We start from the raw sequence: 69982 nt of genomic DNA, 5'->3' as shown, positions 1-69982 counted from the left end.
CTCCACTCCTCCCTCCTCTTGTCTGCTCCTCTCTCCTCCATGCTCCTTGCCCTGGCGAGGCAATTAGGGACGGTTTGCAGCCACTGTCGGCCTTGTCCAAAATACCGCAGCGCAGACGTAGTCCCTTGACATGCGTGCTCGTCGTTTACGGCCCTCCATTACTCCGTGGCGCACGCATGCAGCAGGCTTCCCGGTGGCACGGCGCGCTGAAGTTTCCATGATTTGCTGGGGAGAGACACTCCACCCTCCGGGCAGATTTGCTGGGGAGAGACACTCCACCCTACGGGCAGATTTATTTTCACACATGCTGGACGGGGTGTCTGTTAGGCCTCCCCGCCCTGTCATGGTTTATTCTGCTGTTAAGTGTGAATATGAACAGAGCCCATTGCCTCCCTTACTCCGTCTCTTTCTCTCTCTCTCTCCTGTTCTCTACCCCTGTTCATTTTCTTTACATCCAGCCTCTCTTGCTTTCTCTTTCTCTCTCTCTCTCTCTCTCTGTCTCTCTGTCTCTCTGTCTCATTCTCTCTACCCCCTGTCTTTCTCTCTCTAACACACACACACACACAAGTATAAACTTACACCAGTTGAATGAGTTTACTGGTGTTTCAGAGCTCCAAAATTCCTTCTAATGCAAAGTTTGGCATCAAAGCTTGGTTATGCCTTAGCAAAGAAACATAGACTTTCTGCGAAAAAGCTGCACCAACAGTCAGTGAACAGTAACACAACAGAATATGCACATGCGGAGTAAGAGTGGTGTGTAGAAGTGTTTTCAAAGATCAAATGTGAAAGAGCATTTATCATAAAGTCTGTCTGTTAATACTCTCAGGCCATGGGGAGGCTGAGTGTATGTTATGCGTCTCTCAGCCCCTGGAGGTTGAGCGTGTTGAAAACACACGCAGTTACATATCGCAGAAAAATGTTCCACAGAAACAGAATGTGCTGCTCATACAAAGCGCTCTTCTCTGGGTAATACAGTACGACTTCACATTAATGACATAAGCTCACATGCTGTCCCAGGATACCTATCCAAATCTTTTTTTTTTTTTTCTTTTGTTGTTGCTTGTTTGACACAAACAAATGTGGAGTGCAGATTGGATGTGGCATGTTGCAATGCAACGTGAGACCATCATTATTAAAATCATGAGGTCTAGAAGTATCAACCATTCAAAAACATGAGCAGTTTAATGATTTTTGGGTGACCTCGCTGTAACTAAAGACTAGTTGAGGGCATTGCGAGAGCTCTTGGACTGGTGTACATGCACATGGTGTGTGTGTGTGTGTGTGTGTGTGTGTGTGTGTGTGTGTGTGTGTGTGCAGGCAAGGCATTTTTTCCAGCCTACACGTTTGCCCATGTTCAGCTCGGTTCCCTTTCATCTGTGTGAAGTCATACTCCTGTGTTGTTTGCGCGCCAGGCCATTCTGCAAATGAATGTGTGACTTCGGTCTTTCTCAGGCTAAGTAGCGTCAGGGGCCAAAAAAACAACACCAGGCTCAGCTCGGCCCAACCTGACCCATTCTTTGATCACCTGCGTGGTGAGGACATGGTTGACCCACGTTTGGGGGGGTCAGACACGTGCTGAGTTTCCAAAATGTATTCCATCTTGGACTTCAAACAGGGGGGTGGGTGGGTGATGGGGGATCTGTGCTGCGCATATGATGAATGCACTGTCCAGACACTGTCCAAGCATTCTGGGAATGAAATGGGAATGCTATCAAACTCTGTCCTTCGCCTTAGGGTGATTTAAAAACCACGAGTCAGTGCCCTGAAACAGTGCCAGGGGCCAGAGGGGAGGGGGGGGGGGGGGGGGGGGTTGGAGAGGGGTAGAGAGTTAGAGAGTGAGAGAGAGAGAGAGAAAGAGAGAGAGAAAGGGGGGGGCAAATGGAGAGGGGTAGAGAGTGAGAGAGAGAGTGTGTGAGAGAGAGAGAGGGCAAATGGAGAGGGGGGAGAGGGAGACAGAGAGGGGGGGGGAAGGGAGAAAGGGGAAGCAATAGAGAGGGAGGGAGAGAAAGAAAGAGAGAGGGAGAGAGAGAGAGAGAAAGAGAGAGCTGCTGTGCGCAGACAGAGAGGAGAAGTCTGGGAATGCAATTAAAACACACACACACACACACACACACACACACACACACACACACACACACACACACACACATATGCACACTCATTCAGAGTTCATAGTTTGAAGCTTCCATCAGCAGGCTGTCTGTGGTATAAAGCGGTCATCTGCAGAGACAGCTCCAGTTGTTTGACTGAGGCACACACTGGTGAGTGCTCCTGCATCTTGATCCCGTCAGCGCGGAGGGGCCAGGGAGCTGACAGCGGCCCGCGTGAGCGTGCATGACGGAGCTAAGCGCTGCGTGTCTGACAGCGGCCCGCGTGAGCGTGAGCGTGCAGGACGGCACTGAGCGCTGCGCGTCTGTCAGCGGCCTGCAGACAGCTGTGAATGCTGCTGCCCCTGAGACCGGCACAGGTCTTCCTTAAGTATCACACCTTACTTCCCTCTCTTTCTTCCTCTCTCTCTCTCTCTGTCCTTCTCTCTTTCTCTCTCTCTCTCTGTCCTTCTCTCTCGCTCCTTGTTCCTCTGTCAGTGTCTGTGTCATGCTCCCCTTTTCCTTATTTCTCCCTCTAACAATTTCTCTGTCCGTCTGTAATAGTCTGCCTGTCCTTCTGTTAAATAAAGGTGTGTTAAACCTCTCTCTCTCTCTCTCTCTCTCTCTCTCTCAGTTCTTTTCATTTCTTGTTCTCTCCCTTGTTGCTCTTCCTTCTTTCCTTCCTTTCCTTCTCTCTGTCGCTTGCTCCCTCTGTGTCTCTCTCATCTTGCTGTGAATCCTCCACCAGGGTGGCGAGGAATGTACTCAATGCCTGCTGTACTCGGGGGTCTGTCCAAACCTGTTGATATGAGATGTTTGTGTTCCTTCACTCTCTCTCCCTCTCTCTCTCACTCACTCCCTTTCTCTCTCTCTCTCACTCCCTCTCTCTGTTTCTTCTGTCTTTACCAAGAGTAAATGTTTTGATTAAAAGCTGGTTTCTATGTTCCCCATCACAATCGCTTTTGTAGTGGTGAGGTTTGTTCTTGTGCTGATTGACAGGCTCCTCCCTGCACTGAGAGAATGTTCATGCAAGTGTGTGTGTGTGTGTGTGCTTGTGTGTGCGAGAGCGTGTGAGTGTGCACGTTTGCACATGGGTGTGTATGCACAATAATCTACATATGTATGTGTATTTTGAGGTGCTTTTTAGATAGATAGATAGATAGATAGATAGATAGATAGATAGATAGATAGATACTTTATTGATCCCCAAGGGGAAATTCAAGGTCTCAGTAGCATACAGACATCACACACAATATGCACTTACAGCAGAAATATATATACAGTACATATAAACATATAAAAAACTAAAAAAACATATATAAAAAAACTCCACTGTACAATAGAGACAGTAGAAGATAAACATGATACTAAAATACTAAATATACTATATAAATTAAAGCTAATGTCCACATAGTGTGCTTAAGGATGATCAAGCATGACAGGGCAGGGACTGAGCCTGTAATTCAGTGTGCAGCTGAGGATGATCGCTTCCTGGTTGACCCTGTCAAGGGTGCCATGGTCGTGGACCCCTCAACAGACACAAGCAAGATGCAATATACAGTTAAAAGGGTGGGGATAGTAATATGGACATATAAGAGAATAATGTATAATGTAGACAAGATAATATAACAAAACTATGTCAGTGCAAGAATAGGTTGAGGTAAAAGAGTTACAGCCATTGGTCAAGTATTGAGTAAAATGAATGTACTGTATGTTCACATAAGTGATCATATAAGTGTGTATCTTTAATGTGTATTTTATCTACATGCTGTATCTTATGTCTTTGTATACAAATACTCTAGACCGGTCCATATTTGTGTGTAGTTATGCACATGTGTGTGCACATATATGTACAGTGAAAGGTTTTCATATTTGTGCATCTGTTTGAACACATGAAACGCAGTGTGAGTTTTTGTGCATATCACAAGGCCATTTCAGCTCTTACATTAGTATATGTGCACATGTGAGCCTACACCTGAGGACATGCACACACACACAGATCCATGTGTGCGTGTGCTCTGGGCTGCATGGGTGTGGTGTGGTGTGTGTGCGTGTGTGTGTGTGTGTGTGTGTGTGTGTGTGTGTGTGTGTGTGTGTGTGTGTGTGTGTGTGTGCGTGTGTGCTCTGGGCTGCATGGGTGCGGTGTGTGAGAAAGTGGACTTGGCCTGTCAGCATCTCGCCTCTGTCACCCACCCGCACCACAGGGGACCGGCCGAGCACAGGTGTCTGGGAGAGTGTGTGCGGTTCTGCCCACCTGGAGGCCCAGTCACTACAGGTCTTACATAAGACGTACGTATACCTTCGTAAGGCCTCTATAAGCAATGCTCAAGTACATCACCAACTTCTCAATTGGTATATACTCCTATGAGTAGCATATGCATTAGTGACTGAGTAGCACTCACATTGCAGTTACAATAGGAATCTAATAAACCTACACATGCAGTGCTGCTCATAGTAGTATTCAATATGTTTATAACATATACAGTATATAAAAAGGGTGTCACTTGCACTCAAGCCTTTTCGGTGCTCACAGTCCAGGACTAAAGGGTCAGAGAAACTGACTGGGCCACTTCAAAGAGACTAAACCCAGGGATCACCACAGCACTCAGATAACTTTTTAACTTGTTTATTGTGGTGCACAATCGAATGACGATTCGACGCACTGCGTCTTCCTCAGAGTCATAATATGTCTTAATATCATATCATATCATAATATCATAATATGCACTTTTCCACTGACATGTATATATATTATATATACATGTCAGTGAAAAAATGCATCTAAAAAGTGATTGTGGTGCTGCTCACAGTGATTGCGTAACTGCGTGGAGCAGGTGAGGCAGCACAAAGCCCCTGGCTGGCCCTGGACTGAGGTTCTGGTTTAGGGGGGGGGGGGGGGGGAGCGTACATTTACACCCCATTCCGTTAACAACTGGCAGGCTCACACATATGGATGAGACACAGTGTCCATGACGTCAGGGAACAAGGGGCACATGTGATGCTCTGGGAAGGGTTGTGTGGCAGGAGACCTCCGAGTCAGCCAGGAACTTCACCTTTTCACCTTTTAGTGTGCAAACACACACACACACACACACACACACACACACACACACACACACACACTGAGTACAGACAGACAGACAGACAGACAGACAGACACACACACACACACACACACACACACACACACACACACACACACACACACACACACACACACACACACACACAGGTGTTGGTGACATACAATTCAATGCTTTTTGGAAACTGTTGCGGAATGTAACAGAGTAGGAACAAGTTTGTGAGGATGCACATTTTAACATTTGCCATATTAACAGTACCAGAAAATACAATCACCTTGATGTTTGACAACAGATCCAATCTAGCAGTGACATCTAGTGGTGAGTGAAAACACAGACTGATTTGTTTTTTTTTTTCATTTGCTGCAATTGTGCACTAGTTATATAGATTCAGCTATATGAATCTACATATATTCACTATAGTATAGCTATTCAGATATACTATAGTGTCTGCAGCATTCAGGAAAATGGGGGGAAAAGAGATTGTATCCTGAGATGTGCTGAAAAGCTTTTCACCATACATTCTCTGAATGATGCAATCAGAGTTAAATATTTTTTAAGAGACATTTTAGCCTACCTATCTTTGTAGAAGGCCTATATGATTATGTCTGCTCTTAGTCAGAGGTTCAGCTGAAACATATAGGACATTTGACCATTTTAATCATGTTTACTGAGAGTTCATTTTAATTATTTTGTAATCTTTTGAGCTCTTTTATTATTCATGTATTGTGCAGAGTTAGCACTGCATGGTTTTTATGAACTAACAGAATAAAGCATGTTAATCCTTTAAACAGTTAGGCACATGGTGTTACGTGTGTCTACTCTAAATCACAGTTGAAGAGGATTTCAAGCAATTTGCCACATGTCTGTAAAAAGTATCTTTCACTTGATGGGAAAAGCATGGATAAATAATTTTATCCAACTTTCACCTTATCTGCCTGTGGGTCTGAGAAATCAGCAGGGTTCTCAGGACAAACTTCTCGGGAGGAGGCCTATAAATCAGGTTTAGTATGATCAGATTTACGGCTAAATTCTGTATTAGATTTACACACTCTGGAAAGATGTATATTTAGTCGCATAAATACCTTGTTATACTTGCTGGATTAGAAATGTGGAAGACAACCTGTGTTGAGTTATGGGCCTGTAACCAAACAGGTCTTCAGGTGCCAGGGAGGTGCAAAGACTCCAAGGTGAACCCGGAGAAAAGACATGTTCACCAAAACGTGATCTTGATCATCTTGAATTTCAAACTATTTTTGCTTATCAGGTACTGAGGGGTACATGTATAGGTATTGCTGATTGTTAATGGATAGTTAACAAACAAACTAACCAACAACACTCATTCACTAATTCAATCTGGAAATGACAAGTACTGTAAATAAAGTTTATTCAAATGTAGAGTAAAAGCATAAAAAATAAATAAATAAAATGCCATTCATAATTATTGGTACCCCTGGTAAAATTGAGTAAAGAAGGTTATTATAAAATCTATAATTAACTAAACTATAATTCTCATGCCATGCCATAATTATTGGCGCTGTTACATTACATTTGGGCTCCTCTTTAGCTCAGCCCAAAGATTGTCGTTGGATTTAGATCAGGGGACTGAGAACGATGGCTTTTGGATCACCTGCTGGATGATCCAATCATGACCCACTTTTAGTTTCTTGACGGAGACAGACAGATTTTGATTTAAAATGTCCAGGTATTTCATGGAATTCATGATAACATGCACCGTAACAATGTTACCAGGGCCACTGGAGGAAACACAACCCCACATCACAGACCCTCCACCATATTTAATAATATGAGATTATTTTCAGTAGCTATACAGTAGTCATCCTTCTCAAACCCACCTTGACTGTTACAAAAAATCTTTCATCTTTTTTTTTATCCAATTTTCATCTACCATAACATGGTTTTCCTCTAATCATAGCCTATAATATGGTGCCAAGGTGGTTTACATGTAATTAAAATACAGAAAATCTAAAGATAGATAGATATAGATAGATAGATACTTTATTGATCCCCAGGGGAAATTCAAGGTCTCAGCAGCATACATACAACACAAACACATTCTTTAACAGCAGAAAGAGTAATTAAAGTATATAATATAAAAACACAACTAAGCGGTAAGGACAGTAGAAGATAAAGAATATGCTAAATATACTAAAATACAAATTATACTAACACTTAATACAATATATAAAAATATACTAAAATACAAATTACAAAAATACAAATTATACTAACACTTAATCTAAATCAATTCTAAAAACAGTATCCACATAGTGGTGATCAGTGGAAATCAGAGGCGCTTGCAATGACTGAGGCAGGGACTGAGCCTGTGATTCTCTGTGCATAGTAAGGTATGGTAAGGTGCTCTAAGGTGCTCTGTGTGAATGAGTGTCATGGTGGTAGTGCAATGATGATAGTGGCCATGGTGATAGTGCAAATGAGTAAGTCAACAGTGCAACAATGCAGAAATAAAGTAAAGTCTATATATCTATATGTTTAACTATTTAAGAAAATGTATAAGTGTGGCCACAGTTCGGCTGTGGCATGGAGGGGGGGGGGGGGGGTTATGCATATGTGCTAATGTGCTAATATAGCACACAAACAGTGAGGCATAAAGACAGTGGTACAAGTGGCTAGTGGACAGACAGTACCAAACATGGAGGGGGTGAAGAGGCAGACAGACTATGCAGAGAAGTCTATCTCTCCTCTTCCCTGTGAGGCATTGAACAGTTCAATGGCCCTGGGGACAAATTACTTTCTCAGTCTGTCAGTTGTGCAAGGCAGTGAGCGAAGTCTCCAGCTGATCAGGCTCTTCTGCTTAACAATAGTGCCGTGGAGTGGGTGACACTCATTGTCCAAGATGTTGATCAGTTTGTTCAGGGTCCTTTTGTCAGATAGTGAAGTGATGCACTCCAGGGTCTAGTGCATGGCGTACCTGTGGTCTGAGCATGCCTAAGACCAATCGCTCCATTGTCTTCATCACATGTGATGTAAGAGCGACAGGTCTGTAGTCATTAAGCTCACTAGGGTGTGGCTTCTTAGGGACAGGGGTGAGACATGTCTTCCACAGTGTTGGAACTTGTCCAAGTCGTAGGCTCAAATTGAAGATGTGCTTCAGTGGCTCCCCCAGTTCAGCAGCACAGGCCTTGAGTAGCCTTGGGCACAGTCTGTCAGGCCCAGCTGCTTTATTGCTGCGCAATTTCTGAAGTTGGACTGTCACTTGATCTTTTGTAATGGTGAGGGGTGTAAGGGGAGGGGAGCGGGAGGGGTGCATCTGGGATCTGTGTGTCTGATGGCTGTTGACTGAGGTCGTTGTCACCTCATTGTTCGTGATCGCCATGTGGGGGAGGGGTGCAAAATCCAGTGATGGTGGGGGTACGATAGCCTGTGATGATGGAGGTGAGTGTTGCGCTGGTATTGAGGGGGTGTGAGGGTGGGGTTGCTGGGGGATGGTGGACAGACCACCACCATTGGAGCTGGAGCAGGTCAGTCAAACCTGTTGTAGAAGTGGTTCAACTGGTTCGCCCTGTCCAGGTCCCCCTCCACAGAGCTGCTGTTCTTCTTCAGGCCAGTGATAACCTTCATGCAGTCCCATGTCTCCTTCAAGTTGTTTTCCTGCAGCTTCTGTTCCACCTTCTTTCTGTAGTCCTCCTTAGCTTCCTTCAGCTTGAATTTGAGTTCCCCTTGCACGCGCCTCAGCTCTGCCATGTCCCCCTCTCTGACAATAGGATTAAGCAGTACAAGCAGAAAAACTATAAGCCTAAATCTGAAAAATGCAATTGATCTATTTTAACTTGTTTAACATTTATTTTAATGTAAGGCCTAGCCTACAGTATATGTATGGGAGGTAAAAGCTGACCTCCCATATCCTCATCAAAATGTAGGCTAGAGTCATATTGTTCAGATCTTATTAGGCTTAGGTCATTTTTATTTTATAGGCTATTTTACTGCCATTACTTCTACTGTGTCAAACGTCCAACAACTCTCTCTTATCCACCTTGACAGCACAGACTGGACCTCGCTCTGCTCAACCCATTAGTGACGCAGTGACCAATGCGTCGAGTATAATGAACACATTAGTCCTGTAGGCTCCTTTAACAGTCTCAAGTAATCAAATACCGATCTGGTTCAGTTTTTTCTTTTTTCAGTCAGGCGGGTTAGTATGCGTCAGAGAAAATGATTGAGGAGCTAGGCTGACTATGGCTCTATCAAGGGGGCTAAGATGCTGTCAGAGGATATTCTCCTGGATACCTGTCGTAATCATATCGTCTGTGGTGCTATGGTCTTATTACGCATATGTTTTTGAGCTATGTTTTTGTAAGTATTAGAAATACCCGACTTATTTGTGTGCGTGTTGTTTGAATCGGTCTACTTAGTGCTAGCTGATAGAGAGAGGTGTTGCAGACGGGCAATAAGGAAGTGATTTTTACAGCCCGTTTATTAACAAATAATAGTTGTTTAAAAGACAGTTTTCTTTTACACTCTGGGTTTAAGTAAACATTTTCAAAATGAGCTTCGATTTCGATCGGATAACCAGTCCGAAAGACTACGCTGCCTAGTGGATTCATCCAATTAACCTAGGGATAGGATAGGGATAGCTTTCATCAACCTCAGTATCCTCAATCAATCTGCAACATTATCAGCCACCCTGGCTTGATCGTATTTTGATTCCTCGTTGAATATTTTATTCAGGCACTCATGTTAATGACATGACCCACTAATGCAAGCCTATAACTCTGTTTGTCATCCACAGTTACTCTTAGCAATACGCTGGAAAAGGGTGAGTAGACTTTATTATTCAGCTTGTTACAATGCAATTTGTTAAATTGTAGTTTGTTACACGGGAGCTTGCAACAGTTTTTAATAATTATATAATTAATATCTTCTATTTGAATGATCTGTCTTGTTTCTGTAACATGCCAACCCCATTATTCGGCTAGACATGTTTGTTCAGCTGATATGCTATTAAAGGACTGACCGCCTTTGAAAGTGACACTGTGAGAATGTTGATCTTTTGTTTTTTAACTACCGGTAATTGTTTTCTATTTGCATGCAGCGGCATATATTTTAGTATTCCATTTGTGCTTTGTGATGTTCTGTTGGACGTACTGGAAAGCCATCTTCACCCCACCAGCCACTCCCTCCAAGAAGGTAAGAATCAGTAATCATCAGCTAATATTACTTTTACCTCAAGATCAGAAACCTAAGTACATGCAGACGTTTCTTAGTAAACATAATATTCTAGACTCTCTCTGTTCAGGCATATATTTCAGCCTACTTTCATAAGCATTCAGACAGAGGAAAGGCAACCTGTTTGATTATTTGTAAGGATTACGTATTGCTGCTCTATGTAATGGTGGTGTATTACAAGTCTATGACCATTATATTCATACATTTTTCATATATTTTTTTTTTTAGTTTCATATGTCCTACACAGACAAAGAGCGATATGAGATGGAGGAAAGACCAGATGCTCAAAAGCAGATCCTTGCAGACATTGCAAAGAGACTCCCCATATTTACTCGAGCACAATCAGGAGGTAAGCTGTGGTCACCTTACGTCCCAAAATGTTGTGATAATCTATTACACTTCATGGGTCCCACCCATTTGATTAGGCTACTGTTAGTTATTGGTTGTGGTTGTGGATTCTGTTGTTGTTGTTGGTGAAGTTGTTTTGCTAGACACTCTTGTGTCTCCGCTAAGGTGGTGGTGGTTGTGGTGGTATCAAGTTATCTTAAGTGATACTTGCGGTTGTCATGACAACGCAACATCTTTGCGCCTCTCTCACACTCTTTTCAACGTCACTCTGGATTGTGGTTCAAAGTTTGGGCTCCAGTGTTCTACACCACTAAGAGACTAAACATTGTGACCAGCAGAACCAGGGGTATTATTATTATTATTATTCAGTATTTCTGTTCAGGTCGATACCTGGTAACTATTTATCATCGCCAAACTCATCTGAGCTCAGCTCTGAGTGACTTGTGACTGCAGTTTTTGGAGCCAATTAGCAAAATGGAGTGACCATGAGATGACAGAGGGAAATGGAGAGGGGAAATCTAGCAGAGGAGTTGGGTGACTGTGTGTACAGTATGCAACCCTAACTCAGACATGTAGATGTTTTGGTTGTACTGTCCAATGGTGACTGGCAGTGTTTTTGTCTAAGTGTCTGACAATGTTGGTGGTCTCAACAGTCCGACAGTTCATGTGATACTAAGCAGGGGAGTAGCAGGTGGAGGTGGATTGTGTGATTGAGTAGGTTTGGTGGACACAGAACAGTCTACAGGCCTTCCTTGATTGACTGTTGGGGGGGTTTCATATGTGTATGTGTATGTGTATGTGTGTGTGTGTGTGTGTGTGTGTGTGTGTGTGTGTGTTTGTCTAATGTGGTTAATGTGTGTGATCCCAGCTATCAGGTTCTGTGATAGGTGCCAGGTGCTTAAGCCCGACCGCTGTCATCACTGCTCTGTTTGCGAAACGTAAGTAATCCCCCCCACTCCACCACACACACACACTCAAACACACACCAACTACCCATTCTGCCATTATGACCCCCACACTTCTTCACTCTCCACTCCATTGCCTTGTGAAGGACCGCTGAAAGAGGATAGTAGCATGCTAATTAAGGAGGTGTTGTGCAGAAGGAAGTGGATCTGGCTGAAAGGGTATCCCAGATGGGTTCAGGTTTAACTACCAGTGTGACTGATGTATGGCTCCTTCTTTTTCCAGGTGTGTCCTGAAAATGGATCATCATTGCCCGTGGTACGTGTATAAACGCCTGCATGCGTTGCAGTCAATTTTCAGCTTTTGTGGTTCAGAAAAATTGCCACAGCTTGACTGACACTTGTCCTATTTTTTCTGCTTTTGAATTAGGGTAAACAACTGTGTTGGCTTCTCCAACTACAAGTACTTCCTGTTGTTCCTGTCCTACTCCATGTTCTATTGTGTATTCATCGCGTCAACCGTGTTCCAGTATTTCCTGAAATTTTGGATGGTAAGAGGCAATGTCATCATATGCCTTCCATGTTCCATCCCACCTCAAAATAATCTCTTTGTTGGGATAAATCTGTCTTATAAAGATTTATTTTATTGACTGACCATATTTGAGAATGAAAAATAAATCATACCATTTTTTTTTTTTTTTTTTAGGTATATTTTTTGGCCTTTTTATGCCTTTAATTAGATAGGATAGTGGAGATTGACAGGAAGTGAGTGGGAGAGAGAGTTGGGGTGGGATGCGGAAAGGACCACGGGGCGGGAATTGAACCCGGGTCGCCGGTGTACGGTGCAGGTGCCCCAGCCAGTTGCGCCACTGCTGGGGCCAGGCATAAAGCATAACATTTTAACAATATGAATAGAGGTTATTATGCATCAGATCTGGTTCAGTTCTAGATAGACTCTGTATTCACTGTTTGAAAACTAGCCATCATGGGTTGTAATTTTATGACATTTAGTGAGTTAGAACTGAAAATCAAAAATGTTAATTGTCTTTCTATGTGTATTTTTATGCATAGGGTGAGCTTCCAAACGGACCTGCGAAGTTCCACGTATTGTTCCTTTTATTTGTGTCTGTCATGTTCTTCGTCAGCCTCTTGTTCCTCTTTGGCTACCACTGCTGGCTCGTGGCTAAGAACCGGTCCACTTTAGGTGAGCTGAAACACAACCAGCTCCTACAGTCTGTATTACTTACAGTGCTACCTGGGCTTCCTTAACAGATTTGATAAATGCATTGTATACTCTCTCTCTCTCTCTCTCTCTCTCTCTCTCTCTCTCTCTCTCTCTCTCTCTCTCTCTCTCTCTCGGGGTGAATTGCCCTAATGTGGGATATTTTTTGCTTTTCGGACTTCTGTAGTAGTCAACACATTAAATCAACATCCAATTTTAATCACAGGACCTACAGCTTTGGCTTTCCCATAGCCTCACTGACATTCATTAGTTTGGGGAAGAGCCATACCCACTGGGGCTTAGGTGTCCCACACTAGGCAGTGTCCCACATTAGGACAATTTAGCATATGTGTGTTTGGTGAGGAACATGGAGTATTTTTTTGCTATTACACCATGATCTTGATGTTACGTAAGGGATAATGTATAGAACGCCGGTCATTATTGGGAAAATAAGTCCCGACAGGGCGAACCGGGACGCGCCAGCGGAGGGGTCTTGTTCCGCCCTGAAGGGACTTATTTCCCCAATAATGACCGGCGTTCTATACATTATCCTGCTTATTATACGGCTACTTGCCAAAACGATAAAATAAACTCCACGATATGTAAACTTCAGTTATCCTCCTTCGAGAACATATTCACCATGTCTGCTCATATGAAGCCCTCACAGATCTATCCAACACGAGTTCAAATATGTCCCCTTTTCTTGTTTTTGGTCCGTTTCTTTCTCCAGAGGCTTTCTCTGCGCCCGTGTTTCAGGGAGGCCCAGACAAACATGGCTTCAACGTGGGCACGCGTCGCAATCTCCAGCAGGTCTTTGGCGAAGACAAACGGCTCTGGTTCATTCCGGTGTTCACAAGGTCAGTGCAGGTTTCCACATCTTGCTGGGCTGCCTTTTTAGTTCAGTTTTGAAATCTGTCGGATTCGTTGCCAAATTCTGCTGATGGATGGCTTCTAATGGGGAGTTGGCTTGATGTATTGTGTGGTTTGGACTCAGGCTCTTGGCCTAGCATCTTGCGTACCATGCACCTCCTCGGGGAGGTGTGTCTGTGTCTGCATGTCTGTGTGTGTGTGTGTGTGTGTGTGTGTGTGTGTGTGTGTGTGTGTGTGTGTGTGTTCAGAGGAACATTATTGTTGGCCGCTAACAAAGACCCTCGGACACAAGACAAATTATTCTGGTGCCGATCGGTTTCCTCAGCCTGTCAGTGCTGGGGACTGAAGTGCTCAGATAACCTGCGGAAACATAAGCCTTTCAGGAGGGGGATGTCCTGCAGCTCCCACGCAGTCCGTCTCCTTTGGGTCTCCCAGCCAAAGGGTTAACAAGAGACCAGGCTTCAGTGTCACTTTTGAGGGAAGCTTCTTACCTCAGAAGTGTTAGCCTTAATTCATGACAGATTTAAGCAGATGTTCCAGGCTTTTCAATTGATTTTGCCATAGCATGTATAGTTCATAGTGCATAATACAATATGCTAGATTAGATCCCTCCCATATTTCATGAAGTAAGCACAGATTCATATACATAGCCATAGTCAAAGTGCCATAGTTGTAGGTATATGCAGTATCCATGTATCCAGTGTACTGCAGTGTAGTGACTGATGTCCTAAAAGAACTGCAACTGTAGTTTAACAGTAGGACAAAGTTTAGATTGTGTATCTCTTTATGACAGTCCTAAATGCTGTTAAGGTTATGTAAACGTATGTTTTCTTCTGTGTTTGTCTTTCAGTCAGGGCGACGGTCACTATTTCCCTATGCGGAGCCTGAGCTACTCCGAATCCCACAATCCTTTGCTAGCCAATGAGGAGAAGTGGGACGATGAGGAGGACGACGAGGAGGACGATGAGGAGCAGCTGGAGCGACGGGGTAGAGGAGGAGGAGGAGGAGGATCGGATGAAGAGGGCACAGGTGAGTTGAACACGATAGGCGTCCTGGACAGGAACCAGCTCCAAGCCTCCCCAACCTTCTCCCCCCTCCGTCCCTCTGTCCCCAATCCCTCCCCCTCCGCCCCTTCGTTAGCGGAATGAAAGGGCAGTTCGGTTACATGCGGCGCGATCTGAGAGCAATCAGCAGAGATGGCGGAATTGGCGCGGGGCCGGCGGGAGGTGCGCAGCCGCGGCACCAGACAGATAGGGATCATGTGACGACCGGGCGCTCACTGCCCCGTATTATTCTGCCGCACAATGACCTATCTGTTCGACTGGTCCACGGGGCAGGATTCCCCTGCCACGTTTTAATCACATCTAGGAATAATATGCCTACTTGGTCTGAATGGACTGAATACTCTCCTCCCAGTGGAATTAAAAGGGCCCATTTTGAGGTTGACACCAACGCTATTAATGAAAGTCATTCTCCTTGAGATGTTTTTACAGACACACTGAAGGCATTCAAATTAATTTCAGATGGAGTATCTGTCTGACTAAATCCTATAAATGGCCTTTGCTCTGTATACCAATGGGCAGTTTGTAGCAGAGCACTTAAAAAAGTTTCAATTTATATAAACGTTGTACTCTAATTGTCTACATTAACATAAAAACAATGCTGTTTAAAACTGGACAAATTTCTCCACTTTGAAAAAAAAAAATCACAGCAAACTGAGGTGTTGTATCGATGCTGGAGCATTTCAGTCAAGCTTCATTTCATTCCAACAGTCACCTCAGGGGGCAGATAAATTAGATGGAACGACTGTGGCCCAGATTTGGGGCTGCTGCTTGCCATATCCCGCCACCATTTTCTCATCCTTTCCACAGTGCGCTGCTGTGTACAATCCCCAGGGAGCCTTGCTCCATTCACTCGACAGCTCTGTCTCTTAACACTCTCACAAGTCAATAACATTTTCTAGCAAAATTGGCTGATTGAATCTCTCTCCTCCAAGTCTGCTGGATGATCTAATTTTAACACGTGCACTTATTTATTTATATATTGAGTTGTTTGTTATATTCCAGATGGTCCAGATGACCCTTCGGTTACCATAGAGATTGATTCATAGCTGCCTCTGCAATCCTACCTACCGTATTTTGTGAGTATGAAGGGAAAGGCTGCTTGTTCCTGCTAACTCTTCTTACCACTTACTATTTATTCTCTTTATTTCTGCATATGGGCTACAAATATAGAAACAGTACTGTCTACACAAATATACAAATAACATACTGACAGTGACATTAAATGTGAATCAGTGTGCTACATTGAGTTATGTTCTGTTTTGTCTAATGAGTCAATGTAAGGGAATTTTGATAGCACTGTTAATTGTTTCAGCAAACATCATGTTTAATTGAATGTTTCTTATTTTTCTTGACCACCTCAAACACAGCTGGACTCTTCGGGTTGGCCTCCTTCACCTGTGAAGAGTCGTAGGAGGTGGGGGACACAGATGGAAGCCCAAGCAATTTACGCGTGGCTCCCGGTCAAACCGCTGCACCCACCGTGGAGCCAAACAAGCAAAAGGACTGTTCCAGTTGTGTTCTGTTTTCCTGACATTGTGGCACTCATTTTAATGTAACTCAAGACTCTCTTATCACCCCGATTTAACATGTTCAACATTACACTTATTTTCTGTTAAGTTGGAGGATGTACAGGCATCGTGGTGGACAATCGGATAATCATTGGTCATCTGTGAGGGGCTTATCTGTGCTTGCCTCACTCCCTTGTACCATTTCCCTCTGTCTGTGGGGTGTGTGTGTCTTTATCCTAACTAGACTTGTTTGAAGGGGAATGCCAATATTGCATAACTGTGTGTCATCTCTGATCAAAAATCCCGAGTCAGTTGAGGTCAGTTGCCTTTGTACACAGGCCTGAAGCACATATCAGCCTGCCAGCCTGCTCTGGTGGGGAGAACCTCTCTCTTTCTTTCTTTCTTTCTTTCTTTCTTTCTTTCTTTCTTTCTCTCTCTCTGGTTGTGTCATGTTCAGATTGTTTAACAGAGGTTGCCTAAGCATGGTACTGACTGCACAGTGGAAAAGACAAACAAATGTGTTTATATGGTGTGTGTAAGCCTAAGTCTTTCAGGGGGATAAAAAGGAATGCACAAATCAGACATCAGCATCCTGCATCACAATTGGATAAGTGCCGCTTGGTGTGGTAATTGCATTGCTTATTTGATTGGTAAATCATTGCTCTGTATTGCGATACCTTAATGGTCAGATTTTTGGAGTAGCCTCTATAATTTCAGCCACGCACATGCAAACTGGAGAGACTGAAAGTGGTCCCTGTATAACGCGACAGTGTGAATGACGCTTGTCCAGCCTTGGCTCTAACTCTTAAAGGTGCAGTCCGTAATTCAGTTTTGCAAAATCTTCCCTTCCGTGCTCCAGATGCATCACTGGCTGAGGCAGTCTATGGCTTGATCAGAGCCATTGTGTGTGTGTTTTCCATTTTCACAGCCAGGACTGTGCGTCTTAACACAAACACTAAGCAGACAATGGATCATGAGGAGCAATTCACTGAATTTGACCTGAATAGTTGAGACTGCAGACTGCACTTTTGACAGACTTACGGCCTCTACACACAGTTGCGTGCGTTGCAGTGCTGGAGACGCATCCCATTCACTTTACATGGGCTCATGTCATCCGTTGCCGAACTGAATTGTGGGTCCGTTGCATCGCGTTTCTCCCGTCGCTCGCGTTGAGAAGTTCAGCTGTAGCTGCACCGACAGACGGCACTGGCCAATCAAGCCAATCGACGGACGGCACCAACCAATAAAATTACGGTTATACTTCAAGTCATTTGCATAGCTACCGTCGGGAACACCCACTGGCATGCGTTGACAGAACGCAACTGTGTGTAGAAGCCGTTAAAGCCACTATACCTGTCTTTAACTTATGGCACCACCATTACATTTTTCATATGTATATTTTGCTTTTTTTTATTCAAACAACAAACTGTATTTGAATATTTTATTACTGTATCATTACTTATGTGTTTCTTTTTCCCCAGGTTGGGAAAAAACTTAATTTAATTATAATATTCTGTTTTTGACTTGTATTAAGTTAGCAAAGTGAGTGTCTTAATATTATTAATCATGTGAAGTCAGTGCATAACATGCCAAGCTCCAAGCTCCAGCTCCCCCAAACCCTGGGAATGTGTCAGCGTTGTTTTTCTTTGTAACTGAAACTGTAAACAAGTGATGTCGTTTCTCACGGACTAACACAGGTCCCAACTGTGGTTTCTGGTTTCTTACCAAATATGTCCTCTGTGCACTGTGTCCATCTCTAAAGAACCATTCCTCTTCTGTTGTACAGCCACTGCATCGTGAGGTCTACATGCACTTTTTTTTAGGGGGGTGATCGTCAGATAATGATCTGTGATTCAGAGTTTCTGTATTGATTAAGTGCCCTGGAGCGGGATCAGTGGGTAGAGCCTGGATGTTCTAATGGCCCTATCCTAGATGCCCTGAGGGAGCTCAGACCAGAAGCTCCTCCATTCTGCTGCATTTTTTTGGTGGTACCAGAGCAGGTCCCTCTTTGTATTAAGTCCGTTTAATACATTGTGCTGAAGTATGTAATTAATAATATTTAATATAACGTGTATGTACTGTAGTATGTACTTTATTAATATATTATGTTCCCTAGGCACACCTTATGAAGACAAGTACACTGAATTTATCAGAGAACCAAAGGCCACTGACAACATGATTCATTTTTTTTAAGAATGAATAACAATAGTCATTTTAGATAGTCACAAGTCCCAACAACAGTCAACAGTAACAGACTATAACAATAGTCATTTTAGAGACCCTGTTGTTAGCCTAGGCTTTTGTGCTGGAGAGAATGAGAGGAAGGATCGTAACACAGCCATCAGCTTTGAAGCAGCATAAGACAGGAAGAAGGTTCCTCTAGATTCATCCTGGTATGAACGGTACAGCCTTACGAGAGTTATTATGTCTACTGTTTACGGACTCTGACATACTGATTATACAGGGGCAGCTGTAATTGGTGAACTGCAAAATTATTTGAAAGTAAATGAACTTTGAATGAGCTGGGCTCCATTGCTAATATCTGGGATGGGTATGAAGTATGTGACATCAATAACAGGTACATTATGTTACTGGATGAAGGGCAGATTAACTCTAGATTATCCTAGATTATTTTATATGTGCGCTTTGGTACCCTTTTACAAGGTGTATGTGTGAAGGGGACCACTGGTTTTTATCATATGCCACTTTATACTGGAGAAGAGATGTTCATGACGGACACGAAGACATGTAATTGTAAATCCAAGGTAATATCTTTATCAACTTTTATTTTCATTATTTTCACATTTAAACATATCATTTGTGTATTCTGACCCCTTTATATTGACAGTACTGTTTGTATGCTTCTGTATTTCCTGTTGGTTTCCACTATTGTGCCGTACTCACATCACAAGATACACAAACACGCAAAATCTGTTTCACGTTGCTGCAGCAGAGCAGGCACTAGTTGGGAAAGATCAGTCCCTATCAGTCTCATCTCTCCACTGAGCTTCACTGGGGAACTTTTAACAACAAACTGCAATTTATAAAAAATAAACGACCATTTGCAATACTCATCCCCCACTCCCAAAAAGAAAATTAAACATGGAGACAACATAAGGAGCATACATCAACATGAATTTCAGACATTTTCTGTCATTTCTTTCTGACAAAAGGAAAAGAAATAAAATCATCTCAAACTTCGACTGTCACCTACAAGCTCTTTTGGCACAGTTGGTGGTCCATCTGCAGGAACCCCATTAAAAATGACTGGTAGCTTTTTTCATGTGTCATTGCGTCTTTCTGGACTGACACTCGTTTCTACATACACAAACCTATGTAGCTATGTCAGTTATGAAACACATCCACACACACACACACACACACAAGCCACAGAATCCAACAATGCGGTCCTTCTGGATAAACAGGCCATTTAATTTGCCTACCCAAAGTAATGGAGATTTAATCTTGCATTAAAAGTGTCCTTTTGTCTAGAAAGAAAATTAGGCTGGCCACGTGCTTTGCATTATGGTGACTGTTACACACAGATATGGCCAAGTACGTTTCAAATGGACAAAAAAGAAAAGCTAACAATCCCTTCATACAGAATAATAACCAATAAATAAAACAGCAATATCTACTTGATCCACAACCCACTCCAAAACCGTATTTTTCCTACAAATCAGGCTTTGAAGAGACAGTTCCAATTTTTGTAATAGTGTTTTAAGCGTTGTCCTGCTGGGTATTCTTCAAAACAGGATTCAAGTTTTATAGATAACTGCCGAGAGTAAAAACCCATTATCTGGTAAACTCAGAAATCATGACTACACAGCCCAGCACCAGAGTACTCTCCGCTCGAGGCATACTAGTTTAGGATCAAGTTTGAGTTTGGGACTGGGCCAAAACCAGTGGGAAATGTACCCATGAAATGTTTTTGAGATGTATGACATGTATGGAGATGCATGCTCCTCGAAGAGAGACGACCAAAACACACACACACACACACCCACAGGTTTCTTGCTTGAGCTTTTGAGGTGGTGGTGGTGGTGGTGGTGGGATTTAGTCTGTACCAAAGTATCTCTGCCCAAAATGGGTGGGGGCAACAGGGTGCACCTCTGTAGTGAGTATGGTGATGTCTGGGAACTCCTGAATGATAGACTTAGCCCCTGTGGAGAACAAAGTCCATGTACTCATTAGACTGAGATTATACTTGAAGAAAAATGAAGAAGAGCACAACATATTGGGCGGTGGTAGCGTAGTGGTTAAGGAGCTGGGCTAGCATGTCTGATTAATCTGAAAAGTTGTGGGTTCAATTCCCAGCTGCCACCGTGTCCTTGAGCAAGGCACTTAACCCCAAGTTGCTCTGGGGACAATGTAGTCCCTTGTAATATAATTGACATACAGTATGGAGGCAATTGACATCACTTAGGAGGAAAAGTGTCTGCTAAATGAATGAATAAATGTAAATATTGAATTTAATAACACTGCATGCATGGATGAAAAGCTTATAGAACAGCTCACTCCTCTTTATGTTTGAAAAAAGCCAATCACATGTATTTGATACTAACACAGCCACATATAAATAAATGTATGTATTGCACTACCAACAAAGCTGGAAAGCTATTAATTCTACTTTATAATAGTAACATCTTAGTCTAAGGCATTAACCCTACTATTACAAATGTAGTAATTGCATTACAGTTCAAGTCAAATGTCTTCATTAATCACCATATTTATTTTACTTCTAGGGGGAAGTTAGCTAAGGAGCAGCTACTGTTGCTTAAAGCACCTTTCCTCCGACGAGGCATTCACAGCCTGTGATGTGATGTGTGTTAATTAATTTAACATTGTGTAATTAACACAGGCAGAGCTTACCATGAGGAGTGGAGAAGAGGCTGAGGAGGATGATGTGTCTGGGCAGGACACTGTGCTCAATCAAGACCCTCACGGCTTCGATCACTGTATTTCCGGTGCCTACACACCACACACACACACACACATAACCGGATTCAGGATCCTGATAACTGAACAACAATAGTACTAGTATAGGTCTGCTTGCAAACAGTACTATACAGATTTGTATACGTGATTTCAGGTAACTAGCTAGAATGAATGCATGAATAAATGAATTAATGAATGAATAAATGAATTAATGAATGAATAAATGAATGGTTCAACGGTGCATTAATGGCATAGCAAAATGATGTGTCATATAGTTTACTTTCTATAACTGCTGAATATGGGAAAATCACATTCCATGTCTGACAAGTGAGTACTTAATTACACATTCACATAAATAAACACTCCATGGTACATCCCAGCTGTCTACTACCACCTGACTCATAATCACCGTTTGTCGAAGGAACAAAGTCATCAGGGTTAATCACACAAGCAGCATGGATGGTAGTGCTACAACCTCATGACCCTGCCTGAGATACTCTAATGGGTTCTCTCCACGCCTGTGTCCCGAGTGTCTGTGTGTGTGTGTGTGTGTGTAGCCACGGAGTGCTGGGTTGCAGAGTTGCCAGATCAAGGGAGAGAAAAAAACAACCAGGACTATGAAAACAAGCCCAAAAGAATTGACTCTGGAAGAAAGAAGTGGCTCTTAAAGCATTCCGCTTTGATGAGAGTGGTGTTCCAGCTCTTTTAAGAAGATCTGAATGCTGTGCACATACAGTACTTCATACTTAACTTACAGAAAACTGCACACTGTAGACCTACAGTATGTTATTGTCTGCCACTTGGTTAAGCTAAATATTTGAATACACTTAACACAAATATTAAGCTAAATATTTGAATACACTTTTTTCTCCCAACTGTTTATATCTCTCTATTTTGCCCACTCGGTCTCTTAAATTGAACCAGCAGAAAAAAAATATCCGAAATTAATGGATCCTTTTGCGCACGTTTTGATTTATGACGATTAGGAGGGAGGGGGAAAGGGTTCTGTGTCCTAAAAAAAGGTCAAACTGTGCTGTTTTGGTGGTTTATTAGACAGGTATGGTGGAGACACATAAGACATGGAGCATGCCCAAATAAGCAACGACGCTTTAGAAACAACCCCCCCCCCCCCCCAAAAAAAATAACGCAATTCGCAACTTTCCAATTTTTTTGTAATCGACTTTAGATAAAAATGGACTTGGCAACGCTGCCGGGTTGTTGTTTGGGCTTGATCGCCGGGGAGCAGTTACAATTTTTTTTTTGCATACTGCGGGAGTAAAGCATGGCCATTACAGCACTATTTCGGGAGGCTCTCATTATGCTATTCAGCAGTCTCTGGCTATCCAGTGGGCTCTGTGTAATTTTCCCGCCGTGGCCTATAATTATCCACCGTGCCTCAGCGCCTGGCGAAGGGGGACTAGGTGAAGAGGGGGTTGGGGGGCAAAGGTCAACAGAAGCTGAGGAGAAAAGGTAGGGACGCTCTTAAAAAAAACCTCAGTGAGCCTCGCAGGATGTTGTGAGGTAATTATATATATACTGTATATATATATATATATATATATATATATATATATATATATATATATATATATATGTGTGTGTGTGTGTGTGTGTGTGTGTGTGTGTGTGTGTGTATTAGAAATATTAACAGTGTGTTAGTGCCATGTTCTGTGGCTGGTGAAAAGGGTTGGGGGTTATTGAGTGCCAAAGATTGCTTTTAATCATTCCTGTTCACTGAGATGTGTCTAACTGTCATTCTACATAACAGTGGGCAGCAACTAATAATGACCTTTTAACAATGAAAAGAGAAATGTGGATGACAGTAGATTTTAGTCTTTGCTTTGTTTTCATTTGAATTGTTTTACATGATGATTTATACGTAATGACCAAATAGGCTTTAGACTCTCTTGATGTTACTGTAAGTCTGTACTTGGGTTGAGCAGATAGCAGGCGGTATTTGAAATACATGGTTCAGTTGCAAACGGGAGTGAATTAACTCAGAGTAAACCAAACAGAAGAGCCACATTGCTTTCTTCTCCTAGGAGAATAAAAGGCATGTCTATTAGAAGATTGATCTCTTACTCTGCGTTCATTTACCCATGTTTGTCACCAATCCACATACTTTTGAATATCCATCCATCCCCGCCTCCCATCCCCAGCCCCCGTACTCACTCAGGATAGGGTACATGAGCAGGACTTTGCGTCTGTAGATGTCGGGTGGGAACTTGGCGTAGTATACTTTGGCCTTCTGTGTCTCCTCATCACTCTGGATCAGGATCTTCCCGATGCGGATGGAGCGGCAGCAATCCCTCAGGCCCTGCTCCATGGCCTCCCCTGTACAGGCACCAAACCACATGTTAGCATAGACAGGCAAACACACAAGTCACAAATAAAATGCATTACAAAACATAAACGAATCACATACATATGAACATCAATGTTTATTCATACACCAATGTGATTCCATTGGCTTGTCAACAGAAAATTAATGAATACATCTGACATAATATATACTATTTGCTTCTATGCCCTTTACTGATTTAGACAACCCTATATACCTGTAATCAGAGATATGACCAATGTGGGCTTTCACTACAAATTTCACCTGGAATCTGACCCCACATTTTTCTCAAGGAATATGGTCTGAGTTACTGAGCTTTAAAAATATGTCTCTAGTGGATTTCTATAAATAGAACAGAGAGAAAGATTTAAAACCATCAACATGATGAATAGAAAGCATATTATCAGAGCATTTATGGTGTCTTATCAGTGACATGAAGACATAGCATACATTCCTTATGATACAGAATTTGCTGAGGTATTCATCCCGTTGTCTCAGACAGATGGTAGTAACTTCTGACCTTACGACTTATGTCAAACACACCTTTACATAATCATTTGCTTTCTAGCAGGAGGGCTACAGTGGCTGTATCACACCACCTGGAGGTTGCTGTAAGGAGTGGTCAGCTAGGCTGAGGTTTAAAATTATGTATTTTATGTCTTGACTAAGTTGGAACATCTCATAAGAGTGAGAAAACGTTACTGGAGTCATAATCATTATATGGGTGGGGGTTATTGTACTGGGGAGCCAATGGTGTTCTGTTACCATTGATGTGCATTGTAGCATTTATAACTACCTCAATGGTTACTCTTTACTTGACAGTATCGACATAAGAGTGACATGACACTGTCATGAACGTGTCATAAACAAGTCATAAACGTTTATAACATAACGCTTCTCTCATTACTTTTCATTCAGTTTTTGTGAAGTTAGGGTTAATTATTCTGATTCATTTGATTTAGTCTATTCATATTATTTATATTTATTATATTTATGCTATGTGGCTTTACTTTAAACTGTACATTTCAATGTTAAAGAAATGTCTGTTTATGTCATAAGTGGCTTTTGACACAAAAGTGTCTGCTAAGAACCATACAATTCAACATCCTTGATTACTGATGTCATAATTATGTAACTTACCGCTCCTCATTATGCTAACTCCACAGTTGCCTCTCTCAAATTTCACTCCCTCATACTTGTGCCCTAAATGAGATAGAAACAACAGCAAATGTTGAGAAGACTCAAGCAATCAAGGCAAACATCAAATGGGTAAATATTCTGGGTCAGATATCTGAGACTAGCCATACCCGTTGGTGTGGTTACTGAGCACTCTGTGTAGGGGAGTTGATTGAGTCCTTCTTCGACCACAAGTCGAATCTACACAGCATCATCAGAAGTCGACCATTAATAACCAGGTGAGGATAAACATTAAGCGACAGATAACACCATTCATAATCGCCTGTGTGTACAGTGTGACTTATAACTTACCAAGCGGTCAGCGCAAAACACAAAGTCTCCTCTGCTGGTTGATCTGGGCGGTAAAGAAACAATGATGAGAAAGCTAATTCATAACCTGATATCAAACATCCATGAAGTCTTCAAGCTGACGCTTTCAGAGTTAATGTCAAACATCCATGAAGTTTTCAGAGCGTGCACTGCACATACACCCAAAGATCTTGTAACAGCTCTATCTACATGCACCAGTTACCATTTTACTCTAGCTAGCATGAGCTAGCTAGCTTGCTAATGCTTAATAACTCACTTGTCTCTTATGATGGTCTGCAGTTCCCGAATTTGGTCATTCAAAGGTAGAAGTTTCAACTGCGGTCCAAGCTGTATCTGCAGGTCTTCATTAACTTCACTACCGTTAAGTTTTGTATCTACCTCGTTGTCTGTATGCGCGCTTAATGAAATGTTATTCGCATTAACGTTACCATTGTTAGCAAACCTCACCTGCTTCATGACAGCGTGATCTGAATTACTACTACTACTAATCTGTTGGTTATGACAAGGCATATTTATTTTTGTAATCCCACTGCAAGGAATATTAGCAAACAAACGAGTAATTAGGTCAGCTACCAGACAACAACGAACAACGTGCTCAATCGGCCATTGCAATTACGTACTGTCAAACTTTTCCCCAGAATAACAAACGTCACATCCGCTCTCTCTCTCTCTCTCTCTCTCTCTCTCTCTCTCTCTCTCTCTCTCTCACACACACACACACACACACACACACACAAACACACTTTTTTAATGCTTGCAGTGGTAACAACATCACTCAAAACTGTTCTTCATCGGGGCATGATTTGGAGTCGAGTTATGCCACGTAGAAGAACATACAGCATACATTTGAACATTTGATGGATAGCGGCCTAGTAGAAATTTGTGTCGTGTCATACAAATCATCATTGTTATTATTATCATCATTATTGTTATTATTAGTAGTAGTAGTAGTAGTGTAGGTAGTATTTGTATTCGTATTAGGATTATTGTCAATCATAAACCATAAACGAGGGTTTATCGGGGTTTACTCTCTGCCTGGAAATGACGAAAGACTTCCGTGTACAACCCTCGTTCCTTCTGAACAACATGGCGCCACTGTTGGCACCGCTAAAATGTGGGTTCCACTTTCGAAGACGCAAACTAGCCTTGTTACTTCAACAGACGAGCTCATATCATGTTTGGAGTTGCAATGAGAAGAGAAGTGCCACTCACCGTAAACCACAGAACACCTATCAGGTGAATGACTTATTCAGGGAGACTCTTTGGGAAGTGTCACGCAAGTCATAGGCTACAAGGGCAGAAGCATTGGTCAGTGAAAGTTAGCACCTAAACCTCAATGATAGCAGCTACAGTTAGCTGTCTAGCTAATGGTATGAGTCAGGTGAATAACTGTTTCCAACAATATGGGAATTAACTGATAAATCTGAGGGCAACAGACAATACTGCTGACAGACTCTTGGTTTATTGTTTCTTGTAGCTAAGACTAGCTATCTGGCTATGGCTAACGTTCAGTAAAATGGTAAGCTGTTGAATAAGTTTGTGGTCAAAAGTTCGAGTAGAAGTCTTGTCTGAGGCGCTGTTAACGTGACATTTACTATGTGTAACGTTTTCTTGTTGTTTAAATGTATTTCCCTGCACCATGCCCAATAACCAACAGGAGGTTGGTTCACGTGAGGTTATGGCAGAAATTAAGATGCGATTAACATGCGCGCTATTTCATAACTCCGCAGTTGGTTGACGTATCCAACTTCTAATTATTGAAACTCAAAGGAGATACCATGTAACAATTTAGTTTATTTGGCTAGATGCAGTGTAGGCTTTGACATTAGCTTTAAGAAGTTGCCTTTGTTAATTGGGTACGTGTTCCATCACATGATGCTGACTACATGCTTGTCAGCTCCAACAACTTGTGCTAGTTAGATAAGGAACACGGCACCCAGTTAACCCACCCATGGGCCTTCTCATGTTTTTAACACGTGATCATGCACGTCAGGAGCTATCTGTTGGAAATGACCTAAGCATATTTGTTGTAGAGATGGCAGTATTATTATTTTTTCCAAATAATCAGAAGACATGTTGGTCGCTGAACATAACTGACAAACCAGACCAATGAATTATTATTGTTGTTAATCATTATAAACAATGAATGAGTTACTTTGCATTACTTTAGGTACTGCTCATTTCAGCCTCATTTACCTTTTTCAGTTTTCTAGTTTTTAGTGTTTATCCAAACAGGAGTTACAAGTAATTGAAGTTTTTGTATTGAGGCCAACAGTTAGAAAAGTGTTAACTTCTCCATTTCACAATGGGAAATGACCATGGTAGAGTATGGAATTTCCCTGTTTACATAGTGGTTGACAACTAAACAGGCAAACCTCCCATGCAGTTCTGTCAGTGGCACAAAATCATAATTATGCATTTGCCCCCTAGGTACACGTGTGATGCTGTTCTGTTACGTCAGATGCATGAGGCTAAGCGATCCTGTTTATGAGTTGTCTAATGGTACTCCTTATCTCTTACTATTGGACTGTAGTTACTGGGTCCACACGTGAGGACGGCCTCATGGAATGTCAACAGACACCAGAATTCGCGACAGTTACTGGAAGCGGTAAAGGTGAGTTAAGGAGAGTCATTTTTCACAGCTAAGCCTAGGCCTAGGTTAACCCTACCTATGCCGAATTTGTTTACTGTGTTTTCTTATTTGACCAACAAAAAACATAATTCATTCTTTTAATGAATGGTATAAATGATTCTGGGCTTTACTGTATTTTAGTTACCGGTATATAGCAAAAATGTTTACCTCGATCACAAACCAAACTCATTGGTTGCTCTGTTGTTCTGATGAATCAGATGCTTATGTTATATTTACATATCAATATTAGTTGCATCTACATAGTACTTTGATAATCTGCGACTTGCTCAGATTTAGTCTAGAGTTTGGTATGACTTCTAACAAAGATCTATAAAACGTATAACACTTTTCTTCTGTTCCAACAGCATCTGCAAATCACAGACAAGCGGACATGCTGGCACGGTCATGCAGGAGGGGGTCTGAATGCAGACCCCAAGAATGTGGTAAGTACATTTTAATAAGTTGCATAGCAACATAGTTCATTTAAGCTGAAATTGATGCTTGTGTTCGGTTACATGATGTTTTGGGCCTTTGGCAATTGAATATTTGACAAAGAAGAATTCTCACTAGCACATAGAGTTGCAGTCTGTTATTCTAATCCCATACACCTTCTCTCAAATTCCTGATTATGGTCCCCCAGCTATCTGGTGTTTGTACACAGTCGTGGCTCTGTAAACGGGAAACCTATTGTGAAACTAAATCACAGACTGCATCTTTAAACATTCAAGCTCCAGTTTATTTCTGGTTGAAAATAAAACATGTTGTCTAGATGTTTAGATGGGTGCCACCATTATGTGGGGGACCAGACGTGGGCCCACAAACATAAAAATGACCAGCAAATCTACTGTACATTTGCTGGCCTACCCTACATTGAATTCAGTGTGGATTTGTTTAGTACCTACAACCTAGTGAAGTCAATATTTGGGGCAGCCGTGGCCTACTGGTTAGCACTTTGGACTTGTAACCGGAGGGCTGAAGTGCCCTTGAGCAAGGCACCTAACCCATCACTGAGCGCCGCTGTTGTAGCAGGCAGCTCACTGCACCGGGATTAGTGTGTGCTTCACCTCACTGTGTGCTGAGTGTGTTTCACTAATTCACGGATTGGGATAAATGCAGAGACCATATTTCCCTCACGGGATCAAAAGACTATACTTATACTATACTATATATGTGTGAGTTGCCAAGTCACAGTTACTTAGCACTTTTTTTGTTATCTGACCTGTTTGTTTAAGATTCTATCTGACCACGCCTCAAGCAGAACAAAACCTTTACATAAATAGATAAATAGATACTTTATTGATCCTCAAGGGGAAATTCAAGGGTCTCAGTAGCATACAGACATAACACACAACATGCACTTACAGCAGAAATGGTAAACATAAGTATAAACATATAACTAAACTCCACTGTACAATAAGACAGATAAGAAAACTAACAATACTAAATACACTATATAAGTTAAATTAAGAAAGTCCAATGTGCTTGAGGGTGATCAAGCATAAGACGCTTGTAGTGACAGGGCCAGGACTGGTGAGGTGCTAAAAGGAGTGAGTGTCATGGTGAAGGTGTAAACAGTAATCCAACCATAGTCCTTAGTTATGTGTGCCTGGCAAGGTGCTCAAGAGAGTGAGTGTCATGGTGAAGGTGCAAAAAGTAGTCCAACATTAGTCCAACAGTGCAAGAGTAAGGTCTAGAGACCAGCATAAATAATATAGACAAATAGGAGAGTAAAGTGTAATGTAGACAAGGTAAAATAAAAAACTATTTCAGTGCAAAAACAGGTTGAGGTAATAGGGTTATAGCCATTCATTCATTCAGTATTGTATCAGAAGCCTGACCGCAGCCATTGATCATTGATCATGTGTGCTAATATAGCATGAAAAAAGAAAAACAGTGTAGCAGTAAAACAGTAGTGAAAACATTAGGCTGTGTACAATAGTAAAACAGTAGTAAGCAGTAGTGGGCAGTCAGTACTCAAAAAACATGGACATGGAGAGGGTGGAGAGGCAGACAGACTAAGCAGAGAAGTCTATCTCTCCTCTTCCCTTTAGTGAGGCATTGAACAGTTCAATGGCCCTAGGAACAAATGACAGCCTTTCAGTTGTGCATGGCAGTGAGCAAAGTCTCCAGCTGATCAAGCTCTTTTGGTTTTTGATAGTGCTGTAGAGCGGATGACATTCATTGTCCAAGATGTTGATCAGTTTGTTTAGGGTCCTTTTGTCAGATATTGAAGTGATGCACTCCAGTTCAGCTCCCACTACAGAGCCAGCCTGTCAAGTCGCCCAGCATCCTTCTTCTTTGTGCTTCCTCCCCAGCATACCACTGCATAGAAGAGGGCGCTGGCTAGGGCTGAACGATTTATTGCATTTGCGATAATATCGCGATATGATGAAACACGATTTTCAAACCGCAAAGGCTGCGATTTGTAATATGTGACGTCACCAAAACGCATTTATACTTGCGCTTGCCGACGCGCCACCGACTCTTCTCACGACCACCGAAGAAGCAAAAAACGTAAACAAGAGGACCAGCTAACAGTGTCAAGAAAGGTCTGATCAGTAGAGCTACTTTGGTTAAAAATAAACCTCTTCATTACCTTTTGCTCGAACCTGCCATGTCCCTGGTTCTAGTTCATAATTCCCCTGTGCTGCTACTCTGGCTGGTAACTTCGTTCACTTGTCCAGCTGACGATTAAAACTCCACGACAGCAGCCATTCACCTGAGCACTGGGGACTTTGTTTACTGGAGTACAGTGACAGTGGGGCATTTGCGATATCCAAGGGGGTTGGCGGCACAAACATTTAATCTCACAGATTGATGCATAATGTTATCCGCAAGTAGTTGACACAGCTAACCACCAAAAACCCAGCTGTTCTAACATTAGCTTATCAGCTAAGGCTCTAGGCTACATACATGCTGCTAACTGCTGCTAACTTTGCCTGTTTAAAGAGTTTTGTCTCCGCGATTTGGCTTTGTTGTGATATGAACAAACTAGTTAATTTGCATGCATGCGTATTGCGCTGCGGTGTTGATGATGCTAATCTTTAGTTAACACCGAGCCGAACAGTCTTTCGGCCGCATTTATTTGCGCTACAACAATCTACAGTAGTTTGTTCCGATTCACGTGCAAGTAGCCTACAGAGGAGAGGAGCGTGTGTGTGTGTGCGCGCGTGCGTGCGTGTATGGAGAGCACAGGACAAGGAGAAGCCGTGTCAGTGCCACTACATGTAGACCTATTGGTTAACTAACGAAAGAAGGTCATATCTACATGAAATAGAAACGAATCAGAATCATTAAATGTTTACAAGGCTGGAAGTCATTCAACAAATATAGGTCTACTAATGTGATTAAAATAGTTAAATAAAAAATATTTCATTCATCAATCTTATTCAATGACCTAATGCCATCATAACATAAACTGTTCTTTCTTGGAGCCCAGGCCTATGTTTAACTTATCTAATTTTGTGTTGGTCATACTATAGAATAATATATTGCTTGTCTATGTTGAATAAGACAGAAGATAAAGAGCTTAAAAATAATCGCATCGCAATATTGGTGAGAAAAATCGCAATTAGATTTTTTTCCAAAATCGTTCACCCCTAGCGCTGGCCACAACAGACTTACGGAAGCATATTCAGTACAAGCACACATGGAATTCATACAAGACTTGCTGAATCATTTATTGTCATAAGCGCGAACCATTGATAGTGAATGAAACAAAGCGAACATATAGGCCATACAGTAGTGTGACATGCGTAAACCAATGGTGTATACATATTAATAGATGACGCCACAGGTTTTTATTTAATAGAAATAACGTTGCCTATGTTGTATGTATGCAATTTATATTCACAATACTTACTAAAATATCATTAATATTATTTTATTGAATTTGTATTAGTTGTTTGAAGAGTAAAAAAAAAAAAAATGGTGGCAAGTGGGTCGGTCGGGTTACGGCAAACAAAAATAGTTTTAAGGATGGCCTTCTGTATGCTTTCAGTCTAAAAGCTTCTTAAAGCGGGTCCTTGTTTGTCCACATATACGCCACATACTTAAACCAAATACTACATTTCTTAAGAAGACGACAATAATTGCAGTGTTTGTTTCTCTCTCTAGATGTGGTGAGTGGGTGTTGTGTTTGAAAAGGTTTCTTGACTCTTTAATTGCCACCCAGTTGTAGTGGCAATTTGGTTGTGAATGCAATTTTACCCAGTATAAGGAAACATGTTTAACTATCAATAGTGCAGTTAGTTGTAGGTTGCAAAAGCTTCTGTGTGCATCTTGTCAATTACATTCAGTAAAAGTGAGATCACCGGAAGGTTAATTGTGGCAAAATAATGATGATTATGATCAGTGTTTTCTAAAACAGTATTTTCCTGCAAATGAAAATATGCAATGTTGCCAGTATAGTAATAGTGTAGTTCATATTACATATTGCAGGCACGTCAGCCTCACTTGGCACACAACCTTGGCACACACCTTTGGCACATAATCTGTTGAAAGGCTTCCAGAGGGCACATAACCTGCTATGAGAGGAGGAGTGGGCTGGCTGTTCCTGGTCGTTGTGAGGGGTTGGTGTGTCTGGTCGTTGTGAGGGGTTGGCTGTTCCTGGTCGTTGTGAGGGGTTGGTGTGCCTGGTCTTTGTGAGGGGTTGGTGTGCCTGGTCGTTGTGAGGGGTTGGTGTGCCTGGTCGTTGTGAGGGGTCGTTGTGAGGGGTTTGTGTGAGGGGTTTTGTAGGCAGGCGGCTGTCAGCAGATGTCAGTGGTGAGTGGCTGAGGAGCAGACGGCGCTGGTGTCAGTCTGCTGACCTCAGGGAACAGGAACACCGTGTTCTCCCCTTCTCTGGATTGAGGTAGCCAGAGTATGCCTGGCTGGCACACAATCTCTCTCCCTCTCCCTCTCTCTCTCATGTGCAACACATATGCGTTCACTTATTCTGTCAACACTTACAGTCCACACACACATATAAACACACAACACTGATACATTTGATGTCACTCACACACACACACACACACACCCTGTCACATGCACACGCCCAGCGTACCCCCGTTCCTGGCCACCTGAGAGACAGGTGTTGTGCATTTTTAGTTTGTAATTTACGATGAACCCTGCTGCCACCGAGCCGCCTCTCGCCGCTGCGCCACCATATTGATGGGATTAGTGCGACGGGAAGCAGGTGGCCAGCCTTGCGCGCCAGGTAAACAGCCTCGGCTGGCACCAGGCTGGGAGTAGCCCAGTCCATGACAGACCAGGAGGCTCGGGGGGGGGGGGGGGGGGGGGGGTCCAGGATGCGTGCGTGTGTGTGTGTGTGGGGGGGGGGGGGGGGTGCTCTGCTTGCCTTGCCATGCCAGGCGGACTCTCAAGGGCCCACCTGGGGAGCGAGGGAGCTGTTGGCACATGATGGCAGCTCTCCTGGCATTTGGGCCGCCATGTGTGCTGATGGACTCCGGGCGCAGTCAGACACCCCTCCCTGATGAGGCTTTCTGACGGAATCACATGAGAGAGAGAGAGAGAGAGGGTTGTTTTTTTTTTTTTTTTCCTAAAAAAAGTGAGTTTTAGTTGTTTGTCAAAGTAAGTAAGTTTATCAAATAAATGGCAGAAAGATATTTTAGGACCTCATCTAAACCAGCTATATCTAGGCCACAATTTAAAAATACAGAGAGCAGTGTTACCAGACCATGCACAGTTTTAGATCTCTTAAGAGATGCATTAATTAACTATAGGGCATATCTATGATGGTGCGCACAAAAACGCAGACAGAGCTCAAGTAGTGGCCCCATGAGGGTGTGTGTGAACTCTCGAAGAGTTACAGGGAAGCTACAGCAGGCGTGTATCTGAAGCGCTACGTTCGCGACGTGTAAAATCCATTTCAGAAGAATGGTCTATTTTTTTCGAATATACGTGCTGCCATCACGTCTGGTGTAGCTACTTCCATTGAATATAGTGGAAGCTAATTGTTGCAGCAGACACACGAACGGAACGCTTCAGTTACGTGCCTGTAGATTAGACCTGAAAGGTAAAAAACATATCACAGACATGAATAAACTAGAGGCAGGTTCAGAAAGTCCTGCATTTGATCCAACCATTTAGTAAATCAGCTCCTCCTAATTAGCAGCCAGGTAGATCAGATAATTAGTGATATCACCTGTGTTGAGTGCAAAGGTAGAAAGTATATATGGCAGGACTTTTACTTTCTCAGGACTTTCACTTTCTGAAACCGGAATGTCCAGCTCTGGACTAAACAGAATAGTGTTACAGTATGTCACACTGTTATTTTGCACTGTTCTGACTACAAAAAAAAAAAAAAAAACTGGCATGACCAATAGTCATAAACAGATTTCTCATGTGGTCTCCTGTGGTGACATGGAGGCTCATTGTTTGCTTTCTGTTGTTCTTGTTGCTGATGACAGCTGAAAGAGGTGAACTCCACAAAGATCCTCTCTGCAATGATGTCGTATGTATGGCCAAAGGATCGACCAGACCTTCGAGCCAGAGTGGCTATCTCACTAGGACTGCTCGCCGTGTCCAAGGTAGGCCTGCTTATCTAACCAGAACTGAACTGAAATAAGGTAATGTTTGCATAATGTGAGATATATTAACTTAATAACACAATACAGTTGTACTGCTGCATTGTACTGCTACATGTGACGTGAGAATACGTTATGTCAAGATAACACAGAGGTCTAATTACTAGAGCACCCAGTTTGTAGAAAAGGCTTGTAATTTCTTTAACAGTTGCAGCTATATTTTTCTTTAGTAGATATATATCATTTATATGCAGTGACCTACCCTAAAGGTAGATTTTTTTTGTATTTAATTTGACAATATATACAGTATGTGTGTTTCTAGGAAACCAGATACTCTCTCTGTAGCAGTAAGAACAGCAGAGGGTTTGATACTTTATTAAGTAGACATTTTCACACAGTGATATCTGTTAATGAAATCAGTGCATTCTAAATATTTGCAAGGGCGTTAGGCGTGTTAGATTTATATTTGGTTTATTTATTGTATTTATTTATTTAATTTGGGCTATGGAATGTTTCAGAGCTGGTATCTGACCAATTCTGTGTTCCCATGTTCATTCTTTCATCACTCCTAGACCTGGCCTTAACGCAGATGCTCTCACTCACTCACTCACTCACACACACTCTTGCACACATATCATTTGTCCTTAAAAATAATTTTTTCCATGTGCCCTATCGTAGCTAATACACCCCATGTCTCACCCTTTTGCCCATGCCCATTTGCACCTGCATTTAAAAATCTGAAATGTAAGAAAAGTGTCTGTCTGTCATCTGTCTGCTGAGGCCCCTTTGAAAATGTACCATGATTCCCCTGCAAGGCTTAGAACCTTTAGGTGGAAGCTCTGGGTCTCATGTTAAAAGGCTTCATAAGAAAAAAGTGTGGAGGACGAATGCACACCCAAATACAGGTGCTGGGCAGGAGTTAAAAATTAAAAAAAAGTTTAAAAACGCTCTGATCTCTTGATAAATGTATTAACGTCGGTCATTAAGAGATCAGAGTGTGGGGCTACTCTGTTTTTAAAAAGCTTTATAAGGGAAGCCTTTGTGCTGTTATGTAGACGAGGCTGCGTTGCACCAATATCCACTTACAGTTTCCAGTCTTGTGGGATGCTTGTGGCATATTTTCTATTTGTAGAAACAGCCACCTTTCTGTGATATTGTGGACGAGTTGGGCATTTGTGAAAAAGCACTGCTGTGTGTCGTCCTCCATTGTTGTTGAGTGGTCGGTTTTGAGGCCGACGGGGACCTCGCTGCTCTTATCTCTGTCTGCGGTCCGGCCGAGGTGGGATCTGCCCGAGGAGATAAAGATTGACAACCCCCCCCCCCCCCCCCCCCCCCCACACACACACACACACACACACCCCCACCACCACCACAACCCCCAACCCCCAATAGCTAGCACCGCCAGCGATAACCTTTTGTTTTTTCACCAACTAATCCGCATCAACGTCCACCATCTCATGCCGTCCACCTGGGGAATGGGAGGTGGGTTAGGAGATTATGAAAGTATGGAAGGATAATGAGACGATTTAAGGTTGCACCCCTTTTCCCCAAACAATAAAACTATTTAACATTGCACCCCTTTTCCCCAAACATTTAACGTTGCACCCCTTTTCCCCAAACAAAAAACTATTTAACATTGCACCCTTTTTCCCCAAACAAAAAAAAACAAATCCTAAATTAATTTCAGCAAGATTAAGAACAGCTAGGCCGTCTCGAGAAATACTGCCCAAGTGTATTTTTTTTTTGTCTTTATAGATTCAAATGGTTTCAACAAATTCATAGGCCTGAAGACCAAGTTTTGGTAAACACCACCTTTGGGAAGAAACCAGCCCTAATGTAGTTCTATCAAGGGCATATGAGATGTAATATTGTTCAAAAATTAGCCGACAGTCTTGTTGGACTATATATTTTTCACTCTCCGACTTCCGTCTGAAGGAATTACCTCTGTTTTTTTTTTTTTTTTTTGCACTAGTCTAGAAGGCTCTCTTAATTGTTGCGTTAGACCTTCACAGAGCATACCAGTGCCACTTGGAAGCTCAATTGAAAATATGGCGTTGGCAGCTCATTTTCCCCTTGTCAGATTTGCCCTTATTGCAGTAATTGGCTGGTCATGAATCGCACAGAGTCTCTTCGCTTGTTCAGACTGCAGTGGCTTCCGAGGCTGCATCAAAGTTAACTAGAAGTAGGCGAGGGGCTGTAGTCTAGGTAGTCTGTGCATATCATATGGGAGATGGAAGTCAAGACGTATCATGAAACAAATACATTTCACATGTCAGAGCACTTTCATCATAAGCCTCTCCCCAAAAAATTGTGTTTTGTTTTGTGGTAGAGGAAAGGGTTAAGCCCTAAAATAGAAGGGCATCAAATTGATGGGAACGCTCTGGTCCCCGTGATGTGCTGCGGTCCTTACTGCCTGCGCCGAGCAGCTGTCCCCAAGCTTTTAATTAGCTTTAATAACCATTTCAATTCCATTAGCGGATGCATCAGCCACCTCATTTCCACTGCGGCCCGGTCAGCGCACAAAAACAGCCTGCCCTTTAATGCACCGGCACAGCACTGTCAGTCAGACAGGCAATTGCACTATCCCCTCCTTCCACACAATAGCCAATACGTGTACACACACACTCACACAAAAACGCACATCATCATTATCTAAATAGACGTTGTCTGTGTGTGATGCTGGCACATAGAGTGCCCTCATTCCTGTTGACCCTTTGACCCCAATGCCAGCACCTACACAAACATGTTTTAAAAAACCTTAAAATGTTAAAGGTCTCATCTCATCGTTTTTTCATTAATTTTGCAGTGGTCTGTAGTATTGATGAATGCCCTGTGAGCCGGTTCTGGTGAAAAAAATGCTGTCCTGCGTCTGTTTCATGCTGTTCTAGTTTCGTGGGGAAGGTGGGCGGGGAGGAACGACTGGATTTCGCCTCTAGTCATGAATATTAATGAATATGACATGCTAATGAATTCACCTCTGATTGGCTAACAGTACTGTGACGTGACTGTGACTAAAACTCGAGTCAAAACTGTTGCACAAAATGTCTTCGGAGATACAACTTCATGTGTTTGATCCTAGTATCCGAGTAGGAAGAAGAACCGCTTTCTGATCGTTTGTCTGTGAACGTTGGTTTAATAGAATGGTAACAATTGCCTGTCAGCTTAAAATTTCTCCTAAAAGAGGTAAACGTTTGTGACAATCGTCATCTTGCTTTCAAGTAATAAACAGTTGGAAACGTTTTAAAATAAAGACCTATTTCTTTACACAGTCAAAAGTCTTTGCAATCTTCCTAGTAGATATTTTACTTCACAACACAGGTAAGCACCCTAAATGCAGTTCAGCCACTGACCTAGCCTGCTAATGCTATCGGAATAGATAGTATCATGGCATTCAAACCATAACTATCATTGAAAGACCACTTGGTCATAGCCCTATATATATATATAGATATATATATATAGATATATATATATATCTATAGATCTAAATGCAAACGAGAACTATGGCTTTGATAGCCTGACATTGGCAGAGGTTAGCCTACTCAAGTTGTTTTCTGCCACGTATGACAGAAAAAGTAGCCTACTATAGGAATCTTATAGTATTTTGGGACTAAATATTACAGTAATCTTATAGGAATACTATAGTATTTGGACATACTATAGGTACTATAAGACTACTATAAAAAACTATAGCGGTTACAGGATATTATAGAGTTATTAGTAGTACTTCTACAGTATGTCCCTATTATTCCTATAATAATTATTCCTATAGTATTTGGGACAAAATATTATAGTAATCTTATAAGATTCCTATACTACTTTTTCGTAAGGGGATTGCTCATGTGGTTAGAAAAATGGGCAACACCAGTACCCCTGTTGTCTGTATGACCCTGTACCCAGGATTAGAACCAGTCTGCCTTAGCATAATGTACTCCCTTCAAAATGCACTAAACATTCGACTATGACGACTATGGCCCTCTGTGAGACAGAAGATATAAAAGGTAAGATAAACCTTTAGCTTAAAAGGGACAAAAACTGATGAAACTCCTAAAACAAATATACAAAACAGGTAAATTTTCAATAAATAACTTTTATATTTACATACAGCAGTGGTACTCAAAGTGTGGTCCGCAAGCTATCTCAAGTGTTCCACAAGTAGATGTGGTAAAATATAATAGATGAGTTGTTTGCAATATTGAACCAACTTGTATGTAAATCCAAACAGTTCTGCAACACTGATGTAACCTATGCCAGTTTAAATCATATGAATCCTCTGACACCATAAGCAAGGTGCAAAGACAACAAGCAAGGTTGGAAGAACAGCTAGGCCGTCAAAAAGTAGAGGTAGCAGGCCCCCATGCCCATGGTGTATCCGAAGTGCTTGTATCAATACTCATACTTTTCATGAAGTATTCTGTTTGGGTACCTAAAGTAAATAAATGTGTATTACTGTCAAGTTACAAAGATACTAATAGTACACAGGACATTCACTATCTCAGACAAAACTGTACTGGCACAATGGAAACAAAAATATTTTAGTGACTGTGGTAAGGTGTATGATGTACTAAGTAGCACACCCACAAGAAGACATTCGGTAATATCAATTCTATCTGTTATGCAATTCATGGGTTTCATCAGGTCCATTTACACAGGTGTATTAATCAAGCACCATGCAGTCTACATTCATAATCGAGGTGCTTGATTTTATACACCTGTGGAAAGTGACCTGAAGAAATCCATGAATTGACTTTCCCAAACATTGACGAGCACATAAGAACCTGTATTAGCCTACTAGAAAAAGACTTCTAGAAACTAACTAGCACAACAATAAAAGTTAGATCACAAACCTTTGCTTCTAACGTGATGACCTAATGTAGGCTAGAAAGCTGTGTAGCCTGACACGTCGCGAACAGAACACTTCAGTTACGTGCCTGGTGTAGCTTCCTGTAATATAGGCTAGCCCAGAGAATGTATAATAGGAAGCCTAAGCCTAGCTTGTACTCTTTATATGCTAGCCTAAGCCTAGCTTGTACCTTTTTCATGCATGCTAACGTGAATATGACCATGCTATTTTGTAACAGACGTTAGGTGGAAAAGTTTGTTTGTACTTACAGCCTGTGAGCTGGTGGTCGATCATCATGACGGTACAGAACCAGGTTTTCAGAACATCGATGCAAAACCACTTTCTAACTGTAGGCAGTGAGTGTGGTCGAAATGATTGTAACACAGAACTAATGTTGCACTACTTCGGTGGTGGTGTTCCAACGATAAATCCGAACCATTTCTTCCTCAACTCATGTTTCTAAGGCAAGACATGCAACATTGATGTGTTATTGCCACAAATAACACAGGCACGATTTTTCCCGCCATGTTAGCAACTTGCTGTTAGCTCCTACTAGCTGCAGAGAGACAATCCCCTAGCCGCAAAATCTTCCAGTCTTCCTGTAGGCGGTCACAACAGTGTTGCCAACTATTTCAAATGGAAAGTAGCTAAAACCAGCTCTAAATGTCGCTAGATGATGTCACACACTAATTTGCATATAAATTACCCCTTTACAGCTGTTTGCTTTTCTCCTATGCCTACTGAAATAGGCAACTTTTAGAGCCTAATTTAAATATATTTAATTTAATATTAGGTATGCACGATATATCGGCGGCCGATATATTATTAGCCGATAAGTGAAAAAATGAAAATATTATTATCAGTCCGATAACAGAATTCTGGCCGATATTTTTTAAAGTCCTAATTTAGGCCTATGTAAGGTCCGTCTGGCTACACTGAACTACTTGAGCTTGGTTGGCTATACTTTTTCCTCAATATAATGTCAGCGGTGTGAACAAAATCTGTGGATATGCGTTCATTTGGGAATCTGTGCATCTCAAAATCCTCTTGTGAATGAAATGCTATTTAACCTTAACAGAGCCGAGCTCAGCCCTATTTAAAGCCGTCTTGTGCTGGTGTGTTTGCACTTTACAGCGCTGGTCGGGGAAACAAATAAACAAACTCGTTAGTGGGACGAGTACATAAGTAGGCCTAGTTCCAAGTTGTGTTTTAGTATTATATTTGCATTACTTTAGCTTGGGTTTTGTATTATTACCTAGAAATATGCTAACCATTCGTGCTTCAGTTCCAGACAGGTCATCATAATAAGTTATTAAAACCTTCAGGGTTACTCCTTTAATTTCTGCTGCAGCAGGTTGTGCGCAACAGAGTAGACGGACATAAGATACAGTCTGAGGAGTTGCAGCTTTATTCAGTTACCCGCTGTTGAAACTAAACCTAAGTTTCTCTCACAAACTCGTGATTTGGTTGCTATACTGTAGCTTATTCCAGGCTGAGCCGTTTATGAGCGTTTAGTCCTAAATGAAAACGATTCAAACTCTCTAGCCACTCACTCGCAATTCACTGACGTCAGGTTCACTTAAAGGAGCCACACATACTGTAGGGTTAGGCTACTGTTATGTTATTGACTGCCATACTATTGAGGACTATTATGAGTTCTGTCCATCATTTGGTGGTAGGTAAAATTACTGCAATAAAATTATGCTTATTAAATGCTTTCCCCAAATCACTTTTCACAATTTTTTTTCAAGAGTAATATTATCGGTTATCGTATCGGTATCGGCCACAACAAACCAATAAATATCGGTTATCGGCCCTAAAATTCCATATCGGTGCATCTCTATTTAATATACTTGAATAGGGTAATTGATACACTTTACACTTCTGTACATCTTGTCATAGTATACACCAGAATGAACATTAAGTGGCTGAAAATCAGTAATTTCCAACCTATTCCCAACTACTGCATTTGCTTTGCACAGCTTGAAGTATAATTATAACTTCACCATATGGCTACACACAATTTAACCTTATAACAATGGCTATATTTTGGATTTATTTAGTTAATGTCACTCGGACAGGCAGAAAGAATTTTTTTCCCCTCAGCCAGTCTGTCCTGCATTGACAACATTGAGGCTACATAGCCTAAACGAATGCTTTAGGTTTTTCTAACTTGTATGCTCGATTTTGAACTGATCTGCTTGTGAATGAAGTTGTAGCCTACTTTCCTCTGTTGAACGGTGCTGGAAAGTGTGTCCCTGTTTCCCTGTCATCATGTCATTGCTCTCGTCTCGTTGACTCTGGTTGTAATCTCACCCGAAGTTGCTGCACCTTCCAATAACGTTGTCTGAGCTGTTAGATCTATAGAACATCTACTTCTGTGGATAACATTGGCTGATACTACATAGGCCAGTCATTACTTTTATAATCATGGGACAACGCTTTGGGCGAACTCGATGTAGGCTAATTCACAAACGAAACAGGCATGAGACTCTTATACAGCACAGCCGAACTCACTGCTCACTAGAAGAATAAAAAGGGACGTTACATGCCATCACATCAGAGTCTCAAAAAGTCTCCAAGAATGCCAGAAAAAGTAGCTAGATTTGTCGCTAGTCGCTTTTTACAAAAAAAAGTCGCTTGGGGTGTCTGAAATCTCGCTAAATATGGCGACAAAGTTGCTAAGTTGGCAACACTGGGTCACAAGCCAAGGTGGGCGAGGCCATGAATAATCAGTTTCCCTTCGGCGTCATTGGGAAGGGCTCTTTCTGATTCGCTTGTTTTTCCGTGTATTTTCTTTCATTGGCTAATGCGGGCAATGGGGGTAGAAGATCATTTTCACGTGCAGCATGCATATGCAACTTGGAGTGTGCTATAGTATTTTCGAAAGTAACAAGTATTAAACGGTTTCTCAGTGAATGAGACCTTTAACAACGCTGAACCAGGCTGTTCGTCCTCTTCTGCCACCCTTGTGACACTGCAGACCTCAGGGACACTGTTCTCTTTTCATTTTGGTTTCATTTACAGATTCAAAGCCAAATCATTGTTTTCTCTGCAGTCTGAAGGCTTTGTGTGAACAGGACTTAAGAGAGGCTTCACATGTTATTTTATTCCAAGCAGAGTGTCACTTGTAGTAGCTAGCATCATATCATTTATATGAGGCTCTACTGGGAGCTTCCCGGCTTTCCATTGTTCTCTTCGTACGAGCGTGTTTCACGTGGATTGACCTTTGAATATCCTCCATAATAGCCTGCACTTCAATGGCATGACAAAGGAGAGGCTTTCACCTCCACACTATTTCTGCCTTACCCCCGTTACCCCCCCACCCTCCGACACGGCAGTATTCTCTAATGCCCTGTTTCTAATACCCCTGTTCTAATGCCCCTGCCCAAACCCCCTGTTGGCATTCTGACCGTACACCACCTAGGTCCTGCAGACGCTCCTAACTCTCCAGCGTCTCTTATCTTGGTAATCTCGCTGCTGTGTCTGGCCGCGGTCAAAAGCAGCCTCCTCATCTCCGCAGAAAAGCCCAGCCTGTAATCTCACACTCACTCTCCCCTCCCCTCACGCCAAATCCGTGCAGACAGGAGAGCCCCTCAGCATTAACGGTTTGTGTTTTTCCCCCCTTTTCCGCTCTTCACCTCTACCTGATGATCTCTCTTCTTTCTCTGTTTTTTCTCTCTCCCTCTCTTTCCCTCTCTCTCACTTCTCTCTCTCTCCCTCTCCCTCTCTCTCCCTCTTCCTGTTACTATACACTATGCAGATGACAAATGTCACAGTGCCCTTCATGTTTAAGTATGCTGTGGACGAACTCAACCAGATGTCGGGACACATGTTGAACCTGAACGACGCGCCAAACACAGTGGCTACCATAGCAACAGCTGTCTTGATTGGCTGTAAGTCCCTACACACACACACACACACACACTCAAACTCACACACCCTTACCCTCCCTCCAGCAGGTGTTGACTTCATCTTGGAGAAGAATGGCTCATATCATGTAGCGGCTGACCTTTTTTTCTTTTTTAAGCTCGAGTGTGTATTCATGTCGTTCTTCGCTCGCTCCCTCCCATGATGTGATTATTCAGGGCTTACTCTGGGCATCTGCGCTAGGTGTGTGCGCGCTTATTAGCTCAGGGTCACCTGTTCATCTGTTGAATGGTCAATAGCTTTTTGGCTGGACAAGCTTTAGGCCGCTCTGGCCGAACCCAGCGTTGTCTCCAGATCTCCGCAGAGTAGGTAGCTGTGCGCCGTTCTCCGGTCCTCTTTTGTGCAGTGCCGGTCATGCATATGTAGGGGGTCCCATGCGAGCAGGTGTTTCCTCCCAACTCTCGGCTGTGTTGGGGCAGGCTGAGAAGCTCTTGGCTCTTACTGAGAGCGCTGGGCCTTATTAGTCCAACTTGTTCAGCTCTCTTTGACATTTACATCTGTGTTTTCTTTCCTAATTCTCACCTGCATTGGAATAAGATGGGGGGGGGGGGGGGGGGGGGGGGGTGGTAAAACTTTGAAGTAAAAACATGACATGACGTATGGAGAGGAAAAAGACATCAGAGACGACAACACATTCCAGGTGTTGTTTTTGATAACTGACTAAGAAATTCCCCTTGAAGAGAGAACAGGCGTAAATTCCTAAGCAGTGGAGCTGAATTCTGTTTTTCATTTCGTCAAATCAAGCCGAGCCCTCCTCTTCTCTTTCGTGTTCTGCCTGAGTACTTTTACATCTGTGTGTGTGTGTGTGTGTGTGTGTGTGTGTCTGTGTCTGTGTGTTTTCTTTATGTGGACATAAATAAATGGTTAAAATGTGCGTCTGTGTGTGTGTTTCTATCTGTATGTGTGTGTGTCTGTGTCTGTCTGTGTCTGTCTGTGTCTGTCTGTGTCTGTCTGTGTCTGTCTGTGTCTGTGTGTATGTGTCTGTGTCTGTGTCTGTCTGTGTGTGTGTCTGTCTGTGTCTGTGTGTGTATATTTGTGTGTGTCTCTGTGTCTGTCTGTGTCTGTGTGTGTCTCTGTGTGTGTATTTGTGAGTGTGTGTGTTTGTGTGCATCTCTTTGTGTGTGAACATGTGCAGGCACACGTTTGTTCATGCCAACTGCAGTCCTCCTCCTTTTTGAGTGTCTGCATCGATACAAGAAACAAAAAACAAAACACACCCGACTTCTAAATAACAAGCTGCGGCCATTTTGTGGATCGCTCTTGCACGGAGTCAAAAACGCTCGCTAGCAGTTACTTAGCCGTTACTGCCCTCAGAGCCTCTACTGTTTTAATGAGCCGCATTAAGGTTCAGGCACTCAGGCAGAGGGTGGGGGTGAGAGGCGTGTGTTCGTGTGTGTGTGTGTGCGTGTGTTTTTGGGGGATGTAGGATACAGTTGAAGTAATTAGAGCTTTGCTACGCTCCGGGATTTAAGCTCTGACACAAATGCATATTAAGCCGCAGAGACTGCAGGACGTCCATAACAAAGTGACTCACTTCGGCGTTCGCTGATGTGCCATTTCATATGCAGACTTAAGGGCAGGCTGTGGTTTTCCTGGAAAGATGCAGAGCTGACTGCAGTATGCTCTATCCCCTGACATCCACCCCCCCCCCCCCCCCCCCCCCCCTCAAGTGTACCGTAACTGACTAATTCATTACAGTGTTTGAATACAGAATATGGTCTTTGGAGACACGAGAAACATTGTTTACAAAACACATAGCCAAATAATCGGTATAAAGAAATAAGGGTGCCTGCTATCAGACGTCAAACCACGGATTAGCACTATTTGTCTACCGTAGTGAGCATCATTTTTGAAATATGTTGTTGTGAAACAGTGTAATCATGCCAATTTCAGTGTAATGCTAGCAGTTATTATTAAGTAATTTTCCGCAACCACACTTAATGTGTGTTTTTCGGTTTGTTGGTGACCTGAAATGCAATGTCAGTTGCCATCAATGGGACCAATGTTACCTGTGGATCATCATCAGTAATCATTGTGGCCCGTCTCTTCCACTTAGAAGGAGGCAGAGAAGGAAGCTGGGAAAATGCTATCGCAAAGTTGCCTATTTCCACCCTTTTATGTGTATGTGTCACTTGATATTCATTTCTATACAAACCAAAACGGTGGATTCCTAAAGAAACGCAAGCACCCATCCCATAAAGGTATCTAAATTATCTCTACCAAAAATGACATTGTACAGTGACTCGAAGAGCAGTACACAGTATTGTATGGCTGCGTGTACAAAACCGCTTGGAGCTCCAGTGGAATTTTGATTTCGCAATGAGAATTATTGGTCTAACCGTTGACGTGCTGAGTGAGTGGGCGGAAATAAGGCACCCACAAGCCCAGCACCAAACTCTGAGCATGGTAAACAAAATCTGATATTTTAGCCAGTAAATGCTCCCGTTAAGAACCAAACCAGATTTTGAAATCTACACACTTATAGCTACTGAAAAATGTAAGGTTTATTAATCAGATATTATTTTGAAGTATTAATAAACATCTTTGTTTTCGAATTTTTGAACGAAAAGGGCAGAAATTGGTACTTGGTACGTCTGTTGGTTTATGAGCTTGCTGGTTATAGACAAACATTATTTAATGCCTCTTAAAAGAACATTAAAGAAATCAAGAGCAGGTAAGGTTCTGCAGGCCCTCACCTTTGTCACGCAAAATATGAACCAACGTGAAACTGAATACCAGCATTTGCATTCTGAGCAGGGTCCGGTTGGGCATGTTGAAGAACTGAGATATGGTGACCTTGTAAACATTTTTTAGTGTTCGGGTTATGTGAGTGGACATACGGACGGACACACACACACACACACACACACACACACACACACACACACACACACACACACACACACACACACACACACACACAGATGGACTGATCTGATTTCAATAACCCCCGACCCCTAACCAGTGACGGTAAAAATGCCCTTATTTCTCTGGCTGCCCAGCAGTGTCTCTAAACCGTTTGGGAAGAAATCAGACCCCTGCGTGTTAATGTTTGGAGTCCTACTCTTCCTGTGGGAACAGACTGGCTCTCCTCGTCCGTACTCCATAGCCTCATATTGAATACAGCAGGCTCATATTGAATACAGCAGGCTCATATTGAATACAGCAGGCTGATTACAAGTCCAGCACTCTGTAGCAGCTCTCAAGTTTACCCAGTCTTCCAAGTGTAGCCCGTTTGTACCCTTTGTAAGGCTGTGTGTGAGCAATGGAGAGTCGTACTTTAGATGTGAGTGTGTTAAGCATTTACCATGACGGCAACAAGTGTTGCGGTTGTGTGCGTGTGGCTGAATAAGAAGCTGGCGGCATGTTATGGATTAATAGACTCAGTGAGGGCAGTATGCCAGAAATGGCCACAGTTCAGTGAAGGGCCGGACTGTAGGCTTGTTGTTTTCCCTCCATAACTTAAATCTGTTTTGAGTTATTTTAGAATCTCTAGTTATTGAGTTCAGAAGGGTTGAGGCGCTTTTCTCGCCAGGTTTTACCATCAATTAATGTTTTTTGCTTAAACTAGCTCAGGGTTAAGCTGATCTCCTGTAACTATAGTGACTGTTGTTTTTTCGGCATCATTCTTTCCTTGTCTTTGTAGTTGTTCTCAGTAATTGAGAAATTGAGATTTCGAGGTCTTAAAGGTATCTGTGTGTTTTTGTGTGTGTGTGTGTGTGTGTGTCTGTGTGTCTGCCCCTTTATTCATACATGCCCCAACAGTCTGAATATTTTCTGTGTGTTTAAGTGATGCAAGTATTGTAATCATAAACTGTGTGTGTGATCTCAGATGGTGTTTCCCGTGCTGGCGCGGCACTCTTCAACGAGCTTCGGAACGCCGTGTTCGGCAAGGTGGCGCAGAGCTCGATCCGCCGCATCGCCAAGAACGTCTTCTTGCACTTGCACAACCTGGACCTGGGCTTCCACCTGAGCCGCCAGACGGGCGCACTGTCCAAGGCCATCGACCGGGGCACGCGGGGCATCAGCTTCGTGCTCAGCGCCCTCGTCTTCAACCTCGGACCCACCACCTTCGAGATGGCCCTGGTCAGCGCAATCCTGGTAAGATGGTTATCAATCGCTTTTCTTTGATTTTTTTTTTTTTTTTTTTTTTTAAATCAATGTCTTTTATTTTATTTCTTATGTATGTTGCCTGCTATGTAACTGCTGTTCATACAACATGGTGCTCATGTAAAGCTGTTATTTCTTCACACTCTGTTGATGTTTTTACACCCTGGTCAGACTAGCAACTGGAGACTGAGGCAAAGCTGCCATTCATTTGCAATAAGAATAAATAGCTGCCATTCCCTTGCAATAAGAGTTAGCGATTTACAGGGACAAGAAATGAGTGGTTGCTACGGCGCCAGCTCGGCGTGACATGTCGACTGGTAATCCAAATGAACACGGCATGACTTGGGTTGCTTGAAACTCAAATTCAAAGAAATAATCCAAGATGGCTGAGTTCTCATAGATAGGTGTATTTCTGTATAAAAGTAATAAGTAGGGTTAGTTCATTTTTGAAAATGATGGCAAATTGCCCTTTGATTAAAGTGACCCAGATAATATTTTGTTGCCCATTGTCAGTGGGAAAGGGCCATAACATTGCTAAGCAACGTTGTGTGCCAACTGTAATGTTTTATTTTTGAAAGATATTTATATGACTGTTAAAAGAAGGCATGATTCTGTTTAATTTGTTTACATCAAGTCTTAATACAGAAATCGAAGGTCATGTTTGGATGAAGACACCAGCAGCAGTATGTAGTTCATATCTCTGTTTGGTTCACACCAAATGGACATAAACAAATTGTCCGCAGAATCTCATTCAGTCCTGAGGACTTCAGTTTTCTGTGTGTGTTGAGCAGTCCCAAAGCTCAGCTATGCACACACATGACTGCTTAAACCGCTCACATAAAAACTGCCCTGTTCTACTGCCCTGTCTTACTGCCCTGTCTTACTTTCCCATCGTTCTGCCAACCCTTGATCAAACTGGTCGTTATTTTAATCATGCTGGTGTTGACCAGGGCAGACAGGCGGACAGAGTGGTCTGATGCAGAGCCCGTGCCGTGCTTACAGTAACTCACACAGGACCTCAGCGCTCATGTATTGGTCGTCCCTGGAAGTGCATCGTATCACAAGGCACAGGATAGCTTATTGGTAGTCCCTGGAAGCGCATCGTATCACAAGGCACAGGATAGCTTATTGGTAGTCCCTGGAAGCGCATCGTATCACAAGGCACAGGATAGCTTATTGGTCGTCCCTGGAAGCGCATCGTATCACAAGGCACAGGATAGCTTATTGGTCGTCCCTGTGAAACATCAGATCAGCTCTGATCCAAGCCACAGCTGCTGGAGACGTTGGTATTGCAGTACAGATATACTGCTATACACCAGTAACTTTGAAAAACGTAATGAGGGAATGCACAACCAACTAGGTGCTGGTTTACATTGAGATGATGAAGGCTGCAGCCTGTCAAAGTGTTGAGCGATAAAAAGTAAAAGAGAAAGGAGTGTGCATCTATTCTTTATATTTTATATACCAGTATAGTAATGGCAGTTGCTTTGTACACTTTGTGTACGCTGCCTGTGGCAGTTGTGTTAGAAGAAGACCTGAATTGTATAATGTGCAACCAAATTCATTTGAAAGCTCCTCTGTTAATGATATCCGTAATAAATGCTGGGCGCAGGTGGTCTTCAGGTGAACTGAGTGGATGAACTGTTTGAGACAATGCACCTCTTTGGCAAGGTGTGTGTGTGCGCGTGTGTGTGTGTGTGTGTGTGTGTGTGTGTGTGTGTGTTCGTTCGTTACGTCCTCCTTGCGTGTCTGTCTGCCTCTCTCCCCTCCACCAGTGCTGTGTGTAATTAACACGCTCTAGGTCATTATGTCAGCGGCCCTAACGAGGCTCGACTACGGACCGCGCTCCAGCAGCGAAAACATTAGCTGGAATTACTCTCATACTTCCCCCCCATTTGCAACACTTAAGTCCGAAATGGCCGAGAAGAGGGGAAAAGATGCATAACGTAGTGGTAGCCGAGCGCTTGGGCAATTTATCATTAGCTCTGGCTCTAAAAAGGCATTAAAGAAACCTCCAAAATGGCCACAAGGTTGTTGATATTTGATATTTGAGCTACACAGCTAATTGAACCCCCCCCCCCACCCCCCCCCTCCATTTTTCTGTAGCAGCATGTTGATTGGCTGTAATTGATTATAATTTGGTCCGAGACCATGGCTCAACATTAGCTTTTCAAAGTGGTTGCCAGCTGGCCAACCAGGCATGAGGTTTTGGTTTGCGAAAGGGAAAAGAATGGTTGCCCCATTATTAACGGCCTGTTATTCTCAGTTGTCTCTGTTTGTGCACTAAAATAAAGACGACACTAGTTAGCGCCAGCCTCCACACGTGCCTCGACCAATCGATTTGCAGCTTTCTAATGCTGCTTTGATTGCCAATTTGATTGCTAATGTTACTGTCGAGCCCTGTCTGACACATCATGTTGGGTTTCGGTGCCACCGCTGCGTACGAACAGCAGAGTATTTCCTCAGTGCACACGCTCAGCTGACATCCAGAGGGCGCTCAGGAGCAGAATTGGACAAAAACAACTTATTGAAAAAGAATAGCACACTGCACCTTTTAAGAGTTTGTAGTTCTGTCTTGTGTACTTGTGTGGGCTCCCTGTTGTGATAAAGAGAGTGTTTGCCCTTCTTTCCGTTGCAGTATTACAAGTGCGGAGCCGAGTTTGCTGCGGTGACCCTTGGCACGCTTTCTGCATACACAGCGTTCACTGTTGCTGTTACACAGTGGAGGTAAAGGCCGTCAAACTTCCAGTGGTGTTGAGATTCTCTTACCTCTAAGCAACTACATGAAACAGCTGCATAAAAGATTAGAATTGTCCTCACAAAGTTCTGAATGTGGGTCAAAGCATTAATGTCCCTTGTAAAGTGCTAGCTATGTGTATTTTTACTTAAATTCCATGTTGGGTCAGTGTAGCACTGACTATTTTTCCACATGTTTGATGATGAAAGCCAATAGATTATTGGCAGTTTAGTTTCCCAACAGGTAGTGATGTCAATGTTTTTTCTTCAGGACGCGCTTCAGGATCGAGATGAACAAGGCTGACAACGAGGCTGGCAACGCCGCCATCGACTCACTGCTCAACTATGAGACAGTCAAGGTGAGCCCTCTCTCTCTCCCTTTCACATATCTCATTTTACTGTCATACCTTCTTGTTACACACACACACTCTCTCACACACATCTACTCCGCACTAATGTCACTTTTAATTGCCTTTCAAAGAAAGTGAAGGGAGGACGTGGGTTGCTCTATCTCTCTTCCAGTCCCTTCCTCTGCATTTTCCTTTGTCTCGTCTCCCTCCCTCCATCTCTCTCTCTCTCTCTCTTTCTCTCTCCCTCCCTCTCTCTCTCCCTCCTTCCCTCTCTCCCCCTCAGTCTCCTCTCTGACTCTTCACTGCAATAGGCCCGTAATTGAGAATGAATTGAGGCGGAATCAGTGGGTCGCATTTACACTGCTTTATCAAAGATGGAGCCATTTTCTCGGTGTCCTCCGCACGGACTGAGGGGCTGAGCCTCCTCCCTTTGTGTGGCCTGTTGTTCTTGGCCCCTTAAGCAGCGGTAATTTGGATGGATGTCCTTGCCTCACACTCACCCGCCTGCTCCTCTCTAGCGTCTTAGCACTCAACCTATTTTATCCTTCCGTTGCTTCCCATTTTTTTTTCTTTCTTTTTTTTTTATATCCTCCCCCTCGTTTATTTGTTTCTTCAGCCCAGATATATTCTTTATGTGTGTGTGTGTGTGTGTGTGTCATCGGTGTCAGTGCAGCTGAATTTAGTATCACTGTAAGATAGGGTGCATGCATAATTAGGTCTCCACCCACTCAAAATCCGTTCCACTTTCACACAAGCTCCCATACAACCTGATTGTTCTGTCTGCCTCTCTCTCTCTCTCTCTCTCTCTCTCTCTCTCTCTCTCTCTCTCTCTCTCTCTCCCCTCCCCTCCCCCTCTCTCTCCCTCTACCTCCTGTTTCTCTCCCTCACTCTCACTCCTTTTCTCTTTCCCTTTCTCTTGTCATTGCATCCCTCTTGTAGTCAGTCCCCATCCCTGTCTCTCCTTAGTTCTTCTCTCTCTCTCTCTCTCTCTCTCTCTCTCTCTCTCTCTTTCTCTCTCTCTGTTCCTTCACTCTGTCTGTGCACCCCTCCTCCACCCCCCCCCCCCCCCTCTCTGAATGTTCCTGTGTTCCCTTGTCTTTTATCCTAGATGTTAATCGGTAAATGTGTAATTCCTGGCACTCCTCAGTGCTCGTTTATGACACACCGCTCTCTCCCTCCCTCTCTCTCTCTCTCTCCCTCCCTGTCCCCCTCTCTCTCTCCCTCTCTCTCTCCCTCTCTCTCTCCCTCTCTCTCTCCCTCTCTCTCTCCCTCTCTCTCTCTCTCTCTCTCTCTCTCTCTCTCTCTCTCTCGTTCATTGTTGTGGCAGCCGCCACCTTCACACACATTTCATCTTGTGCGCCCATCATGCCTAATTGGCCCACGTTGCCTGATAAGTTTGGTTGTCTGTGTGGGTCCCATGAATAAAATATGCAGTTGCTGGTGAAGTTACAGTTGGGGGTTAGGATGGCGTGTTAGAGTGAGTGTGTGTGTGTGTGTGTGTGTGTGTGTGTGTGTGTATATAAGTGTGTGTTTGTGGGTATTTGATCCCTGCCACAACAAATGGGGATTCCTAAGTCAGGGCCGCTAATGAGGTGGGATATATGTAAAGGGAAAACAGGGCTTTAAACAGAATGCTGGCTGGCATTATCATAGCACACCGATAAGCTGCTGCAGTTTTCTTTCACTCTTCCTTCCTTTCTTTCTATCTCTGTCGTTCTTTTGAGGCGGTGGCATTCTCATTTGGCCAGGAGCTGGAGCGGGAAGTCTCTCTGCAGTGGCCTTCATAAGATGGAGACTTTTGCTGAAGCCTGATGTAGCGCCACTTCAGTGGATGTTTTTCCATGTCTGGAGAAAATAAGTTAATTAAGCTGTGATTCAACGGCTCTTCTTCTTCTTCTTCCTCTTCTTCCTCTTCCTCTTCCTCTCCTTCTCCTTCCTCTTCTTCTTCTCCTCCTCCTCTGACTTCTTCTTCTCCTCCTCCTCCTCTGACTTCTTCTGTCTTTGACTTCTTCTTCTCCGTCTTTGACTTCTTCTCCTTCTTTCCTTGTTTCTCCTTGTGCGTACATTAGGGAAGGGGCATATAGATGTATAGACAAGCTACTGTGGTAACATAAAACGGACAATATGAAAGTAGTTTCGCTTACTACTGTCCTTCATTAAGGGGGCAGCCGTGGCCTACTGGTTAGGGGCAGCCGTGGCCTACTGGTTAGGGGCAGCCGTGGCCTACTGGTTAGGGCTTCGGGCTTGTAACCGGAGGGTTGCCGGTTCGATCCCCGACCAGTAGGAAAAATGTGGGCGGGGGAAGTGGTTGAGCACTGCTCTCCCATGCCCACATCCACAGCTGAAGTGCCCTTGAGCAAGGCACCTAACCCCTCACTGCTCCCCGGGAGCCGCTGTAGCACCCAGCTCACTGCTCCGGGTTAACGTGTGCTTCACCTCACTGTGTGTTCACTGTGTGCTGTGTGTGTTTCACTAATTCATAAATGCAGAGACCAAATTTCCCTTTACGGGATCAAAAAAGTATATATACTTATACTATATATATCATTGTAACGGAGTGTGCCCGAGCAGGTGGATTGGTCAGGACTGAATGACGGATAAATGCAGCAGATTGTATCCAAAAGAGGGTTTTTTCCTTTATTTTATTTTTTTAGGCTACCGGCAGGTTATGTTAAGACACTAATGACAAACAAACAAAACAAAACACTGATACAAAAGAAAAACAAACACCGGGACAATTCCCTAGTTCCTACGCCTACCTCAGAGGTCTTTCAGCAGGACCTCTCACAACCGAGGAGGAATCTTAACGGGAAAGCGGGAAGCCACCTGTGTTGTCTGCGTTGTCTACAAAGCAACTGCCAACAATGTTTTTGTGATAAATTAAAAACTATGAAGATCTAACAATCTTGTATTAATACCCTTGTTGTACAAGGTGTAAAAATACACCCTAATTACAAAAGTATGTGTCTGTGCATGTGATGTGAAGTTTATATTGTCTGAATATGCATGATGTATTCAAAGGAACCACTGATGCCGGACAGTTCATACTCACATAGTTATTTAGACCCAACATTTTTGCTTTCCATCTTTCTTCTGTTTTCAATATCTCCCACTTTCTCTCACTGACTCCATCTCAGGCATTGCTTCCTGTTCCTGGCCCTGACTTTGTCTGCTCCGTCCCAGACATGAGATTGCGAGAGGGAGCTTAGTTGGTTCTCGCGCTTGCTGCTGAGCTCGCCATTATTGATGTTTTATCCACCTTTTGTCCCTTTGGCTTGCCTCTGTTGTGGCTCAGCCTCGATGTGAGCTTTTCTTGAATCCACCCCAGAAAGGTCACTCTAACACTTTCCAAAAATGAGTGGCATTCACTTCTCAACATACTTACGCACACGCACACGCACACTCACACACACAGACGTGCGTGCACCAAGCCTCAAAGCTTTTAACCCAGCAGCTCCCTCTACCCAAGATGTCTTCCTTCCTTTCTATCCCTATTTTAGAACCGACTTTTCAAAACCTCTTTTTTTTTTTCCCCCCCCTAACAGTACTTCAACAACGAGAAGTACGAGGCCGAGAGGTACGACAACTTCCTGAAGGTGTACGAGTCCTCCTCACTCAAGACCACGTCCACCCTGGCCATGCTCAACTTCGGCCAAAGCGCCATCTTCACTGTGGGCCTCACCGCCATCATGGTGCTTGCCAGCAAGGGCATCATGGCAGGTAGGAGGCCACAGCCCGTCTTTGTCATTTCTCATTAAAGAGTTGTGGTTTACATATGTATGTTTGTTTGTTTGTTTGTTTGTTTGTTTGTTTGTTTGTTTATGTTTTTAATTAATTACACTTTAATTGATCACTCTGATTGCATTGCAGATTGCTATAGTAGCGGTTTACTGATTCTTAGAATGCCACCTGACAAAACGAGTACATTTATGTTTTTGTTCAGTCAAAGGATTCCTTAAAACAACACCAAAGAACTTTTCCTCTGTTGCACGCATGCTATTTGTTTATCCAGCACCGGCTTTGCAAATAACAATGTCCACAGACAAGGTAGAATATGTTGCATTTATGAAAGTACAATGTATTGCGACATCAGATGCAAGTCAAATTTGTAGTTTCTTATGTCTCATTCCATCGAACTACAGATCCGCTACCCGATCTGGCAAACTTGCATAGTGCGGTTATAGCCGATAGACAGCCGTGAAGCGAATGCAGAAGTGGCGTTCACCCTGTTACAAGTTGATGAACCACTGAAACAGTTTTGGAAACATTCTTATAAGGTACAAAAAACTCTGTGGTGTTGCTTTAAAAACACTTTTGCTGTAGACTACTTCTACTAGGCAGGAACCTGGGGAAAAAAAACACTTTTTGACAGGATTAGTGAAAGAAATACCTTACAAAGGAAGAGAATGTGTCTGTGCATATGATGTGAATTTTATATCGACTGAATACATTTGATGTATTTAAAGGAACCACTGATGCCAGACAATCCATATTCACATAGTTATTAGTTAGTGGGAATGTCCGTGTTGTTATTGGCTCTACACATGCCCATACACCATTTAAATAAGCTTACAGACTATACAAAAACGTGTTGCCTATACTGACACACCTCAAAGGTGACAAATGATGGCATATTGTTGCTTTATCAAGAATGTTGTTTTTCTTAGGATATATTCATTTGCCTGGTCTTTTGTATTCAGTGTGACTCACAGTGCAGTGTAAATATCCATTGCCATCATCAGTGTGCGTACTCTCTTTTTAAATGGCTGATCTTGGAGTGGTCAGGGCACTGTGGTACCCATCAAGCCACAGGAGCAGACGGCAACTTTTTGTCAAACTTATTTCAAGAAAACTACAATAATAACTAACAGCACATGAAAGCATTAAATGATGAAGATTTAACACCGAACACGTCCCTAGAAGGCAGCTTTTTCTTGCTCATTCAGCGCAATGTACTTTGTCCTCGTCCTTGGCGTGCACGTTGGAGTACACGTTTTGAATAGTAGTTGCTGAAGCCTGCGGCCTTGATGTTATCAGGTCCTTGTCTCTCTGTCGGCAGCTCTCAATTATGCCAGCAGAATGGGCTGACCAGGGTGCTCGTGGGGTCTTAAAAGTATTGAAAAAGTCTTCAATTTAATATTGTCAAATTAAGGCCTTAAAAGTATTGAATTTTGTCTACAAAGTCTTGAATTTCATTCACAATGTCTTATTTTTTGGTAGACCTTGGTGGAGGCTAAACGCAAGTAAACGCAGTTTATCCACCTCTGAAATTTCAGAAATAGAGTTTATCCACCTTTTACAGTATTAGAGTTTATCCACCAGTTGCTACTTTCAAATATCACACTGTATTATCCACATTCACAATATGTACACTCATCGACACTCTAGGAACCATTTAATACGACTGGTATTGTTATAAACATTGGACAATAACTTCCACCATCGAACATGTTCTGAATGCCTTTTTTAAAAATCTGATACCGCATGGCGCACCGAGATCACAGAATTCATAGTTTACCCATCTCTTATTTTACTACTACACCCCTGGATTTAATGGGTACCATAACATCAATTAATTTCATGATACTGCATGATATTGTAGATCTCAAGGGGAAAATATGCGTCTCTTCAGAAAATAAACAAACTATCGCTTTTATTCGCTTTTTGGAACTTTCATCCCTCAGTCATTCACTCTATTAAAGTGAAAGTGTGTACAAGCGCATGAATTAGCGTAGCAATGTAGCAGCATGTTTTATTCTAATGTTGTGGACGTTATCAATATTAGACCGCTAATCTTATGTTGCCGTTTTTGCATATGAAAAAATAGATGTGGGCTACTGTGTTGAGCTGTATAGGCTACAATGAGTTTCTGTGATGAAGAACACATGAATGAAAAATTTAGGTGGAGCAAATTCAACAGGGAACTTTATCAGTATATTAAAGGCTAATGTGAATAAAAGATGAATTGCTCCTAAGCTGGCATGTGTCATTCCAAGACGAAAGCAATAATGATTATCATGTCATGTTCATCCTACAGGGAACAGTTTAACATGTAATATGAACACTGTTCTCACAACATGGTTAGTTAAACAAACTAACTGGGTCATTTCAAATCAACTTTATCAAATATAATAGGATAGGCTAGGCTTGCATTTGTAATGTTAGCCTGAAAAAGTGAAGTTGGTATTAAATTTAATTTGAAGTAGTATTGAAGTCTTGAATTTAAGTTGGAGGGTCCTGGGACTCTGACACTGTGGGAATCTGTGCTTTTTGCACTTACATAAGGAAAGCACACAATGTTGTGTGCATTAGCACAACTTCTGAAGGAACACTGAGAACTGAGTGTTTACGATGAGGAAGCTCCTGAGACCAGCATGTTTGTAATGCTTAGAGGTTCTCCGGCTCTGAGGGGGGATACACGGGTCCATTGGGTTTGTGCAGTGTGTGTGTGTGTGTGTGTGTGTGCTGGGTATGTTTCTGCCCTGAGGAGCTTGGTTTTGCGCTGTAACGTTAGTTTAGAGGTGTTTTTTTTTTTTTTTTAGAGTTCTTTAGAGATGGCAAAAATTTGCTAGTGATTTTTATTTTATTTCATGCGTTCTTTAGAGATGGCATACATTTCTAGTGAAGGTGTTTAAGGAGCATTTGACATTGTGTACAAAAGATTATTTGATAATTGAATTGATAATTGATGCTATGGAACCCCTCTCACTCTTGTAAGATAATTGATGTGTGTGTGTGTGTGTCACAGGGACCATGACTGTGGGAGATCTGGTGATGGTGAACGGCCTGCTCTTCCAGCTGTCCCTGCCTCTGAACTTCCTGGGTACGGTGTACAGGGAGACACGACAGGCGCTCATCGACATGAACACCCTCTTCACTCTGCTTAGTGTTGATACCAAGATTAAGGTAAGGACACACACACACACACACACACACACACACACACACACACAGGCATTGGCTTAGATCTGGATGGGAGTTTTTGTGAAAAGCTGAAAAAAGCCATGAATTGATTACAGCAGACACAGTTAGGGCCAGCTTTCATTTGTATACAGTATGTAAACATATTGGTTAAACTGATGACCTTGCCAGGCATTCACAACGCCGTTAACACTGGCTTTGGAATTGCTTTAATGAGGTCCATATGTAGGGTTCTCAAGATGCCACTTGACAGAATGAGAAAATACATTTATATTTTATGTGTTTGTTCCATTGGTGGTTTAAACACAAATAGGTTACCATTATTAGGAGGGGACCCAACACTTTTTGACATGTTTTAAGGATGAAATGTAACTAGGCACAAAAACGCTCCTTACAAAGGTAGGGAATGTGTCTGTGCATATGATGTGAATTTTATATCGACTGAATACGTTTGATGTATTCAAAGGAACCACTGATGCCAGACAATTCAAACTCACTTAGATGATATTTAGCCTGAACAGTTTTTTTTTTATCTTCTTTCTGCGTTAATGATGCGTTAAGGAAACGGTGTTTCAAGCAGGTGTTTTCATTCACACACAAAGCCTTATCTTAAGACAATCTTAAGATCTGTATATCAGCACTGTTGACGGCATGGGTGGAAAAAAAAGTGAATTGTGAAAGTGACAACAGTCCACTATTCTGGCTCTCAGGTTCAGTGTGCAGGTCTTTAAGATGCCTTGTGCAGATGACTGTGTTCAACAAAAACAAATTGCATTAAGCGCACGTCCAAGTTGACCCTGTTGAAGTATTCACAGGTTCTTTTCAGCACTGCCCAGCGGTTACCTGCCGGTGGGCCATACTGGTACAATAAAACCCCCCCTTGTCCTCCTGACCACCACCACGCTCAGGTCTACGACTCATCCTCGAATGTTATTTTTCAATTTTGAAGCGAAAGTGATCGTGGTCTGAATCCGCGGTTAGAACTGGATAGACACAGTTTTTGTGTCAGGGGCAGGGGATTGGAGTGTGTGTGTGTGTGTGTGTGTGTGTTGGGACAGGGGATTGGAGTGTGTGTGTGGTGGGGAGAGCAGGTTTGGCGGGACTGATGCTCATTCTTAATTTGTCTAATTTAGTATGCGGTCAGTAATTATACTGAATTACTGGATGTGTCTGATTGTTCGCGGTCCTTGGTAATGGCTCCCGTTGTCCCGCCCGGCGAGGAGCAGTGGCGCATCACGCCATTTACTGGGCAACTCGTTTCAGCTTTTCTTCTGCTTTTTGTGCCCCATTTGTCCGTTTGATAATGTAGATGTCAAAATTAGAGGAAACTGCTGTAATGACAGCTGCAGAAATGTCTCTGTGTGTGTGTGTGTGTGAGAGAGAGAGTGTGTGTGCTTTGTGTGTGTGTGTGTGTGTGAGAAAGAGAGAATGAGTTCTTTCTGGATTTTTACAAATCACACGCAGTGCCTCAAGAGAGAGCCATTTTTAGGTTTTAAACAATTTCAGTACCAATTTTTCAAACCACTCAGGGTACTAGAATTGATTGTGGTGTTTTTGCTGTTTGTTTATTTAGAGTCTTATTTATGTATTTAATTATTTGTTTGTTTGTTTGTTTTTATATGTTACGTGACATATGTGGCCAAAGTGGGAACTGTAGATGCTCAGTCAAAGGCATATTAAAAGCCATATTATGGGGAATTTAGCTAGTTTAAATTGAAATTGCAGTGTTTCTGTAGTAAAAGGTCTGTGTATGTGTGTGTGTGTGTTTACTCTCACTGTTACTGGAAAAGCCCCTACGGGGCGGAGTGTCTACACAAGAATAAGACCGCAGCTCAAAGTGTGTGTGTGTGTGTGTGTGTGTGTGTGTGTGTGTGTGTGTGTGTGTGTGTCACAGGAGAGAGAATTGGCGCCCCCACTGCTGGTCGCCCCCCAGGACGCCTCCATCAGGTTTGAGGATGTCTACTTTGAGTACTTGGACGGACAAAAGGTCCTCGACGGGGTGTCCTTCGAGGTGCCTGCTGGGAAGAAGGTGGCCATTGTTGGAGGCAGCGGGTCAGGGTGAGTGTCCATGTTTGTTTGGGGTCAGGCTGCTGCTGAGGTGTTGTTACTTTGCATTTATCTTTTCTGAGAACTCATCTGAACGGTACTGTGATTCCCAGCACTGTATCTCTGGATAAAGTGACACCCCCAATTATCACCACTTTTGTTCAGAAATTCTAAAACAATGATGTTTTTTAACACCTCAAAATAAAATTTGCTAAATGAACCTTACATTTTTTCAGTAGCCATAGGTGTGTAGATTTGAACAAAATCTGGTTTGGTTCTTAACGGGAGCATTTACTGTCTGAAATATCCGATTTTGTTTACCACGCTCGTTATAGTGCTGGCCTAATGGGTCGCCTATTTACGCCGTTTCAACGGCACATGAAATTCTCATCATGAAATTAAAATTCCACTGGAGCTCCAAGCGGTTGTGTACATGCAGTCTTACAACACTGTTTACAGCTCTTCGAGTCAGGGTAAAATGTAATTTTTGGTGCATAGCTAATTTAGATACACCTATGGTGTGGGTGCTTGCGTTTCTTTAGAAATCCGCCGTCTTGGTTTGTATAGAAATGGATATTAAGTGACACCTACACGCAAGACGGCGGAAATACGGGACCGACGATAATAGGGGGAGTTCCGATATAGTGGTATGAATGTTGTTTACCTCTCTGTGTGTCCGCATCTGTTTTGTTTATCTGCGTGCTAATCTGTGTATACACCTACATTTTTGTGAGTGAGATATTGGTGTCCAATGGTTTCGTGTGTGTGCACGTTTGCGTGTGTGTGTATGTGTTTGTTCCATTGGTGGTTTAAACACAAATAGGTTACCATTAATAGGAGGGGAATCAACACTTTGTGACATGTTTTAAGGATGAAATGTAACTAGGCACAAAAACGCTCCTTACAAAGGTAGAGAATGTGTCTGTGCATGTGATGTGAATTTTATATAGACTGAATACGCATGATGTATTCAAAGGAACCACTGATGCCGGACAATTCAAACTCACTTAGTTGATATTTAGCATGTACAGTTTTTTTTTTTTTTCCCCTCTGTGCGTGTTTGTGCGTCTGTGTGTGTGTGTGCGCGCGCGCATCCTATAAATATATTTGTTTGTATGTGTATGAATTGTAATTTTCATGTTGACCCTGATGTGTGTGTTGTGTCCTGAGACAGGAAGAGCACCATCGTGAGGTTGCTGTTCCGCTTTTACGAGCCGCAGAAGGGCAATATCTACATCGCCGGGCAGAACATCCGAGATGTGAGCCTCGACAGCCTGAGGAAGGCAGTGGGTGTGGTCCCTCAGGTCAGAAATTCACTCACTCACTCACTCACTCACTCACTCACTCACACACACACACACACACACACACACACACACACTCTCACACACACACTCTCACACACACACACACACACACACACACTCTCACACACACACACACACACAGTCTCAGGCGCTCTGTTATGCTCTCTCCTTCTCTCTCTCTTTCTCTCTCTCGTGCTCTTTGTTTTTCTCTTTCACACACACACATTCTCATGTTTTATGTCTTCTTCATCCTGCCATCTTTGGCACACACACACACATTCACTCTGTCGTAGTGGAAACACCCAGAAAACCCCAACCTCAAGTCAAGTGAGGATGGATCGTTTTTTTTTTTTTGTTAGTCCAAGCAGCAGGCTCTTCATTGTGCTGTGTTTTTAGTTATGGTGATATCTGCAAGTAAGTCATTGCTGAATATTCATGGGCAATAAATTAGCAGTAAACAGTGCTGGATTAGTCACTTCTAAAAAATGCTTTTTAGTGCATCTGCTTTTAGAAATAAGACATGGGGGATGCCATATAACCAACCACGAGTGTAAACAAACCTGATAAACTGTTTGTTTATGCCTTTGCTCATGTGTTTGTTTGTTTTGCCCGCAGGACGCAGTTCTGTTCCACAACACGATATACTACAACTTGCAGTATGGCAACATCCACGCCACCACCGAGGACGTGTATAGTGTAGCCAAACTGGCGGGCATCCACGATGCCATCCTCAAGATGCCCCATGGGTACGAAACGCAGGTCGGAGAGAGGGGCCTCAAACTCTCAGGTACACCATCTCTTCAGTCAATATCAGTTAAGAGTCAAAATAACAGTGTCTGAAATGTGTTGTTTTTTTGCAGTTGGCCCTTTTTTAACCTGATCTGTTAAAATGGGTTTAATGTTGGTGATGGGTCCCTCTCCGCTGCAATGACTGTGGAGGAGTGTGATTGTTAGGTCTCTTATGTGGCTGAGGTTAATCTGTCTGTTGATTGGTTGTGTTTTTCAGGAGGAGAGAAGCAGAGAGTGGCCATTGCTCGGGCAGTTCTGAAGAACCCGCCCATTCTGCTGTACGATGAAGCCACATCCTCTCTGGACTCAATCACAGAGGAGGTGTGTGTGTGTGTGTGTGTGTGTGTTTACATGTTCATTACTTTTCGCAAGATCTACCATCCAAGCTTTTAATTCAGTTGTTTGAGATTATTACAAAAAAACTAGTGAGTAAAATGGTCAGTCTTTTTTTTGGTAGGGTTAATGCATTTGGCCTTGACCATTTCCCCATGACTGTGTCTGAGTACTACTCCTCTGCCCGCTGAGGCTCAGCCATGTGTACTCATGCAGCATGCAACTCTGCATCGATTGTGCTCCTGTTGAGTCCTTTTTATTCAGAGGTATTTGCACACCTTGCCTGAAGCTCAATTACTTTTTATGAAGGGAAGGTGGCTGTCAGTGTTATTGCAGAAGGTGACTGTTTGCTCAGTCACCTCTTTTTGCATCTTAAAGGTGGACTTCATAAAAATCCTGTCAGTCACTCGGATGTTTGTTATTGCCCCAGACGTGACACATCGAGAGGCACAGGAAAACTCTGTTTACACAGCATTGCTCGAACTCTGACCACCCACGGAGTTGCTTAAGACCAAGACAAACTTTCATTTCAGAAACGAGTTTCCACCCCGCTGTCTGAAAATGGAAAAAAATAAAATAAAAATCTGGAACTGACAGCTTGTTGTTCTGAGTTCTGTCCTCTTTGTTTCTCCAGAACATTCTGAATTCCATGAAGGATCTGGTGAAGGACAGGACATCTGTCTTCATTGCACACAGACTGTCCACTATTGTGGACGCCGACGAGATTATCGTGCTCAATAAGGTAAAATCAGTTACCCTCCACGCACACACACATACGCACACGCACACACACACACACGCACACACACACACACACACACAGCACAGAGCAGGGACAGAGAGCTATGTATGTGTGTGTGTTCTGTCAAACAGGTCACAGGAGTGTGTGTGTATGTGTTATTTGAAAAGAGAGTGTCTGTCTCTTTAGGAGAGAGGAATGTTTGTAAGTATGTGTGTATTAAATGGAAAGAGCGTGTGTGTGAAAGAGAGGTGCTGGAAGAGGTACAGAGAATAGAGGGAGGGCAGGAGAGAACTGGTCTGGTGTCCTCAGGTTTTAAAATGAAGCCTCCTGAACCTCCCTTTGACAAAATACCTACTAAGAAGCCCATTCATGTGTGTGTGTGTCGGTTTATATGACTGTAAGGCTTCTATCACACCCATTTGTGTGTGTGTGTGTGTGTGTGTGTGTCAGTCAGTTAATACGACTGTAAGGCTTCTATCACAGATTTGTGTGTGTGGGTAAAAGAAACAGACAGAGACAGAGACACACACACACACACACACACACACACACACACACACACACACACAGAGAACACACACCCATTTGTGTGTGGAGATTGAGCTCGTTAGAATAATGAGTAGAACTGTTCCTTGCCTGCATCCTGTGGTGGCAGCACCTCACTTCTGTTTCTGCGTGTGTGTGCGCGTGTGTGTGCGCGTGTGTGTGTGTGCGCGTGTTTGTGTGTGTGTGCGCGTGTGTGTGCGCGTGTGTGTGTGAGTGTGTTTGTGTGTGTGCTCTTGCATGCGTGTGTGCTTGACAGTGTCCCTTGTTGGGTGCGTAGGCGGGAAAGGGAACCAACACTGTTTACACATCCCACCTCCTCACCATCCCTCCATCTCTCCCTCTCTCTCCCTCATCCCTCCATCTCTCCCTCTCCCTCTCTCTCTCCCTCCCTCCCTCATGAGGAGAGCACCCAAAGCAACTTCACTTTAGACATAAATAATGGCGTTTATTCCAAAAAGAAAGAGGAGGAGAGGAAAAACAATCAAGATGCCATATTTCCATGTGTGAATATCCTTATTCATGGCGAACGCAACGTGCCTTCCACCTTTTCTAATGCAATGTGGGCTAATCCGTTCTATAAATACCAACGGCAATTCCAATCAGGTCTGTCATTGCCGTTACTCGAGTGAGCGTGTGTGAGCTAGCGTGGAGGCGATGCAAGGCGTGCACCCACCCCCCACCTCACCACATACATACACACACACACACACACACACCACACACACACACACACACACCACCCGCGCACCCAGGCAGGCAGTAGCAGCACCTCAAAGCAGGCTGAGCCTCACCATCAGCTGTCAGTGTGTGAGCGCCACTCAGACTGTTTTGTTGCCGGGAGTCTTTAAAGACTGCTGCCACACCCACACACAGCCTGTGTGGCTTTTTCTGGGCTGCACTTGCGCTCTCTCTCTCTCTCTCTCTCTCTCTCTCTCTCTCTCTCTCTCTCTCTCTCTCTCTCTCTCTCTCTCTCTCTCTCTCTCTCATGCAGTTTCACTTGCTCTCTCACTCTCTCTCATGCAGTTTCACTTGCTCTCTCGCTCTCATGCAGTTTCACTTGCTCTCTCTCTCTCTCTCACTCTCTCTCTCATGCAGTTTCACTTGCTCTCTCTCTCTTTCTCTCATGCAGTCTCACTTGCGCTCTCTCTCTTTCTCTCATGCAGTTTCACTTGCTCTCTCTCTCACTCTCTCTCTCATGCAGTTTCACTTGCTCTCTCTCTCTTTCTCTCATGCAGTCTCACTTGCGCTCTCTCTCTTTCTCTCATGCAGTCTCACTTGCTCTCTCTCTCTCATGCAGTCTCACTTACGCTCTCTCTCTTTCTCTCATGCAGTTTCACTTGCTCTCTCTCTCTCATGCAGTCTCACTTGCGCGCTCTCTCTCTCTCTCTCTCTCTCTCTTTCTCTCATGCAGTCTCACTTGCTCTCTCTCTCTTTCTCTCATGCAGTCTCACTTGCTCTCTCTCTCTCTTTCTCTCATGCAGTCTCACTTGCTCTCTCTCTCTCATGCAGTCTCACTTACGCTCTCTCTCTTTCTCTCATGCAGTTTCACTTGCTCTCTCTCTCTTTCTCTCATGCAGTTTCACTTGCTCTCTCTCTCTCATGCAGTCTCACTTGCGCGCTCTCTCTCTCTCTCTCTCTCTCTCTCTTTCTCTCATGCAGTCTCACTTGCTCTCTCTCTCTTTCTCTCATGCAGTCTCACTTGCTCTCTCTCTCTCTTTCTCTCATGCAGTCTCACTTGCTCTCTCTCTCTCTTTCTCTCATGCAGTCTCACTTGCTCTCTCTCTCTCTTTCTCTCATGCAGTCTCACTTGCTCTCTCTCTCTTTCTCTCATGCAGTCTCACTTGCTCTCTCTCTCTCTCTCTCTTTCTCTCATGCAGTCTCACTTGCTCTCTCTCTCTCTCTCTCTCATGCAGTCTCACTTGCTCTCTCTCTCTATCTCATGCAGTCTCACTTTTTCTCTCTCTCTCTCTCTCTCTCTCTCTTTCTCTCATGCAGTCTCGCTTTCTCTCTCTCTCTCCCTCCATCAGTCAGTCTCCGTGTCCCTCTTTCTCTCTGTCATTTCATCTTTCTCTCTCTCTCTCTCTGTTTTCTCTCCTTTGTGCTCACTCACTCTTTTATCTTCCCTTATTTTCTTTCTTTCGTTTCTTTCTCTCACCATCTCCATCTTTTTTTATCACACCCAAATGCATTCTCTCTCTCTTTCTTTCTCCCTGTCTCTCTCACAGACTTCCTTCACTCCCTCGCTCCAATCTCTCACACTCTCTCTCTCTGGCCGTCTGTCTGCCCACTGTTGTGTTCTTCGTGGTCGGGTAGCACTTTTGCTTTCATCGTAAGGCATCCTTTTCACTGTCGCACGCACACACACACACACACACACGAGTCAAGCACACACCCATACACCCCCCCCCCCCCCCATTTATCTCTCATTATCATGCTTGAAACACACACACATGAGTTGAGCACACACATGTAGACACACAGACTTGTTAACCCCCTCCTCTGCACTGCAATGTGCACCAACCCAGTGGATCATGTGTGGCATCCTAATGGAATTTTTTTTTTCCTAATTTACATCTTAACGTTACACATACTCTCTCATTGCGTACAAACATCTGCATCTCTGGTTCTCTTGCTGAGCTCGCTCTATGTCATGTCACATATACTATATGTGACATGTCCCCCAGTGAAGTCTCCAATATTAGGAGCATGTTTTAGCCTTGATTAGCCTCAATTATTTCTCACCCAATGCCTGCCCTCTCTCTCTCTCTCTCTCTCTCTCTCTCTCTCTCTCTCTCTCTCTCTCTGTCTGTCCCTTCCTCAACTGTGTTTTGTCTCTCCCCAGGGTAAGGTTGGGGAGCGGGGCAGTCACTCGGCCCTGCTGGCCACGCCAGGCAGCCTGTACGCCGACCTCTGGAACACGCAGAACAGCCGCGCGCTGAACGACTCTGCCGAGGACGCGTCCGGCGGCAAGGCCAAGCCCGAGGCGGAGCGGCTCTCCAAGAAGGAGGAGGAGCGCAAGAAGCTCCAGGACGAGATCCTCAACAGCGTCAAGGGCTGCGGGAACTGCTCCTGCTGAGGCAGCGTGTGTGCGTTCATCCCCACACCCCTCCATCACTGGGCTCAGCAGAGATGAGGAGGAGGGCTTGGAGGTTGGTTGGTTGGACGGTTGACCAGGGTGAGGAGAGGAAACACAAGCCCCCCCCCCTCCCCCATCATCCCCACCCCCCTCCAACCCCCCAGGACTGCACTGGGGGCTCGTTGCTCCCCGTGTACACGCACAGATCCCACATATCAGGTCCCATGAGAGTGAGATGAGCACTTACCTTGGGACAAGGACAGGGTGAGGGGAGGGGGGGGGGGGGGGGGGGGGGGCAGTCTTTCAGCGGATTGTGTGTGTGTGTGTGAGAGAGAGGGAGACTGTATGTGTTTGTCTCCCTAGGACACTGAACTCTGTGTGTGTGTGTGTGTGTGAGAGAGGGAGACTGTATGTGTTTGTCTCCCTAGGACACTGAACTCTGTGTGTGTGTGTGTGAGAGGGAGACTGTATGTGTTTGTCTCCCTAGGACACTGAACTCTGTGTGTGTGTGTGTGTGAGAGGGAGACTGTATGTGTTTGTCTCCCTAGGACACTGAACTCTGTGTGTGTGTGTGTGTGAGAGGGAGACTGTATGTGTTTGTCTCCCTAGGACACTGAACTCTGTGTGTGTGTGTGTGTGAGAGGGAGACTGTATGTGTTTGTCTCCCTAGGACACTGAACTCTGTGTGTGTGTGTGTGTGAGAGGGAGACTGTATGTGTTTGTCTCCCTAGGACACTGAACTCTGTGTGTGTGTGTGTGTGAGAGGGAGACTGTATGTGTTTGTCTCCCTAGGACACTGAACTCTGTGTGTGTGTGTGTGTGAGAGGGAGACTGTATGTGTTTGTCTCCCTAGGACACTGAACTCTGTGTGTGTGTGTGTGTGAGAGGGAGACTGTATGTGTTTGTCTCCCTAGGACACTGAACTCTGTGTGTGTGTGTGTGTTTGCGTCGTCTTTCTTCTGTCTCCCTCTGTAAACAAGAAAATATGGTGCACACTCATCAATGGGCATCCATAAAATAGTGAAACAGAAACATGCCTTTGTGTTAATAACATATTACCTAGGTGATTTTTAAATTATTTTTCCATGTAATTGGGAACTCCAGTAAACTTATTTTTATCAAGGATGTGTATATATTAATATAACATAGTAGTTGTAGATGGCCATTGAAGCACATTGTCAGGGTGTGGTATGCTTTTTTTTTTATATGGAATGTATTCAGTATTCACTTTTTTTCAGGATAGATTTGACAGATTGTTCTGGAGCCTCTGGCATTTCATCAGAGAACTTGACAAAAAAAATGACCAAAATGTCAGTCTGGAGCTTGCTCAGTAGGAACACCATAGGTAAAAAGGTTTTGAAATATTAAGATTAAATATTTACCCCTTGGATAATCGTGAGTTCAAGCATATTTGGCCAGCAATTAATTTAAAAGTAAATGAAATCTAAACTTTAAAAATGTGTAGAATTTTGAATTTTTTTTTTTTTGCTACACTGATATTGCCAAAAAATTGTGCCTGTTTTGTCTGTGTTTAGCTCCAACTTAAACCGGCTTGACAGGATCATTCAGGAGTGACACAAGATGTAAATAAATGTTGTGCTTAGGCATAAGTTTATATCTAGCCATAGACTCAACTACATTCTTACGAAAACATTATTTTCAGGACACTGTGCAGTCTAGAAGGGAGCCATGTTGATGTGGTGGTTAGAATGTAAGAATACACAAGCAAGAAGCACGAATACACATGTACAGATGACCTTGGCTCTTGTTTGTTCAGGTTTGAGATAAGGACTTTGGCTCATTGTTGTGGTCATGACTGAGTCATGTTCAACATTTTAGTTCAATGAGATAATCAGGAATTGTATCCCAGGGTCATATATGCATACATGTGAATGGCCTGGAAAAAAAAAGTTATTGGCACGCACCTCTGGATTCAAATAAAGAAAAGATCAAATATGCTTGTTTCTCTTTTGACTGACTGGATGAGTGAATGAAATGTCCATCACTTGCATGTGATGTGTTTGTTATCTGGGGGCGGGGTGGAGTGGGATTTGATTGATTGACAACAGAACAGCAAGTCGGCGTGCAGCATTATTGTGAGTGTCATACCATGACCTCTGACCTCAAACAGATGCTGCTGGTCTTGTGCAATTAGACCCATCACGGAAGGCACCGGCGTCTCCAGGCTACCCATCCCCAGCTTACATAGCCTCCAGCATTTTCATTTCTCTGTGTCTATGGGTAGATTAAAAATGCACCTCATCAATAGACAAAGCGGAGACTCTGACATTTTAAATCAGGAAGAGATCTATAATGGGATGATTGGAATTATAACGCTGATCTTTGCTGGTTTATTTATAACTACTTCGTTTTTTTTTTTTCTTAAAAAAAAAAAGAAACACATCCGAGTAACAAAAAAGTCATTAAAATGATATATGTATACATTTGTAACATATATGTATATATTTGTTTCTATAAGGTTATGCATGTCCTGAACCTTTTTTCCTCTTTCTTTCACACTCCACCCATCTTGCAGCTTGAGCTGCTGAGCTGCAGTATTGAGTGACGCCCCCCCCCCCCCCACACACACACACACACACACACCCTTGCAAATGGGATCTCTCAGGTCCTTGTGATGGGGTCGCTTGGAGAGCTAAAGCCGGGGCGGACCCCCTGCCTCCCGCCATTGTGGAGCCACCAAATAACTAAGCCTGCTTTGGCGCAACTCAAGTTGCTCCTGTCCAATACCTGCTATGCCCTGTGAAAGCGCCCAGGCTAAATGCATCATTCCACTTCCATTCTGACCTCATTCTGAGGCATGGACAAAAAGGAGAGAAATATTTTGGAGGGGAGGGAAAAGTAAAAATACATATAAATTTAGAGCAATTATACTCGGTTGCCTGTTTTTGTAACGTGATTAGGTAGTACAGGACTAATGAGAACTTGCTGAGGACCTGGAGCTTTTGTAATGTTTTGAAAGGAAACAAGTAGCCTACTTCAGAGGCACAATTGGCAGGGTTGGACAGGCAGCACCCACATTCCCTTTTCTTCCATTTCCACATAACAAGAACAGGGCAAAATCTTTATTGACAATCCCCACACGTTATTTTGGGTTTCTGCTCTTAGTGTTAGTAGTTGTGGTCTGTGTATTCCATCAGGGGTGTATTGCATTGGTGAGGGCTGTTTTTCTACTCCTAAACGGACTCTTTCACTAACGTGGGGAATTGGGGTCTGTAACTTCTTCACTGGCAACATTTGCCATTGCTCTGCATTGTTTGTGATTGGGGGGGGTGTTCCAGCCACAGATGTTTGGCCTTGTGTGTGTGGCTTCCAGAGACTATACAGTAATGAGCACACAATCTCAGTGTTTGTCGTTTGTGGTGAATTTTCATGAAGATCCCATGTGTTGTCAGGCAGAAGTCAAAGGATGGTGTTGTGCACATGCGCAGACACGACACAGGCCTACTGCAAATTATTTAATAATATTTGTGACAGCTTGGTGAGCTCATCCACCAATATAATTTATTGAGTGTATACTGATTGGCTACAAGGGGGTCTTCCATTTACATAGGGGGCAGACGCCCGGCCAGGGTTGGCCATATGAAAAAAGGAGGTGTTTTGATAACTTACAAAACTTTCCCCAAGAGGAAAATCCTCAGAACGTGCGCACCTTCTCCCCAAGGCCTGGGTCGTGGAGTCTCCGCTGCAGAGGACATCCATCATTCGCAACTCCTGCCTGGCTACACTTAGTCTCTGTGCATTTTTCAGAGCTGTACCAGGAGGACTTGTGAATAAAAGGCCACAACGGCCACTTCTCATCTCAGACCATTCTCCGCTGTTTTTTGTTCAGAGTGCTAAGTTAGAGTTAAAAGTTAGTGATTTTTTTCCACGACACGTTATAAATACATGGACACACATAAGACTATGAGATCGGGATGAGGAATGACCAGGAAAGCAAACCTTACACAGATCACACAGCACTGAAAACATGGTCTTCCTTGTACAAGAAATAAACTA

General features: G+C 43.2%; 3 protein-coding genes and 3 non-coding genes across 6 annotated transcripts; 5 read left to right on the top strand and 1 right to left on the bottom strand.

Annotated features, from left to right (window-relative positions):
- The first annotated feature begins 9356 nt into the window (after positions 1 to 9356).
- Positions 9357 to 16871, top strand: zdhhc15b (zinc finger DHHC-type palmitoyltransferase 15b). Its single transcript, XM_042074193.1, has 12 exons — positions 9357 to 9502; positions 9939 to 9965; positions 10242 to 10336; positions 10604 to 10724; positions 11592 to 11661; positions 11912 to 11944; positions 12056 to 12176; positions 12697 to 12829; positions 13578 to 13704; positions 14568 to 14746; positions 15784 to 15857; positions 16149 to 16871. Exons 1-11 carry the CDS (start codon positions 9385 to 9387, stop codon positions 15825 to 15827), a joined length of 1068 nt encoding a protein of 355 aa, XP_041930127.1. The 5' UTR covers positions 9357 to 9384; the 3' UTR covers positions 15828 to 15857; positions 16149 to 16871.
- A 2184-nt stretch (positions 16872 to 19055) lies between these two features.
- LOC121694186 (uracil phosphoribosyltransferase homolog) lies at positions 19056 to 25709 on the bottom strand. The gene is made up of 7 exons (XM_042074197.1): positions 25331 to 25709; positions 25057 to 25099; positions 24876 to 24945; positions 24709 to 24771; positions 23400 to 23561; positions 21162 to 21260; positions 19056 to 20452 (listed from the first exon to the last, which is right to left on the bottom strand). Exons 1-7 carry the CDS (start codon positions 25582 to 25584, stop codon positions 20346 to 20348), a joined length of 798 nt encoding a protein of 265 aa, XP_041930131.1. The 5' UTR covers positions 25585 to 25709; the 3' UTR covers positions 19056 to 20345.
- Positions 25710 to 26105: 396 nt separating this feature from the next.
- On the top strand, positions 26106 to 66265 carry abcb7 (ATP-binding cassette, sub-family B (MDR/TAP), member 7). The gene is made up of 16 exons (XM_042074187.1): positions 26106 to 26310; positions 27608 to 27688; positions 28072 to 28149; positions 34120 to 34239; positions 42843 to 42975; positions 46842 to 47110; positions 49758 to 49846; positions 50127 to 50214; positions 53751 to 53925; positions 56954 to 57111; positions 59021 to 59184; positions 60347 to 60476; positions 61095 to 61266; positions 61486 to 61589; positions 62236 to 62343; positions 65732 to 66265. The coding sequence occupies exons 1-16, from the start codon at positions 26116 to 26118 to the stop codon at positions 65963 to 65965; spliced, it is 2298 nt and encodes a 765-aa protein (XP_041930121.1). The 5' UTR covers positions 26106 to 26115; the 3' UTR covers positions 65966 to 66265.
- On the top strand, positions 53175 to 53241 carry LOC121695094. Its single transcript, XR_006026013.1, has one exon. It is a non-coding gene; the product is annotated as a small nucleolar RNA SNORD42 (small nucleolar RNA).
- LOC121695095 lies at positions 54620 to 54686 on the top strand. Its single transcript, XR_006026014.1, has one exon. It is a non-coding gene; the product is annotated as a small nucleolar RNA SNORD42 (small nucleolar RNA).
- LOC121695093 lies at positions 57541 to 57607 on the top strand. The gene has a single exon (XR_006026012.1). It is a non-coding gene; the product is annotated as a small nucleolar RNA SNORD42 (small nucleolar RNA).
- Positions 66266 to 69982: the final 3717 nt, after the last annotated feature.

This window comes from Alosa sapidissima, chromosome 20 (assembly GCF_018492685.1).
Source record: "Alosa sapidissima isolate fAloSap1 chromosome 20, fAloSap1.pri, whole genome shotgun sequence".
Lineage (NCBI taxonomy): Eukaryota > Metazoa > Chordata > Actinopteri > Clupeiformes > Clupeidae > Alosa > Alosa sapidissima.
This window is presented reverse-complemented; position numbering and strand designations above follow the sequence as displayed.

What these genes read in the sequence shown, in the direction of transcription:
- zdhhc15b (XM_042074193.1), top strand. Translation starts at nt 9,385, where the DNA reads ATGGCTCTATCAAGGGGGCTAAGATGCTGTCAGAGGATATTCTCCTGG. An exon ending in TAGCAATACGCTGGAAAAGG is followed by an intron (nt 9,966 to 10,241) that starts GTGAGTAGACTT and finishes ATTTGCATGCAG; the next exon opens with CGGCATATATTTTAGTATTC. An exon ending in TTCATTCCGGTGTTCACAAG is followed by an intron (nt 13,705 to 14,567) that starts GTCAGTGCAGGT and finishes TTTGTCTTTCAG; the next exon opens with TCAGGGCGACGGTCACTATT.
- LOC121694186 (XM_042074197.1), bottom strand. Translation starts at nt 25,584, where the DNA reads ATGCCTTGTCATAACCAACAGATTAGTAGTAGTAGTAATTCAGATCAC. An exon ending in CTCAGTAACCACACCAACGG is followed by an intron (nt 24,772 to 24,875) that starts GTATGGCTAGTC and finishes TATCTCATTTAG; the next exon opens with GGCACAAGTATGAGGGAGTG. An exon ending in CCTCTTCTCCACTCCTCATG is followed by an intron (nt 20,453 to 21,161) that starts GTAAGCTCTGCC and finishes TGTTCTCCACAG; the next exon opens with GGGCTAAGTCTATCATTCAG.
- abcb7 (XM_042074187.1), top strand. Translation starts at nt 26,116, where the DNA reads ATGACGAAAGACTTCCGTGTACAACCCTCGTTCCTTCTGAACAACATG. An exon ending in TCAACTATGAGACAGTCAAG is followed by an intron (nt 50,215 to 53,750) that starts GTGAGCCCTCTC and finishes CCCCCCTAACAG; the next exon opens with TACTTCAACAACGAGAAGTA. An exon ending in TGGACTCAATCACAGAGGAG is followed by an intron (nt 61,590 to 62,235) that starts GTGTGTGTGTGT and finishes TTGTTTCTCCAG; the next exon opens with AACATTCTGAATTCCATGAA.